The following is a 65352-nucleotide window of genomic DNA, read 5'->3' on the forward strand; positions in this document are numbered from 1 at the left end:
TCTTACTGTTAATATATTTGTAAAAGAGTTTCTTGTTCCCTTTAATCCCAGCAGCCAAGCTTAATTCGAGCTGGGCCTTTGCCTTTCTAATTTTCTCCCTGCACATCCTGACAACCTCTTTGTACTCTCCCCGAGTTGCCTGTCCCTTCTTCCACAGGAGGTAGATTCTCTTTTTCTCCTGGAGCCTCAGGAAAAGCTCCCTGTTCATCCACGCTGGTCTTCTTCCCCGCCAGCTCATCTTGCGGCACAGGGGGACAGCCTGTTCCTGTGCCTTCAGGACTTCCTTCTTGAGGAGCGACCAGCCTTCCTGGATCCCTTTACTCTGCAGGACCGAATCCCAAGGGACCCTCCCTACCAGCCTCCTGAACAATTCAAAGTTTGCTCTCCGAAAGTCCAAGGTAGCCGCTTTGCTGTCCCCTTTCCTGGTTCCACCGAGAATTGAGAACTCTACCATTTCATGGTCGCTCTGTCCAAGGCAGCCCCCAACTTCCACATCTCCCACCAGACCTTCCCTGTTTGTAAACGGCAGGTCTAGCAGGGCACCTCCCCTGGTAGGTTCTCTCACCAGCTGCAGAAGGAAGTTATCTTCCATACACTCTAGAAACCTCCTAGATTGCTTCTTATGCACCGTGTTGTATTCCCAGCATATATCAGGGAAGTTGAAGTCCCCCATGAGGACAAGAGCTGGCGATCGTGCAACTTCAGCCAGTTGTTTATAGTACGCCTCATCTGCCTCTTCATCCTGGTTAGGCGCTCTATAACAGACCCCCACCAGGATGTCTGCCTTATCAGCCCTTCCCTTGATCCTAACCCATAGAGATTCAACCTTATCTTCCCCAGCCGCAAACTTGATAACATCAAGACACTCTCTAATTTAGAGAGCCACACCACCACCCCTCCTTCCTTGCCTATCCTTTCTGAAGAGCTTGTAGCCATCCATTGCAGCACTCCAGTCACGGGAACGATCCCACCATGTTTCCGTAATGGCAACTAAGTTATAGTTTGCCTGCTGCACAAAGGCTTCCAGCTCCTCCTGTTTGTTGCTCATGCTGTGGGCATTGGCATAGACGCACTTCAGCTGAGCCCCTTGCCTCACCCCTAATCCCAATGCCCGCCTAGGCACAACACCCGCAGGTCTGGTTTTATCCCCTTCCCCCTCCCTCTCTATTTTAAAGCCCTGTCTATAAGCCTTGCCAGCTCCTGGGCAAGGATGTGTTTCCCCCTTTGAGAAAGGACAGACCCATCTGCAGATCTCAAGCCTGCTGCCGAGTAAACCGCCTTGCGATCAAAGAACCCAAAATTCTTGCGTTTGCACCAGCCTCTCAGCCATGTGTTTATGAGATGGGTTTTCCTGCCCCTTTCAGAGTCCTTCTCTGTTAGTGAAGGGATGGAAGAAAATACCACCTGTACTCCTATTCCCTGAACTAACCGCCCTAGTCCCCTGAAGTCATTTTTGATAAGTTTCAGGCTTCTGTCAGCAGTCTCATCACTGCCAGCCTTAACTATTAATAAAGGATAGTAATAGGAGGGGTGGATCAGACTGGGGAGTTTTCTAGAGATATCCCTGACCCGAGCCCCAGGGAGGCAGCACACCTCCCTACAGGTAGGGTCAGGCCAACATATAGGGCCCTCCATTCCCCTCAGAAGGCAGTCACCTACAACGATCACCCTTCTGTCCTTCCTGGCAGAGGCATTCTCAAGGCGTGGAGTCAACCGCCTCACCTTGGGCAACTTTGGCAACCTTGCAGGCAGAGCTCCTCCTGCATCCTCACTCACCTCTCTCTCAGGTTCTAGGGCCTCGAATCTGTTACACAGAGGCACCTGGGGAACCGAGGTAGGCCGGGATGGGGGTTGCCTGCATCGCCGAGCTGGGACCTGCTTCCACTCCTCTTCTTCTCCTAGTTTGTTTCCCTCAACTCGATCATGGCAGGCGAGAGGATCTGCCACTGTCTGAGGGGTATCACTCCGGTGTCTTTCCTGCAGAGAGTTACACCACCGGTCTATCTCCCGCTCACATTCCCTGATGGATCTTAATCTCTCTACCTCCTCCTTGAGCTCCACTACCATGCTGAGCAGCTCGTGCACCTGCTCGCACCTCACACAGGTGGAATCCCTGCCACCGTCCCCTGGCAGCAGCAAGCTCAGGCACTCCTTGCAGCCTGAGACCTGAACAGCTACATCTCTGGGCAGGCCCTCCGTCTGGGTCGCCACAGTCTTCTTGAGGTGAGCCCGCTGCCTGGTGGAAACCATGTTTAAACTCACAGTCTCAGAGACTACAAATGTGAGAGCAGGTCTCCTGACGAAAGAGGGACAACACTTACACACTCTGCTCCTTGACCCACCTCTCACACCCACTGCAGTACAGAATGGGCAGTGTGAGCTGTGGTCACACACTAATTACCTCTCCCTGTTCTCAGTGGGCAGCAAAGCACCTCACTAACTGGGAGCTATCTCTCATCCTCCCCAAAGCTACTAATAGCCTAACGGCCAGACGTCAAGGTCACAGAGCGGGCAGTGCCAGTTCCACCTCTGCTAGCTCGGCAGCCTGCCCACAAGCTGCCAGCCCCCCAGCACGAGCACCGTGCTTTTCCTGGCTTCAAAAAGCCCTAAAGAGAGCTTTTTTTGTGGCCCTTTTTGCTTCAGAACCCTTGCCCAGTGCAGTCTTACCTGCTCCGAGACTGGTCTCCGCAGCAATGTGCCCTGGTGGCCAAGAAGGCCAGTGGCATCCTGGGCTGCATTAAAAAGAGTGTGACCAGTAGGTCAAGGGAGGCGATCCTCCCTCTCTACTCTGCCCTGGTCAGGCCTCACCTGGAGTACTGTGTCTAGATCTGGGATTCCTGTTACAAAAAAGAGAGGGATCTCCTGGAAAGAGTCCACCGGAGGGCCACAAAGATGATAAAGGGCCTGGAGCAACTCTCTTATGAGGAAAGGCTGAGTGACCAGGGTCTGTTCAGCCTTAAGAAGGTTGAGAGGGGATCTGATCAATGTCTATAAATATCTAAGGTGCGGGAGGCAAAGGGACAAGGCCAGACTCTTTTCAGTGGTTTGTTGCGATAGGACAAGGGAAAATGGCTGCAAACTGAAGCACGGGAAGCTCTGCACCAATGTGCATAAGAACTTCTTCGCAGTAAGGGTGATGGAGCACTAGAACAGGCTGCCCAGGGAGATTGTGGAATCTCCTTCTCTGGAGATATTCAAGACCTGCCTGGACACCTACCTGTGCAACCTGGTCTAGGGAGCCTGCTTTGGCAGGGGGGTTGAGCTCTATGATCTCTAGAGGTCCCTTCCAACTCCCACAATTCTGTGATTCTGTGATTTTGTCATGCTCTGCCAACCTGATAGCCTTCTAGAATGACAATGATGAATTTGTGGAAGAGAAGACAGTAGAAAGAAGGCTTTTGATACCCTCTCCCATGATACCACCATAGGATGTTGTTGTCTGCACACGTGGACAGCCAGGTAAGTTGAAAATTAGTGCATTGTCAGCCTCTGAGGTTGACTATAGTCGCTAAAGAGACACAATGTATCCAGAAGCTGAGAGCAATGCCAGTACTATGGGAATCTGCCCTAGGACCTGGGCCGTTTAATGCAAGCATCAATGACCTGGAGGCTCGAAATGCTTACTGGTGTATTTCTTCTAGCTTTAAATTACCTTCCTTTGTTAGTCTTTTAAGTTCACCTTGCCTTTTCCATATGCTGAAGTACTTCAGAAATGTGACACTCTTGTCCAAAAAGAGTTTTTTTGACAGAACCACAGTATTCATGAAAACAATCATTGGTATGTTTCAATGACAAGAAGAAAAGGCAGGGCAGAACATGTAGCTAGAATACACCTATGAAAGCTGCCCATTTTTGTACACTCTTTGTCAAGGATGCCCTGTAGCAGAGAAAGAAGAAGCTTGGCTATGTCAAGCTAACTCTTTCCATTTCCTATTAGCCAAATCTCTTTCTACTTCACTCTGCTGCGATGTACTGCTTCAGAAGGAGCAGAAAAGTTAGTACTAAAAGAGAAGGGAACTTTATGTTTTGGGAAAAATAAAAGCTGTTCTGTCTGTATATAGGATAAGAATCTACACAAACTTAGTAGTTATTTCAATTTCATTGAGGAAATGCATTACTGCGTCACAAAACAGTGTAGTGATGTGATGCATCTGATGTTTTATAGGCTTCTGTGAGGAGATGACGCTTGGTTCAGAAAATCAAGCACTAGCAACATTTAGCAGTTTATGTAAAGCAACTGCTCTAAGACTAGCAACAGATTGCTTCTAGAGTTTAAATACAAAATATATTCAGAGCATCTTTAATAGAAACAGCTAGTGACTTCCTGTCAATTTCTTCGAAGTTTTTTTTCCTGTTTAATCTTAATTGACCTTAGCACACTGAAGTGGTTTTAAAAAATAAACCTAATGCTTGCATACGTGACTTTGATTTTCTCTTACTTCCAAAAAAAGTCTTCGCATTCTTAAATAGTACTGGTAGAGGTCTAGGAGTCTTTTTCTTCTTAAGGTAGCAGCTGTAGTCCCTAATTCCCCTGCAAAGGTGTCAATCATCTTCATTATCTAAATACAAACTGTGAACGAGTCCTGCTTGAGCACCCTGTCAGGTGATTCTAAGCTGAAGCTGACTGTGGATGTATGTGCACTTTGGAATACCAGTTGGGTATGGATCTTAGATGAGCATGGGAAGATTAGACTTCTAAATTTTTTGCAAGGCACTTGTGCATGTAGTATTTTCCTTGCTTTTGCAATAGAAAGGATCAAAGAAAGCCTTTGTAGTTGAGGTGAAATTTCTGTTTTTCATGTATGAACGATACTGTTGAGTATGTGACATTGCAGGTGTTTTATTCTGACTGAATGCCAAATGCCCCACAAATAGATTCTGCTTTTCACAAGTTCTTAGTATAAACAATTAGGTGATTTCTGTAGGGCAGAACAGTTGACTGAAGTAAGATATTGCAAAGAAATCATGATTCTTCCAATCCTCTTAGTTTTGACAGTGACAAGTTAATTCCCTAGAATGACATACTGCTTCTAAGCATTACAGAGAATTCATAGATACTTGTAAAAAGAAATATGGGAGAAAAAAAAACAGATGCTGCTAGTGAAGCTGTTCTATGTAAAGATAAAGAGGAACTCAATGGTGTAATCTTTTTTTTTTTTTTTACCTACAAACATCTTATCTACAGAAAGAGATTCTGTACAGAATCCTTCACGTCCCCCAAAAAACTAGAGATTTTGAGCTGTGGTTGAGTTAGAAATATGAGACATGTGCACAATTTTTCCCCTATTCTGCATGGGAAATGCCTGGAGAAAGCATGAAACTGGAGCCAGGTCATGAGACTGCTATGAGTGACCATTGCCTTGGTAAGTTTTATTTTTGGCAATATTTACTTTTAAGATATTGCTTCATTTGCAAAAACAGCTAATATAATGTTTTTTCTTACTGTAATATATATGGTGAACCATGACACTGCATGTATTTTTCAGTATTTGAATGTAAAAAAGCAAATATCATTCAAGAGTATCATTTACTCAAGTGTCAACTGTTAATGATTCATTCTGGCTTGCATTATTTACTTATTGGTGTTATCTTTTGGATGGTAAAGTACAAAGGATTTAAAAACAGGTATAGACTGTAAAACAAGGTTCAAGTTGCTGATACTATTTTTTTCCTAAAATCTTTTTTTTTTTTTAACTTTAATGTCAGTCTAGTCTGTGAGTGCTATTCTCAGGGAGGAAGATGATTTTATTTTAGTAGACTTTAATATAGCATTAGCTGTCTTTGAGGACCTATATGCTTCTTCGCGTTTGTGGATGACCAGCAGATATATACCTCATCTGTCTGCTTCTATAATATGGCATCAGTCAAGAAAGACTGTGATGACAACCTTTTCATGGTTTGATTTTGATAGTGTGTGTACAACCTATGTGGCAAAGTCTGATCTAACATGAAATAACTATTTCCCTGTCAGAAAAGTTTTATATTTACAAAGCAGTATTTTCACATCAATTGAATTCTCTTTCTCACACTTGGAACTACTGATATCTTAACAAAAAGTTAAAAAGATGAATACCTTATTTGTGAGTGTTAGGATACAATTTTGATTCATTTAGAAATGAAAGAATATGACAATATTCTGTGGAAAACTTGACAGAAGTGAAGGGGTTTTTTTTTTAACATGGATTTTTCTTGAACTCACTACCTAGTGCATCTACTTACAGCGCATGTTGATGTGATAGTTATCTTCCCTTGACATAACATGTTGCATCTAATTATATTTTAATGAAGCTTATTATTTTGAATGTGTTATGTTTGTTAAAGCACCAAATACCATTTCACAGAGTACTAATATATAGTACGCTGAATGGTTTACTTATATTATCTGATTAAATCCCGGTCAATTTGGCATGAAATATCTTTCACAAATTTATTATGCAGCAGTATTATAATTACTATTAGCATCTATTAATGAAAATACATGAATTAAACTCATAAAAAGGTCGTCTGACATTGTTTGATGCTTCATAGCTGAAGAAGACACGAGCTTGGTTTCTGTGCAGATGTATTATCTGAAGTGATGTTTCTTTCAGTCCCTGACAGTTAAATACAGATGAATTTTAAAAATTCTAGAAACCATTTTCTTATGTTTTATAAAGAACATAAACAAAACCCTCACGAGAACCCTGGAAAGATTAAAAGGTAAGCACAGAAGTATTGCAATTTTACTGTTGGCAGAGAGCTGGTAATGAGAAATTGCTATATTTTCTCATATTGGTGCAAGACCATTGGTTTTATGTTGTTCACACAGAACAGTTGCTAAGTGGAGATCACTTTTGAAAATTAAAGCTAGTAAATCCCATTACTGCAAAGATCAAATGAGGCAATTCTCTGTTGAAAATGTTTTGCTACTCTGGGACAATGTAGGGTATGCAGCAGAGTACAAAAAACTTGCTTTTTAAGTTTCTGTTTCTTGTTCTGTGATTTGAGAGATGTTCTCTGAGTAAAAGTCTGTGCAAAGCACATGCTATGAGATGGCTGTCAGTCATTTCAGACACACAAACTCAAATTTTTCCTTGGCATGACTTCAGCTTAACGGTGAATACTGGCCATTTCTTCAAGATAGAATTCTGAATGTTTGCAGACAGTACAGTTGTTTTAATCTCATTTAATCTAATAGTTTTAAAGTCAGTTTCAGCTTTCATTCTAAATGCTGAATTTCCTCTGAGAGCCTTTAACTGGAATCCCATTTTCAGTCCACAAATGGAAAGATATTCAGACTAAACCTTTAAGACAGAAAATAGTAATTATTCTATCTTATGGAGCAGAAATATCCAAGAATCAGGAATTTTGTTTTTACCTGCAGAAGAAATAAGAGAAACTAAAAGTAGGAAGCCAAACTGAGGTAGAAGCATGAGTCTTTTGATGGGTTTTGGAGAGTTTTGGTAGTATTACAGTTTTGAAATTGATGTTTCCAAAGTATACATGTAAAAAATAAGTATGTATTGCATACATTGTGATCATGATGTAAGATTTTGTATTCTGCTGTGCTGAGAACTGTTATAAATGTAAAGACATGCAGCTGTATGTGGGCATAAAGGTACATGAAGAAATTCTGTGATGAAAGTTAATTTGAAGTTTGGGTTTACAGGTGTGCTGAGTGGAGATTATGAAAGGAAAGGTAAATTTGGTGAATAAAGGTTTCATATATGTTTGCATATAAATTAATATTAAAAAGGGGTCGATACGTGTTTATTACATCAAAAAAGAGCAAAACTACATTTGGTAAACTGGGCAAAGCTAATGGGAGATTATTAATGTAAACCTGAAATAAATATCATTGGAGAATCAGAGGACTGGAAGAAATAGAATTTGCCTCAGGAGATGTACCAGAAAAACTAGGTTTTGAACAATATTTTCCCTTTGTCAGCTAATAATACTTGAACTGTGGAAATAAAGACAATAATCACGAAAAATGCCAGGCTAGAGAAGTGTCAAAATTCCTTGGTCAAACAGCAACTGAACAGGAAATGCTTGGGTCACTTGGTGAGAGGTATAACCAGTTTTGAAAGCTTTGTTTTCTGTCAGCATCAGGTTAAGTAAATTTAAAAGTCTTTTATGTTGGCATCTCAGATTAGTCAGCCTGTCTAACTTATGTAGAAGTAAATATACATATGAATATAAAATAATTTTAAGTATGGATAAAGTAAATCCAGTTCATTTTTTCATAATTGAGCACTCATTTATATGGAGTTTATGGTTATATCTGCTTGAGGACTCGACTATTGTTCACTACCAAGTACCAAAACTACCAAGTACCCAAACTACCAAGTACCCCGATGAGTACGCACAAACAGGAGACATGGTTGCCTGCAGTAGTCACTGACACGAAGAGGGAATCTTTTATGGATTAGTTTAAACTCCAGATTAGATGGAGATTAACTAAGGACCTATTAAGTTTGCTAGGTAAATCTCCAGTTAACAATACTATAAATAAAGTAGTAAAATAGTGGTTTATTTATGCATGCGTGAAGAAGTGTAATTAGCCTTTTCATATTGAAATCAGAACAATACCATGGACTGGAAAACTTGAGGTGCAATAAAGTCCATAAACTGTCCTCTGAGGAGAGATTCAGAATGCTTTTTCTTAATACTTATGCTCATTTTTGAGCATTGTATAGTCAAAGTTAACAGTTAGCAAACACGTGGCTAATGGTGTATAACAAGTTAACATGTTAGTGGCTGTGCAAATCACTTCCACCAGCTCTGTATTAGCCTAAACATTATTTTAATTTTATTATAACAATAAAATCTTGTGCAAAAACTCAGCGCTAGCTACTGACACATTCTATTTAACCAAAAATACATTGTCTTATTAATGCTTCAGCAACAAGAGAGAAACCATAAAGTTCTGTGTACCTAAGTAGCTTCTGCATTTCAGTTTTGAAAAAATTTACTTCTATCAAGAAGATTACCTGCGCTTTAATTTTTCCCAGTTTGTGTTCCAAACAGCTTTGAAGGGTCAACATCAAACCACAAGGTGAAGATGGAAAAAAAAACCAAAAAACTGCATGAGGTATGAGAAAGAGGAATTATACATGTCTTTTGTACAAGGTCAGTGGGACATAAACTGAGTAAAATTCAGCCATTACCTTTGTGACAGACCAATTACAGTCTTCACTTGTCTTTTTTCATGTGTTTCCACTCTTCAGGACCACTTGTTTTCAATGCTTAATCAGTTTTGCACTCAGACAGCTTGTTTCATCACACCAGATCTGCTAATCTTGTAGTTGTGTATTTTGTGTTCTGCATGGAAAGCTTTCTTGAAGGAGTGGTAAATTACTTTAATTATTAAATTAATGTTTATTTTAATTGTTAAATTATTATTTAAATTATTGAAATCCTAATTCTTTCTCTGATAGTGAAGCCTATCTTACATTTTTCTGATCCTCAAGTCTTACCAGTCAGTTTAGTCTTTACCAAACTGCTGCATTTAAAATTATATTGATAATGGAAATAGAAACATTGCAATCAGTAAAGGATTTTCCTCTGCATTCAGAGCTGGGGACTACTAAAATTTCTAAAAGACATATTTACCTGGAATGATCCAAAATTACATAAACATTCATGGAATCACATAGAATCACAAAATGGTTGAGGTTGGAAGGGACCTCTGGATGTGATCTGGTTCAACTTCTCTATTCAGGGAGGGACATCTAGGGCAAGTTGCCCTAGACCATCTCCAGATGGCTCTCAAATATCTACAAGGAGGATTCCCTGATGTCCCTGGGCAGCCTGTGCCAGTGCTCAGTCACCCACATAGCATAGAAGAGCTTCTCAGTGTTCAGAAGGATCCTCCTGTGTTCCAGTTGTGCCCATTGCCTCTTGTCCTGGCACCTCACGCCTCTGAAAAGAGTCTGGAGAGAAGCTCGTGGTGGACCAATAGGTCTGGGGGAGCTGCTGCTCAAGGGACTCCATACTGGAGCACTGTGCTCCCAAACGTATGGAGCAGCTGCTTGGAGAGCTGCAGACCGTGGGAAGCTCATGCAGGATGAATTCAGGAAGGAGGGCATCATTGGGAGGGACCCAAATGAAGCAGGGACAGAGAATGACCCTGGAAGAGCGGAAGAGACAAAGCATTAGGGACTAACTGCGGCCTCTATTCCCTGCTTCCCTGTGCTACTTGTGGGGAGAAGGCAGGAGAAGTAGATGCAGGATGGTGCTTTTAGTTTGCTTTTTGATCTCACTGCTCTCGTCTGTTATCAAAAGGCAATAAACTACATGAATGTTGCTTTTCATGAAATGTTTTGTGTGTAACAGTAACTGCTGAGTGATGTCCCTGTCCTTATTGCCATCCATGAGCCTTTTCTCGGTGCTTTTTCTCCCCTTGTTTTTATGAGGTGTTAGACTGAGAGTGGCAGTGCTTGGCTAGCTGTTAAACTACCACAGCTAGTTCTAGAGAATAAATTTTATGACCACATTTATTTTTTTTAGGAGCAACCTCTGTCTGGTTCAGCAGATCATTCATCTCATCATTCGTCTCACAATCTGCTACTATTTTTAACTCTGCACTCTAGGTATGTTCCTATAAAACTCTTGTGAATTGACATTTTCAGGTGAGTTGTGTGGATATCTACTCTTGAATGTCAGGAATTTAAATTTACTTCACAGTGTTGAATGATGTTTTGTGTTAAAGCAGTTCATAAAAATTATTTGGATTCATTTCTCTGTAAACTGCTTGTTGAGGAGTAGTGGTATCACTCAGGAAATATAGCCAGTGCAAATATACAACATATTTTATTCCTTTCTCTCTGCCTCCCTATTCTTGCAGCTTTCTATTAAAATCTGTATTTTACTAGCATGGCATAAACCCTCTTGAGAGTCCATTCCTTCATTTCTCTGGATCATACAGCTTAGGCCTGGACCAGGCTCCAGTTCTATCTCTCCTACGTTTTCTTGCCCTCAGCCAGGCACCATTATTTTTCACAATCTGCTCTGCTTCTCATTTTCCCTTCCCTTCTGTCATCTTCCTGTGATGATGAAACCAAAACCATCGTCTGGGAGGGGGTCCAGCATATGTGACAACGAAAAGCCAACAGGCTGAGCAGATCAAAGGGTGTATTCTGGTGACTGGCTGAGGAAAAAACCACCCCCTCCTCCCTACAGAAGTAGTGCCAAGTGAATCTCAGGGTTTGGGGCAGCAGTGTCAGGCAGAGGGAGGCTTTGACGGGCGGCGGTTCCCCGTGCTCCTCTGAGCTCTGTGCGTCCTTCTGTGGGGGTGTCAGTGCAGGGGGGTTCTGCCAGGTGACACAGGCAGGGCTGGGGCCACCGGACAGGCACAGACTGGGCGGCAAAAACATTTATGTTTAGTCTGGAGGTTGGGGGTTGGTCCACAGTGTTTGTGAGCTTCTCACTTAGGTGGCAGGACAGTAAAGTTTTGGATGAGAATAGTTAAAACATAATTTCTACACTATTACTTATGTGCTGAGATGTCCTTGTTTTTCCAGATAAAGCTGAGATCAACCAGGCTCCTTCTTTCCTGAAGAGACCTTAGTGGTTAATCACTAGATGATGGTATTAGAGAAATTAAGCTGCTGTTCATCATGTCTGCATTTTTAAAGATGAAATCTGAATATCTAATGAAATTGCTAGGTTTTATGGCTTTTGGAGTGTAAATTAAACTAACCTATGAGCAAAAGGCAACGTCTTCTAATTTGTTCGTCAACTTGTTTGGTACCTCACCTTCTTTATACAAATATTTTAAAGCTGTAGCAAGTGTTCAGAGTGCTCTGCAACTCCTTCCTTCTTGCTACTATTTTTCTTTGCTCTCTGCTCCTCTAGCAGACAAGTAAAAAGCTGTTGAAGAATTAGTGACACAGAGACACCCGAATACTTCTTTTTATCTCATATGAATTTAGGCATAGTGGTGGGGCTGACAGGTGAAACCGTATCATCCTTGTTAAAAAGGCAATAGTAGAGTAATGAAGATTGTGCCAAGAGCTGCTTTTTTCAGAAAGCACAGTGGAGATTCCACTGATTAAAAATCCACCTGGTTAATCATAGATGTAGAGTAACTTTTCAAATATGTAGTGGATTCCGGGCACATGTTGAAGTTCACCTTTGTATGGTTGCATCTCTTAATAGTTTTCAACAAGCACTGCCTTATCTTTATTCCATTGCTGTCTCCTGCCATCAGTCCTTCTGTGTTGTTCTAGGAATGACAGAAGAGAATCATGTTTGAATTTTTTAGAAATATGAGGGATAACTGTAGGGATTTTGACATCAGTTATCTGTGATTTTCTAGAATTCTTAATCTCATTTTCAACTGTGACTTGAAGACCTAACTTTTTCCTGCAGTATACATTTTCTTACAGGCACGGCGTAGGCTGTTGTGAAGTTAACCGACAATGTTAAGAAGTATAGCAATTCATCTCACTTGTAACAGAATGCTATTCTGTGACTGTTAAAGTAAACTTACAGGAGCTTAACTACTCATCCTACATGCAAGCAGAACGTGAGGCAGGCTGAGAAACTCAGGTTAGTACCTGCAACCAATGCATTTGTAAAAACGCATGGTGTGTATGCATTGGAAACCACAGCTGACATAACTTCTGCTTTGGAGTTCATTTTTGCCATTGTCTAAGTAGAGCAGCTCTTGCAAGGCCTTTCTTTTTTTTCCATGTGGTCTCATGCTTGAGAGAAAATAAAGATTCAGAGGATGAACATTTTTTGTCAGTTGAAGTAAATCATCACTTCAGTTGCTCTGAAATAGTTGCAGTGTTTTTAAATAGTTTTACGATATTTTTGTTTTGTTTTTTTTTTTTAATATAAAAGGGAAGGATGTCTGCTCAAAAGTCTAATTTCCCTTGTAATGGTAGGGAGGAAATATTATTTTTTTGATGTAATCATTTGAAAGGTAAGTCTTTGGAACTTACTTTGTTCAATCTTAGTTTGTATTCTAATTCAGATCACAAACTTGACTAATTTCTTTTTAATTTGTACCATATTTTCTGAAACTGCAAGACAGTTTGTTTGAAATGTGTACTTCAAACTGAATCTAGAACCTTAATGATGTTAACAGGCCTTGGGGTGTGCTATTTTGCTGTATTAATACTTGAGTGTTAAGTCTTTAATGCCCATGGGGGAGAGAAAATTGAATGGATCCTGTGCAGCTTGGCTGGCTTAAGTTGACAATATATGAATCCACTATATGCTTGGATTTAAAAGTTAATAAATGCCTTAAAAGTAGCTTTGTAAGTGTATTCATTGTTATTCTTCCATTAGATTAGTAAGTTTACCCATACTACCCTATCAGATTAAATATTTCTGACTAATTATTTTTGTTTCTTTCTTTTAGATATTGTGGTTAATGTCCTGATGACTATTTGTATCTCCGCAATTGAGAACTGCTACGAGTTGAACAGCTCCCTTACTGGCTCAGTGTCTGCAAGCTATGCTATTACACAAAAAGCAACGTCACAGTTTGTATCTTTCTTTGGAGAAAGAAAGAGGGTACAAACCACACTGACTGGCTTTCTCAGCATTTATGCTAGGGCTGGGCTCTCTTTTATTTTCCTTACTGCACTTCAGAAGTGGAAAATACCACTATGGAGCTAAACTTGAAGGTAAGCTTATTCTTATGTTCTGAAATTGTGGCTTTTTGTTTTTATTCTTTATAGCAACTTGGTGCAACTCTTAATTTGGTACAACCTAGTTAATCTTTGTTGAAGTTGTAAAAATGGAGTAGTATTTCTGACACTGAAGGTAAAATGGTTCTGCGAAATCCATGAGTACAAGAATTTTTTCTCTACGCTGAGCTTTGTTTTTCAGAGTAGATCTGACACTGAGTGTTATCACCAATGACTGAGTGAAATGCTTTTTTGATTTGGATTGATGAATGCAATCAAATTGAACTTGGAGCAACAAAATTATCTGGCATTTCTCTGTGAGAAAGAATGCAGGTTAGGTCAGGGATGTTAGAATAAATGTTACAGTAAAGCTGTCAGACTGTCTTCCTGCTGTAAGACAGTTCTGCTGGATTTTGAACTATTAATTACTGTAATGGCATGCTGACTAGTTCGTTAAGAAATTTCACTAAGTTTGTTTAAAATGATGATTCAGACTTTTTTTTTTTAATAAACAGAAAACATGAAGTACTGAACAGCATGGAACAAAATGGCATTAAAATTTTGGCAGTAGCCAGCTCAGAGGTCTTGCAGAGCATTCCTCGTGAAAAGAGTGCTGCGTATTTAACGTCATCAAGTGATATCTCTGTATAGTGGCGGACATGTAACCAACAGAGAAACAACCAGATATTTTTAAAGTAGGGTGGCTTAATCTTTCATGATTATCTTAACTGTTATCACAATGCATAAGCAGATTTCCTTAATGAATAAGCATATTAACATGTTAACTAAAAGAAAATCAGTAGCTGTTAAGCAATCTGGTAGAATGTTCTCAGTCTTACAGCTGTTGGTTCTTAGATAACCAGTGAAGGCAGAAGTTCACTGACCTTTTAGATGAGTAAAGCCAAATGAAAATAGCCTTCAATATTTGGAGGCTATAGACAGTTGATTACCTCTTAACCTTAGAAGAGCAACAAGTTTACTTGCTTCTGTGTACTAGAGACTCATTTCTTCACAATTCCAGTTTGAATATTACCCTCCCTCTTCACAACTATGTAAGGGATAGTGAACTTAATCTTATGTTCTGACCTGTTTGTAGCTTTGTTTTCTATTGAAATGAGATATTGACCTGCCAGTAAAGACACTGCAGGATTTGATACCTTATTAGGATTCTTGTGCTATGGAGTTTTGAAATCCAAAAGATGTACAAAAAATTTTAAGAGAAGCCTATTCTTTCTTCTTCATGCCCCTGTAGAGCTAACTATATTCATGCTTGTTTCTTTGATTTTTGTGATGAAGATACTTGTGCTGTAACTGTGATGAGCAGATTTAAGGGCCTAAGCTTACAGAAACCAAACACTATCAAAGATAAATGGCTTCTGCAGCACTCTGCGTGCAGGAAATATGTACTGTGGCAGACTCAAAGCAAGTCCACAGGTGCCATACAACAGCATCCTTTAACAGTGAACTTAACCACAGTAATTAGCACAACACACCCCAAAACCTCTCTTGTCACTTATCTGTTTGGATGAGTATTTTATAGGCTTAATATCTTTTGGGAGCGAGCTCCATATAGAAGTGCAATTTAGGAATTTTGCAGCCTATTTTTAATTAAGATTTACTTGATACTTTGTACTAAAATATACCACCTTGTCTGACGTTGAATACTTTCAAGTTTTTTACTTTGTTATTTCTGCTCATCCGTTGTTTGTAAATACACTGAGTTTCATCTGAAGTATAACTTTATAGTTCAGTGTTAGATTTATTTCATGACTGCCAAGTAAATTAATATAATCTTGAAAAAAAACTAAATCTAAGCCTCTGTTGTAAGTCTTACAAGTCTTCCCGGAAGTTACTGTTTTACATAGGTTGCTCCAAAATAATGCCACCTAGTAATTTCTGTGGTAACTACAACAGATACGAAGAGTGGTACAGCACTATTTGATGGAGCAAAGTCTCAGCTGCAAAACACTGTGTTTCAATATAGTCACCACCATTTGCATTTTTGCGAGTGATGAACAAGAGCATGCATGCAGTGCTTTTAAAAATTTGTACCAGTAGAGGTGACCAGCTGTTTCACAGCTGCTATGATGGTATTGTTGCTAGGAAATGTTGCCTATGCAGTCTATATTTCATCAGCCTGAACAGATGGAAATCAGAAGGTGCCAATTTGGACAATTCAGTAGGTGTGATGAGGAAGTCTAGGCAAGGTTGGCAGTATGTGGTCTTCAAACTAGTATTGAGCCTTGTATTATTGTGTTGCAAGATAGTTTGTCGTCTTCTCTGGTCTGATTCTGGAAGTTGGAGCCTTCAGCTTAGTCAGCATCATGATGTAGCAACCAAAGTTGATGGCTTGTCCATGTTCCAGGAAATCCAGAAAGATCATCCCTTTCCTATCCCAGAAGACAGTGCACATCACTTTACCCGCTGAGGGCTACTTCTTGAACTTATGCATCAATGGGGAATTTATGTTGCCACTCCACGGACTGCCATTTTGATTCTGGCTAATGGTGGTGGCACAATATCTTGTTACAGGTAATGGTATGATCTAGAGAACCATCATCTTCTGCCTCATATTGACCAATAGGTCCTGATAAACTTGCATATGCTGTTCTTTCTGTTCCTGTGTGAACTTCTGTGGGACCCACCTGGCACAAACTTTGTGATATTGCAGCATTGCAACCAGTGTTTCCAACACACTGAAGCCGATATTCAGCTCTGAACACAGCACCCTGGTTGTAATCCACCAGTTTGTGCAGATGAGCTGATTGAGATGCTCTTCATTTTGTGGTGTGGCAGCTGTGCATGGCTGTCCAGAACTTGGCCGCTCTTTCCTGTCAATGTAATCACTGCTGAAACGCACTACCCACTGTTTCACTGTGCTCACATCTACTGTTTGGTTCCCATAAATGTTTAGCAAGTGGCTATGAATGTCACTGGGTGACTCTTTTTTTATTTTTTTATTTTTGCACGGAGGAAATAAATTACACACCCAAGTCAGATGCCAGTTTGTTAGGCTGCCCCTCTGCTGCCATCTGTCGCACAGCACCAAATGGAATACTGGTGGGAACGTTCAGCATCTGCTACCATACCACCAGCATCTGCCTCTGGTGTTGTGGGCCAAAATAATAAAATAGGAAGCATTAGTTTTGGAGCAGCCCTCATGCCTTGGGATATTCGTGTATTTTTATTCTCTTTCTGTAAACATACTATCCTACAAAACTTTTCCATTGGAAATACTGTAATATCACTCTGTAAAAATGTTTTTTTTTCTTGTTGAATGAGTAGCTAACAACAAAAAAAAAACAAACACTTCTATCTTGTCTGATCTCCAGAAATTCTTCAGACTCAAAACTGTAATTAGATCACATCTGTTTTGTTATGATGCCTTATTTATTGTCTTCATAGGTTTTCATGTTCTGAGTTGGCTCTGATAATTGAAGTCAGGAATTCCAACTAATCAGTTCTTCTGTAATGAAACAATACTTTGATTACAGTGCAGAGGGTTGTAGAAGCCATAGTAGCAATGATGTTATAAGCATTGTACCTTTTGAAATTCTCCCTCAGTTTTTATTGAAATAAATAAATTTGTATGAGAAGACTTTCACTGCAAATGGGAAATGTAGATCTTCAAATTGTAGAGGGAAGATAACCTTGTTGTTTCTCCCAGGTAACAGTGCTAGAGCAAGAGAGATAATTCAAGTTGTGCCAGGGGAGGTTCAGACTGGATATTAGGAAAAATCTCTTATCAGAAAGTGTGGTAAAACATTGGAACAGGCTGCCCAGGGAGGTGGGGGAGCCTCTGTTCTTGGAGGTTTTCAAAAAACATGTGGGACGTGGTTAGTTGGCATGGTGGTGATGAGTTGATGGTAGGACTAGTGATCTTCAAGGTCTTTTTCCCACCTTAATGACTCTATGATAAATGCAGTTTCAGACTTGCCTAGTAGATGTTTAGGGTTAAATTACAGCTGTAGGTATGTTTTGCGTATATATACTCTACATAACATATATAGAATCACCAAGACTGCCAAGGTCATCTAGTCCAACCACAGATCTACCACCAATATTTCCCACTAAACCATGTCCCTTAGTGCAACATATAAATGTTTCTTGAACGCCTCCAGGGACAGTGACTCAACCACCTCCCTGGGCAGCCTGTTCCACTGCCTGACCACTCTTTTGGAGAAGAAATTTTTCCTAACATCCAAGCTGAACCTCCCCTGGTACAACTTGAGGCTATTCCCTCTTGTCCTATTGCTAGTTACATGGGAGAAGAGGCTGACCCCCACCTTACCATGACCTTCTTTCGGGCAGTTGTAAAGAGCTAAAGGGTCTTCCCTGATTCTAATCTTCTCCAGACTAAACAGCCCCAGCTTCCTTAGTCACTCTCACTAAGACTTGTGCTCCAGACCCCTCACCACTTTTGTTGCTCTTCTCTGGACACGCTCCAGGGCCCCAATGTCTTTCTGGTGGTGAGGGTCCCAAAACTGGGCAAAGTACTTGAGGTGCAATCTCACCAGAGCTGAGTACAGAGGGATGATCACCTCCCTGCTCCTGCTGGAAACACTATGTGTGATACAAGCCAGGATGCCATCGGCCTTTGTGTCTAATTAGGCACACTGCTGGCTCATGCTCAGCTGAGCACATTGGCCAGCACCCCCAGGTCCAGTCATCCTGCCACTCTGCCCCAAGCCTGTAGCATTTCCTGGAGCTGTTGTGGCCAAAGTGCAGGACTCAGCACTTGATCTTGTTGAGCTTTATCCCATTGGCCTCAGCCCAGCAATCCAGTCTGTCCAGATCCCTCAGAAGGGCCTTCCTACCCCCAAGCAGATCAGCACTTCCTCCCACCTTGATGTCATCTGCAAACTTACTGAGGGTGCACTCAGTCCCCTAGTCCAGGTCTTCAAACAGGACAGGCCCCAGTACTGACCCCTGAGGAACACCACTCATGACCAGTCACCAGCTGGATTTAACTCCATTCACTGGGCCTGGCTTTCCAGCCAGCTCTTTAGCCAGCAAAGAGAGTACCTGTCCAGACCATGGGCTGCCAGCTTCTCCAGGAGAATGCTGTGGGAGACAGGATCAGAGGCTTTGCTGAATCCTAGGTAGTCTGTGTCAACAGCCTTTCCTTCACCTATCAAGTGAGTCACTTGATCATAGAAGGAGATCAGCCTGCCTTTCGTGAACTCATGCTGGCTGAACTTAAAATACTTGTGAATAATTTGCTTAACATATGATTTTTAGTATTCCATTTTGTATATTCAACAAAAAGACCCTTAAATATCTAGTCTGGTTTTAAATGCTGAATTTCTACCTTGTTTCATTCAAGTTATAATATTCCAATTAAAAAATGACACAGGCACTATCTTCCCACCTCTCAATCCCTCCCCCCCGAAAAAAAAACCCACAGCAGTAGTGAGCTGAGCAGGACTGACTGAGCCACATTTCCCCTGTTTACTCAATAATACGTAAGTGAGAAATTATGGGGATAAAACGTAGAATTCGGTATATAAAAGGGAACTGCCATTGTTTAAAATGGGGATTATTTAATGTGTGCATTTTCTGGACTAGAACTTTTAGATGTGAATTTTTACTGTAGATGCACCTGGGAATGCACAAGTATGGACAAATTTTAAGTATTTTTACATGTTTTCTTAGTGGAAAAATTCACATTTGGTATTTGTAGAAAACTGTAAAAAGTTATAGGTAGCTGCATTTGTGACAGCAAAATGTTTAAGTGCCTTAGTTTCTATTTGGAATATATTCAGAAAAATGTTGTCAAGCCCCTTTCTTTAGGCATTGTTAGCATTTTTCTATAACATTGTGAAAATAAAACCTATTCTCTTACAACTTGTATATGCTGTATTATTTCTACATGACTGAGTTTTATACTTCTCAGCTTAAAGGAATGCTGAAAAATAGCAGAGAATAGGTATGCAAGCCCCGAATGTATGAAAACATAGCTTTATTTATTCCTTTTGGCTTACACACTGCATACTGTTAAAACTGGTTTTGATCAGTCTAGCAGATGCAACTTAGCCACTCTTACCAAATATTAAACTGCATTGCCCAGTACTGAAATCATTCAGTACTGACTGGATAGTTCTAATGAGCAGGATACTCTCTGTGCTTGCTTTAGTTAATGTAAAACAACTTTCTCTTGTGCTGATAATACATGCCATGTTTTATGTAGTTATGTATACTCGTTTTCTCTGGTTACATGGATTCATTGACTCATCCATAAACAAATACTATAGCAAAGGTTTGTGGCAAACTTGTCATGCTTAATTTGAGTTTCTAAATGGAGCTCTTGAAGGGAGCTCTTGAAGTAGGCAGATATAAATATACAACTCAAGAAGAGGAGCCTATGGAGTTATTCGGATAGAGCTGCTCAGCAGAGGAAAAGAACACAATAGATTGCACAATCTTAAAGCACAAAGCTTTGTGAGCAGAACATTCAAAAAATATTAAAATTCAGAAATTGAACATTAAAGTATAGCAAATGGCAGGAGTTAAAGCTGTCTTTCAGACCTAATTTATCTTTTCCCTCTTGTTAACATGAATTCCAGAACTGTGAACAATCTCCTACCTCATTCAGTGCCAGTGTTCACATAATGGACAGTTCTTCAGCATTTTTCTCATCCATTGTTCTTAGCAAAACTGCTGCTTTTGAGATTGCAACTCTCTGCCAGTCTTCTAGTCAGAATCCAGGAAGTGCTGGATGTGTAAAATAGAACCAAAGTTGCCTATGTAAAGTTTTTGCCTTGCAAAGCTCTCTTTGGAGGTGGAATCATTTTCCACCCATCATTGATAAGAGTGGTTTATCATCTTAGCCTACACCTTGTTTTTTTCCCTTCAGAGAGAGGAGCCTTTTCTCCCATGTTCTGTTCTGCAGTCAGGGAGACAGGAGTGCAGGGGAGTGAACTGAGAGGACACAGGTGGTAGAGATGGAACATACATGACTCACTCTACCGGGAATATACAGATGTAGATGCCTAAGTCTAACTACATTTAGCTATAACAACTCAAAAGCAGCAGTGAAATGAGTAACTGAAGTTTCCTAGCTAGTCATTACCTTGCCAAATCCTCTAAAGAATGGTGTATGAATATGCTGTTGGAAGGAAATAATCAATAGGGAGCAGCTGTTGGACAGGGTTAAGTTTTTCTGCTCTTTTCAGTTCTGGAGAGTCAAATCAAAGGCTCAGATTTGTCTGTTAGAATTTATGAATATAGGGGCAAACATGAAAATGATCAGGAGAAAAGGCTAAGAGATCTGGGATAGCTCACCCTTGAGAATAGAATAGTGAGGGGGGAATCTTATAAATGCTTATAAATATCTAAAAGGCAGGAGTCAAGTGGATGGGGCCAGGATCTTTTCATTGGTGCTCAGTGACAGAACAAGAGGCAATAGGCACAAACTGGAACAAGCGAATTTTTATCTGAACATGAGAAAAATCTTCTTTACTTTGAGGGTGACAGAGTGCTGGCACAGGCTGCCCAGAGAGGCTGTGAAGTCTCTGTATCCAGAGATGTTCAAAACCCATCTGGATGCTTTCCTGTGAGACCTGCTGTAGGGAACATGCTGTACCATGGGCATTGTACTAGATGACCTCCAGAGGTCCCTTTCAACCTCTTTTGATTCTGTGACAATGTGCTACTCCTGTCAGATAAAAACAAATGCCTTTCCTGTTCTTTGCACTGGAAACTGCTGTTTTTTCACTTCCATACATACTATCACACCGATGTTTCCTACGCCCTGCCTCCTTTTCCTCTACCAGTAAAAAGGAAAAAAGGAAGAAAAACCCCTCTACATATCATAGACACCTTGTCCTCTGCTGAAATAGCAAGTTAGGAAAGTAACAAGTTACCTGCCAGGTGGTGAGTATTCCTTGTGGCACCAGAAAAATCACCCAGCATGGAACACTTTGTGGAGTGCAAGTCATTGATCAGCTGTTGCTCCCTATGCCAATGAGGAAGGACCAACACAAATCTTTATTTTCTGTTTCCTGTGTCAGTGTATCCGTCCCACATGAGTGCTGGAACTCTGCTTTCCAGCAAGCTGCTGAGTCTGTCCATGTTTCTAGAGCAAAAAGTGATTTGTTCCCCTGGGCTGTTCCTACGACAGCAATTTTCATTCATCCTACAGCTGCTAGTCATGGCTGTAAGTACCTGACTGCCCATCCCTGCTCTAGTATGAAGAGCGCTCAGATCAGAACATTGCGTGTTTGTTGCACTGTGCACAGACTACATCAAAGTCTCAGGTATAAACAGCGAGCAAAGAATGAAGCTTACAACCTGCTCCCTTCCATTAAAAACCTTTTGTGTGGTATCTAACTACTTAACATTTTGTTTATAGTTCTGATTAGTGGGGGAAAGGCAAAACCCAGGTATATATCATTCCATAACTGCTCAGTGTTGGAAAAGATAGCTGTTTTGGATGGAGATGAGCATATACTGATCTCCTTGGGGGTAATGGTCAAGTGACAGCAGGATCTGATTCCCAGGGGTTTATAATGAGGAGATGTATGGTTTTAAGATATAGTACTTCCAACTACCTTCCGAGGCTGGTGGTGTTCTGCAAACAGTAGCCACATAAAATGGGACTTAAGCAGAAAGAAAATTATCTGCTCAGCAGAGGGCAACAGCATGGCATTACAAGGCAGCACTCTCAAATTCTTTTGGAGGCCAGTATCAAGATAATCAAACAAACAGACATGAAAGGAAGCTGCAACTACAACCAGCAGCAATGTACACTCTCAGGCATCCGCTCCAAACAACTGAGAGCATAGATATCATGTAAATGACGACCACAGAACAACTGTACGGAAATTCATCCTTGTTCTTCATTCTGCTGTGGAGGCCACCACTCTCAACTCTGCCTACATGACATTGTTAAGTTCGGAGCCAGTCCTGACACGTTAAAGTCAAACTGTGCGTAAGGGACCAAAGAGGAAGGACACGAGATGCAATTTGAGCAGACAGACAGATGCAGGCAACATCCCTAAAAAGCAACTGAGTGCCCAGTTCACTCATTCTGGAGGTGAGACTGAAATACATAATTTCACTTTAAGATTAAAGAAAAATGCAAAAATGATTAACCAGAGAAATCTGCACTGGAATTGCACACTTCAAATCTAGCTGCCTATTTAAAATTATCTGTGTGTTAAAGAATGCTGAAGGTAGCAATTCCTCTCCCTATTCATCACCACCAAGCAGATCACAGTCCTAAAGCAGTCACTATTTTCCCAGAAAGAGGTTTTCTTCTCCAACAGGCAGTCTGAGTGAGTTTGTCGGTGCAGGGATGTTGGATAGGATTTTTGACACCCAGTTCAACTGACAGGTTTTTTAGTGACCTCTGCCAGCCTGTAAAGTTAATCCTACACAAGTTAATCCTTAAATTTATGATCATAGTTTGCATTTCAATGATGTTTTGGGGCATAACCCAGGATAAATATATAAGCAGCAACAGAAAAGTGCGGATATGAGAACACTGCCTCCCACATAGTTCAACTGGTATTTTCTTAAGTTTCTCGGCAGGGTTTTGATTTTTGAGTTGACTTTTAAAATCAGTGTATTTGGTACTTCAATCACATGAAGCCAAACACTTTAGGCATTTTATCTTACATTTGAACATTCTTAGAAGCTCCTAAAAGAAAGCTCAGCCTGACCATGTAAAGGAATGTTGAATATTTAAGAAACACTGCCGATCAAGTCTTTCCAGTCAATACTATACATCTATTCATGAACCTATTCAATGAAAACTTTAATAAAGACATGTGAGCAGTGAAATTATTGTTTTGTCTGGAAAGAAAGGTTGAAAAGAAACTAAAGCTTTCCTTTAGACATGTTATCGTGCTTACAACAATCCTCAGTTTTGAGGATGTCAAAAATCCTGTGATCTTTGCTGAAACAAAAACCTAGTGATGGGAAGAACTTTTCAGTGGACACAAATAAGCACCAAAAGTGCCACTAAGGGAAGCTGAGAATGTGGTTGTATAGACACATACTCATCAGTTTTCCAAACATTACTATTTTCCCTAAGTCTAAGTGAGTGCTGAGATATCTTAATATGAGAGTTTAACCACTGTGATAAAACATGAAGGCTTACAAAATTAGAAAATAAAAAAAATACTATTTCAAGATTTTCATGACATACACTTACCCACCATTCTTCCTCAGAAAACTTCACATTAACGCAACAATGCAGAGCTTGGAGGTAACCAAACAACACAACATTCTTTTACACATTGCAGAATCACCAGGTTATGTTGCCAGATTTTTGCAAGAGCTATATGTTTCATAGTACTCAATTTTAGCATTGGTAATTTGTTACTAACTACATGACAAATCAACCACTGAGGCTAAATCACTTTTAAACCTAATTACAACCCACTCATTTAAGGATTACACAGAAATGGAACTGCCAAAAAATTAGCAGTGTAGCAGCATTACAACATTGCTATGCTTAGCCTAATAATCTAACATGATAACATTATTTTAAACATCCTGGTAATTCTCCAGCAGTGGCTGAGCCTGGACAAAGTGCTCTGTTAATCATCAGATATTGCTTCCAGTACTTGAAAAGTATGCAGATGTAAGGTGCTCTGCCAGAACTCCAGCAGGAAAAAGAGAAAAAATACACAGAAGACAGAGAACACTGCCCAGCAAAGCCAAGTACATAGGACACCTATGACCACCCAGCAAGAAGCAGAGTCAAGTAACTCTGGACTAAGTACAAAGTCACCAAAAGATGTCCTCACAGGCAAGTCATGTAGACCTGAAAAAGCAATGGCAGACCAAAAAACAAAAACAAACAAACAAACAAACAAAAACCTTAGCATTCTAATCTCTTTCCACCACATGCTTGTTGCTGAAAGGTGCAGTCACACAAAAAGTAACTTCTCATTCTCAACTTTCTGTTAAGAATAAAATACAAGTGTATCAACTTCTGGCAGATGAGAACATTTATCTTTGTCACTTAAGACACAGGAAGTATTTCTGTACCAATGCCAAACCTTTATAATCCCAAATATAAACCTATTCCAGCTACAGGCCGATTCTTGAAATTTGAGTTCCTTTATTAATTAAAGGTTCTTTAGCTTCAGCTGTGAAACTAAGAACCACCACTGAGAAACACTGTACATATCAAACTGGGCACCGTTTAGAGAACTACTTCATGAACTAGAAAAAATGGGAAACAAAGTCTAACCACTTGCACACCTATACCTATGTGGTTACTGTATTTCTGTATAATTTGTAATAAACCCTGTAATACCCCTAGAAAACATAACAAGAACTACCAACAGAGCACATTTCAGACTGACTCAACTATGTGACTTTCAAGCTCATCCATCTGATGTGTTAAGAGAAGATTCCTCACCCCATGAATTCACCAGTGTCAAATTACTTTCTCGCTGTAAATTGCAGTTTGTATATTCTGTTGATAGTTTTTGGCAGGTTCTCTATGGCATTCAATGGACAACATGATAAACATGTTTGAGTACTCAGAGTGGCCTTCAGCTATTTGCTTGTGCAATACAGGCAGGGCATTTTACAGCTAAGAAAGCACAAAGAAAAGGTAATACTTGGAGTAGAGGTTTCAGTGGAGAGACATAAACAAGAAAGGTGGACAAGGTAGATATAAAACCAAAGAGAAAGAAAAGAGGATGGAGACAGAGGTAGGCATGAACTGAAGTACAGAGAGGACAAGCTGTTAAGTACAGAGGCACAGAAATGGTACATAAAAACCAGGCAGAAAATGAAACATAGAAAAAAAAAGAAACTCTTCTTTAAGAAGACTGTTTCCCATGAAGTTAAAATACCCCTTCTCCCTCATACATTGTTAAAGTGACACATACATTCTTGCCAAGGTGCTCATGTTGGTAAGCACATACTTAGCTCCAAGAACCCTCTCTCAATACCTTTTTTTTCCCCTTCATCTCATTTTGCATACATGAAGTCACACCATGGGTAAGGCACTCCAGAAGTCCTACCCGTGTTTGTATTTTTTTACAGGTTTAGACTGATTACCTTACCTGTTGTCATGGTTTTATGATTTTTGGTTATTGGGATTCCACATCATAACATCATGTATTGTATGTACCTTATTCTCAGAAGAGAAGAACTACAACATTCCCCAGAGGACTTTGCTGCCCTGTTACCATTTTCTGGTCAGAGGGAAAGATAAAACTGTTTGCAGATCACAGGACATTCCTTCTTCTTCTTGTCCTGTCTCTCATCCCAGCAACATCTCACTCCTCAGCCGTCTCACCACTGGTACTGGAGTAAGGCCTACCTTAATTTTGGAACTTTCTCATTGGATAGGATTTATTAGCTTAAATTGTAATTTTATTGTATTATATTGTGTTATTTTGCATTCCAATATCTTATTTAGTAAATTAGTTTGTTTCTCCTCAGATCATTGCTGCTGTTTTGTTTTTAGGCCCATCTCCCTACTCTTTTTCCCTTTTCCCTTTCCTGGGGCGTGGGTCCATGGGTCCTCCGCCCCAATAGGCATGGAACTGGGCCAAACCTGCCTGATACCTGTAGGGACCATAAAATACATCTGTGGTCTGAATGGACACCAAATGTATGATGCAGACTTTGAACAGCAATGAACAGAGCTAGTATGAGCAAGAAGCCAACAACAAAAGCAACTGTGCATTTGGGAGACTGGAACACATCCTGAGGCACCTAATTCTGTATAGGATACAACCTCTTTGAAAGCTCATATATTGCATACATAAAATATTCAAGAATAAAAAACTTCAGTGAATTCTACTCACTATTGCAGCAAAGCAGATCTACTGCTTTTCTTTTCTGGATGGACCCTAGAATCAACAATCAGGAACATCAATTTTAAGAACTGCTGTCTACAAAAACTGTTTGAGCAAAGATGAGAGAAAAGAGTAAAAACCTGTTCAACATGTCTTTTTGAGCAGAACTCACCGTAATGAAAAACTTAAGACTGAAACAGGAGCAAGACCTCGAACTTGAGATAACAGCTTAACAACCCCTTCTAATTTTATTATGCAGGCAGCCACAGGTCATACTCCCTACACTTCTCTCCCAGAACTTCTCTCCCAAGGAGAAAAAAACTGATACAACACCTCACCCAGATCAAATTGCCAGAGGCAGTATAATGCAGCCAATTATGATTCTGAATTTAAAAAAAAAAAAAAAAAAAAAACAGTAACTGCAGTATTAAACATGCATATTGTTGTATTATATTATTTATGTTCCCTGAAAGGTTGTCTTGGTTAAAAAAGAAGTTGTAGGTCTCTGCTTCATACTGAAAAAGTTTAAGTAGCTGGCTTTTCATCAGGGAAAAAAGGCACGTTGGGCTTAAATGCTTTGTGATTCTAACTTAAAACGTAAGAGATGTTTAGATACTGGACAGTACTACCTTAGTTTCGTTAATTTGGTGAAAATGCAAACATTGATTTTCTACTGTCTTAAATCAGCATTTTTGGGCAATTTGTACATATAATTTTCAACATTTCTTTCCCACCCTCAAATTTTGTTCACCATCTGCCAAACTGTTTGCAGAAACTGGTGTAAAGAGTCAACTCCTCTTTGATGATGTGAAGACTGTCTGAAAGTACAAAGTTTTACCCACCTCTTTAAAACTAGATTTGCTTTTAAAACAGATGACACCAGTTTTTCATTAAACAGAGATCTTACATTCTTATACCCCTGCTAGAGGTTTATATTTTATCCTCTAAAACAAACCAGAGAAATGGTTTACTCAGTTTGTTATCACCATCTTTTCCCATACAGGTGAGGGAATGCTGCCATTATATGCCACTCTCCAGGCTTTCATAAAAAAAAAACAGTCTATAAAATTAGTATGTGAGCTCTTTTCCTTAGAGCTTATTAAAAGGTAAATATTTGGACCACTGCTAGCCCCTAATTGTACCAAAGTCAAACAAGAAATATATATAGCAACCAAGAAATTGTATATTAATGCAAAGACCAGCCTGATTTACATCACCATGTAGTAGCTGAAAGACTATGCAGCTTGAAGTCCAGCTCCGCTAGAACTAGCAGCAATAAGTGCAGTAGCTCAGGTAGTTGTCTTGTACTTCTATTGAGCTGCTGCTAGATCCAGAATAGCTAAAAGAAGCACACAATTTCACAGATCTATGCAGAATTTAAGACTATCAAATACACTCCACATCTCAAGTATTACAGATTGGACCCAGAGCTGGAGCAACTCATGTGCAAAGTAGACCTGCTGAAAGGAATGAATCAGAAATCTTGCTGAAGACAGTACTTTTCCATGACTTGAAGTACTTGCATCAACACTGCCCCCCTATAGCAGGGGGGTTAAAACTAGATGCTCTTAAATGTCCGTTCCAGCCCAAACCATTCTTTGATTAGACCTGAAAGCTCTGTTCTAACAGAGCTAAAAGTCAAGTCTGATTTGAAAGTCAGTCCGTGAAACAACAAAGGCAGATAATTGTGATGGTTTCCAGGTGGTGTAACCTCTGAAAGTTTCCTGCCTTATCTATCATCAGTTACCTCACATGAAAGCTTGCTCTGTACAATGTATATGCAGGTAAGAAGCCAAATAATTCTTCTGAGTGGGAACACTACATTGAGTCATACTTGAGAAATATTCACTGTCTTGACATCAGCATTTTAAAAAATGAAGAAAAAACTATATATAAAGAAGTAATTGAGTTCGTATCAGTACGAAGAGAATGCAGTTTTTTCATATTCCAGCAACTTGAACTCACTTTCTACAGCAATTGTATTTTATAGTTTTCAGTGACACACTGTGCTGAAGCCACTGACTGATGACACATTTGAGATGAACAACTGTGCACCTGTTCTCTTAAACCTAGATTTAAGATGCAAAAGAAAATAAAAATATGTATTTATAATCCTATAATAAAAAGGTCAAAAAAGATGACCTCTCTTCACAATTCATTTACATTTTTGCATGGGTAAGAATTCAGACAAAGCAATGAATTAGTTTTTTTGAAAGGTAAAGCACACGTACATTAAGAATCAAAATACATTAATTGTAATTGATGGGAAGAGGACCAAAATTAATAGCCCAAAGCAAACTGCTTTGCCACTACAGAACAGCTGCAGAAATTTGACAGCACTTTCTCACCCTTCTTAAAGCTACACCCTTTTCTGGCAGAGTGAAGTAAAACTGTAAACTCTTGGCAATGAGAGCATATTTGATACTTTGATACAAGTTAATGTTCTAGCACAATATACAATGAGTTCTCAGAACATCCTATTGTTCATCTGGCAGAATACATAAAGGCATGCCCTCCATTTTGTATGACAAAATGCCTTTTTGTTCCTAGAAAAACATTCTTGTCCAATTTCATAGACCTATCTGCAGTGTTGGCCTCCAACATGCTCTTAGTTACAGAGCTGGAATCTGGACTAGATGACTAGTCAAGATCCTTTCCAAAATGGATGATCCTCTGAGATGGTTCACTCTTCATATTCATAGAAACTTTAAAAACAAAAAAACAAAAACCCTAAGAATAGAGTATTTTGCCCATGCTCTTGCATGTAGTTTTAATTCAACATATTATTGCACTTTGGAAATGGGAGCAATTTGAAACAGCCACTAGAGAGTATATACAACATAATATACAAACCAGTATTCTTCTGGCTGCCTCTCCAGTGAATTACTTGAAAATATTTAGTGAATTCTCACTTTATTCGATTGCTTCCATTCTATACACTAGATTTCCAATTAACAATATTTCAAAATGAAACCAGTTCCCATCTTCAGTATACTGTCCACTTCAGCACTTATGTATTTAAAAGACATGAAAGTTACTTTACTAATAATGCAGACTTGCAATTGATTTCAAGTCAGAGCTTACAAATAGCAACACCTTTTCATTATTTGCCATGACTACCTTCCATAACGATAAACACTATACAACACTTAAAGATTAAATGAACATCAATTTACAGAATTCAAAGATAAAGACTCGCCACAAGGAAGTGTGAAGAAGGTAATAGCCTTTCATATAATTTAAAAGTGACTCTCCACATGCTTGCTGTATTTGCTAAAACCATCCCCTCACCCCTCTCTCCCCCAGGTATTCATCATATTTATTGATGAAACCAAGGAGTAATTTATTTATTATGATAAAAACTAGTTTCCAGACCAATAGCCTTGATTTACTGAGGGAAGAGGGAAAAATGTTACATTTCAGTAGTTACCTGCATATGAACACTTAGTTCTGCTTCACAAAAATATCTAATCCAGCAGAGATCTTAAGCAAAGGACATCAGTGCTAAACCTTAAGTAGGTAATTCTGTATATACTCCTCCAGTCTAAGGAAAGGAACTCTTAAAAACAGCCAGTTAATCTTTTATGCTTTCAATGTATTTTGAACATTGACACTTAATATACTTGCACGCTTATTCTACTGTTAGACAAAGTAGCAGAATGAAACTTAAGTTACAAGTGGAAAGTTGACTATGAATGGCTCTTACACATGCACACACTGGCTTCTAATTTGCTTTATTCACACGCTTTGGTTACTGTAAGCTTTGGGAACAAACTATAAGACAGCTACACATTACATTCTGTGAAATTTTATCCCCAAAGAAGTTCTTGTTATTTTTGTACGAAGCAGAAGATTCACCTTCTGCTACACTGCAGCAAAATAAGATGTCTACATACCTGGAAATTCAGTGACCTGTGTCTATTTAAGTTAATTTTACAGTTTTATGTTACTTGCAGGTCCATTAAAAGTGAAGCTGAAAACACTTTAAAAAGACCAGTAAAGTCATCTCCCACTTCAAAGTTCTTACAACTTAAAAAAATTCCTTTAAACTGCCTAGCAGTCCAAATTATCAGGTGTGATGTTCATAGAGCAGAGATTACAAACTCATCTCCATTCCTTAGTTCAGTTCACTCGTAAGAGGGAAAGTAAATGCTCATCCCAGCCATATCTGAAATCTGATCCCCTTGTGTATGACTGCATATTATATTTAATTTATCATTTTCAATTTAAATTGTACTTTTGAATGATATTTAGAAGTCTCCATTTTTAAAAGATTTACTATGTAGAGAGAATCCAGAGTAGATTCTTCCAACTTAATTTTCAACTCAATTTTTAACAATAAGGTATAATTGTATCATGTCCACAGTGCTAAATCCACACCTGAACAGATTAAGAAACATTCTGAAGCAGTGTTGAGTAAATAATTTTGGTAAGCTGTAAAACAGCCACATGCAAGGTATACTGTACTACAACAGCTCCAAATCCCTTGTAAAAACCTAGCATTCCTTCTTCACGTTTTATAGTATTAATGCAGTCTCTCATTCCCTCATATTGAGTATTGATCGGAAGCACTTCATAGCCAAGGTCTGTATTGTCAATTATTGTGCGTGTCCCTTGAATATGAAGGCGGTGTAAAACTGTTTCCAGTGGGTAAAGCATGACATCAGCACAAAGGCTAGCAGCAAAGCTAGCAATAAGTTCTGGAAAATATGCATCCAGCATGCTCTGCACAGAAGTGGAGCTCTCTGTTGGAAGGCTGTGGGAATTCTCTCTTTTCAGAAAAAGCAGAACAAACTTCTGGACGATGGAACTGATGACGTAGTGAAGAACTCCATGTAGAGCAGTTGGAAAAATCAAGACCATCAGAGGAAGGAGACGCTTGCTGTGGGGTACTCCCATGCCTACAACTCTGCCGATTCCTTCTTTCACACAGTCCAGAATTCCAGGATTATCTCGAATGATTTCACTCTATAAGCACAATGGATTAGTTAAGACTTGCCCCATTTCAGAACCATACTGACACCTACCACTACTAAATTTAATCTTGAGATAAATATGTATTTGCATGCTATTATGTCTCACAGTTATACTGATATTTCAAGTTCTTCATTCATACTTAAAAGATTCAAGTAAATTTGCTTTTAAAACAAAAGTGAACCCACCTCAAATAATCTTCATTTAATCTACATTCCAATTATATGTGTTATTATGCAAGAAATACAACTTTCAGCCCACCTTAGAAAGTATTAGTATGGGTCTGCCAAAAAGAGAAACTAATTCAAATACTTCAAAATATGCTTAAAGACTGGATCATCAAAATAAGTAATACATTACAAACTGCTGAGATCTCCCTCACATTGCAATTGTCATTTCAAACTGTGCTTAAATTAGCCAAACACGCCACCTACTGGCTTGAAATGTAAAAGACAAAAGCTGCAGCAACTACAGCCTAACACAGCTATTTTAATAAAGTGTTTCTAACTGTTAACAGTATGGTTTATCAAAGTTCACAAAACTTTTAGTAAAAAAAATCCAACAGTCTTTAATCTTCATATCTTGCAATTTCTAACTGTCCTCTTGTAGCACAGGAATAATGTAAAATTGCTACAAGTTGCCCCCTGCAGTAATGGATACAGCATGAATAACTGACAAATGCTAACAATAACTCTTCTGCATTTTTAGTTAGAAAGTCAATGATTATGTTTCCAAGAACTGGATAATACATTTAATACAGCACAGATACATCTATTGAGTAAAATACTTAAACACAGTTGAACTGAACCTAAAATTCCATCAGATCTCAGTAGGATTACTTTCACAAATGATGTTTTACAGAGATGATCACTTGCTTAAAAGGTTGTGGGAAATATTCTTTTGGCCTTTTGCTTGTTTTTGCTTGTTTAATAAGCAAGTGTTGTGATTTTATGATTTTTGTTTTCGGTATTCCACATCATAACATCATGTAGTGCACTGGGAGTTAGAGTTAATGCTCCAGTTCTGTGGATTGTTGATAGAAGAGAAGAACTACATCTCCCAGAGGTCTGTTCGCTGTTCTGTTACCATTTTTCGTTCAGAGGGGAAGACAAAAACTGTAATAGATCATGAGACATGCCCTTTTTGATCTTCTGGCTCGTCCCAGAAGCATCTCTCTCCCTAGCTGTCTCGCCACCAGCATTAGAGTAAGGCCTATGTTTTTTTGGACGCACTCTCTCATTTTATTTATTAGCTTCAATTCCAATTATAATGTATTATATTGTATCATATTGTGTTATCTTGCATCCTGATATCTTATTTAGTAAATTTGTTTCTCCTCAGATCACTGCCGCGGTTTTGTTTTTAGGCCCATCTTCACACCCTCTCCCCCTTTCCAGGGGTGTGGGTCCATGGGTCCACCACCCCATCAGTCACGGAACCAGGCCAACCCAGCCCGTAAACGGTTGGCAGCAAGCTGAGGAACCTTAAAGACCACTGAGTTCCAATACCATGACCATGGCTGCTACCTGGTAGGTCAGGCTGAGTGCTGCCAACAACCTGGCTCTGAACATCTCCAGGGACAGGGGATCCTCAGGTTCTCAGGGCAACTTGTTTCAGTGCTTCAGCACTCTCTGAGTAAAGAATTTTCCCCTAACACATAATCTAAACCTCCCCTTTTAGTTTAAAACTAATCTCCCTTGTCCAATTCCTATCAGGCCACATAAAAAGTTCTCATACCCAGAGCCTTCTCTTCCCCATGCTGAACAAGCCCAGCTCCCTCAACTTTTATTCATAGGAGAGGCACAACAGCCTCCGATAATCTTTGTGGACTCCTCTGGACAAGCTCAAATAACTCCACATCTTTCTTGCTTTGGGGGCTCCAGGTCTGGATCCAGTACTCCACACAGGGCCTCACATGGGCAGAGCAGACCGTGACGATACACTCCTTATCCCTGCTTTGATGCAGTCTAGGGCAAAGTTGGCCTTCCAGACCACAAGCACACACCGCTCACTCACGTCAAGCTTTTCATCCACCAGAACCCCCAAGACCTTCTATCTTCCAAGGCTTTGCACAAGTCCTGGTAGATGACACCATTTGCTTTTCCTGGACCACCAATAACATCACCACATTGAGGAAGGCCAACATGTAAAACAGGCACAATTTTCCCCTGGTAAAACTATGCTGGCTACCTCAGATCACCTCGTCCCACCTGTGTCTTAACACAGCTTCCAGGAGGAGCTGTTCTATGATCTTTCCAGCCACAGACATGAGGCTACCCATACCAGAGTTTCCTGAGACTTTCTTTCTCCTTATAAGTGGGAGCAAGGATTCTCTTGTTCCAGTCACTGTGGAATTCATCTGACAGCCATGATTTTTCAGATAGGATGGACAGTGGCTCAGCAGCTACACCAGCCAGATCCTTCAGGACCCTGGGATCCATGTCATTGGGCCCCATCAATTTCTACACATTCAGTCTCATCAGATCATCTTTCAGTTTCTCTCCTCTTAAAGAGGGATTTTGCACTTCCAAACCCTGCCTACACATTCAGGGACATAAGAAGCATGTCAAGGGAAGCCTGTCTGTGAAGACTGACACAAAGAACTTGTGGAGTACCTCAGCCTTCTCCATGTCTGTTGTTGCTAGCGCTCCTTTCTTGTTTATCAGAGAAGGTACAGTGTCCTCTATTTCTTCTGACCTGTAGAGCCCTCCTCTTGTTTTTCACAACCCTTGCCAAATCTAGTTCCATCTGTGCCTTGGCTTTCCTCATCCCATCTCTGCAGGTTCAGAGCAATGATTCCTAGTAAAAAAACACAATCTTTGTATCTATTAAGTGCCTGGATGACAGACTCTTCCTGATGTTTTGTCTACCAAGTGCAAGATCTTGTTCGTGGTTCACAACAATCCTCACTGAAAGGACTGAATAGAGCCCTGCCAAAAAGGACTTTGAGGTACTTATTTGTGGCAAGCTGAACATGAGCCAGCAATGTGCCCTCACAGACCAGAAGGCCAACATCCTGGGCTGCAACAAAAGCAGCATGGCCAGGAGGTCAAGAGATGTGGATCCCTCCCCTTTACTTTACACTGGTGAGACCTCACCTGGAGTACCGCACCCAGATGTGGAGTCCTCAGAACAGGAGAGATGGGGAACTATTGAAGTGTGTCCAGAGAAGGGCCACAAAAACAATCCGAAGGATGGAACACCTCCCTGCAGGGACAGGCTGAGAGAGCTGCAACTGTTCAGCCTGGAGCAGGCTCCAGGGAGACCCAATAGTGGCCTTTCAGTATGTAAATACATTCTGAAACTAAGATATAAAAATCAGCATTTTTTGCCTCTTCTCCACAAAAAAAACACTATTTCATTGACATCCAGCAACAGCTGAACTACAGGTTTAAGAAGCTGCGTCTAAATCTATCTTAATAGTACTTACGAACTTGCCTGAATTAAAACGATTATTTGATGACTGAATGACTAACCTGCATCACATTCGTATGAGAGCTCACTTTACAGTTAAGAGTGCCATCAGCAGCAAAAAGATACTTTCATAGTAAAAGCAACTAATTACATGGAGATACTGAACAGAATCATCCTGTACTGTAGTTAAGCTTTGACTGTTTCTCCAGAAAGGAATGCAACAACATACTGAAATATAAGTGTCATGGATTACTTTGTACTGTTACAGAACAAGTATCCTAAGTGTACTCAAACTTTCCTGAGATTTATTTTTATGACTAAAGAACTATATGAAAATTTAAAAGGAAAAGCACTCCTGAGATAGTATAGTTCAGTATTTTAACAAAACAAAGTTGAATTACTAGAAAAGCTTTGTAATCATTATAGGGAAAAGGTCAGGGGTCATACTAATAACATTCCTAGCAAGCCTTTTGAAAACCTTTATACGAAAAAGACTTACTTAGAAAATCTCTTCTAGAATGCATAAATTTGCTCTTTTTGTAACATTGTTGCAACATCGTGTCTAAGTGTGCTTTATTGTACTGGATTTCCACTTAAGACAGCACAATCAAAATAACCATCACAATAAATATTTTTTATCCGAGTTAATAAAACATACAGCCCCAAGCAAAACCAATACATTTACTGCAACAAATCTGAATGCAAACACAAAGATTCACTTCTCTACATAATCTAATTTATAAAGAAAATAATAATATCTTTTAAAATGATATGTATATGTAAATTACCTGTACAGTTTCAATTAGGCTTGCAGAATAAAAAGGCATTGCTATCACATGTGTTAACCTGTAGAAATTAACAAAATGACAATTATAGCCATGATAATATTATAATTTTAGTCAAATATGCACACGAAAGCAGATAGTTATCTACCAACTCATGCATAGGGGAAAACTGTAACTCAAATACTGAAACACACATTAACCAGTCAAGATCTTCAGAAGTTCTGTAAAATTCTACTCTCATATGACAGATCAATTCAAGTCTCAGATACTAAAGTCTAGATTAGAAGAAACCAATCTTTTAAGTTATTCTATCTCCATAAAGATGCAGGGATAAAGCAAGAGAAAATTTCTTAAACTGACATACACAATCAACATTGTTAAAGAAATAATTCTGAATTTGAGAATTACCATAAGCATCCTGTCAAGTAACAACACTTGCAGATTACACTGCTATACATTTACTAGATTTATTATTAATGCCTAAATAATAAAACAGAATAATAACAAACGCCATACTTACCCTTTGAGTAGAAGGTGTCCACCTATCTGTTTGAGGTTCCATTTATGTGAAAGCTCTCTGAAAATAAAGCAGGATTTACTGTACTATGTGTAAGAACAGTTAAGCATCTATTTCATGGGTATCAGCATTATGTTTTCATATTGGCATTCTACTGTTAGTCTAGAGACGTATCTTTCCACTATAGGAAAATCCTTCACTCACAAGTGTTAATACATTGTGGTTAACTTTTTAAAAGTTATTCAGGCCTACTACATATCTTAGAAAAAGCTTTTAAGTATCAATAAGTCTCCAAAAGTCTTTTTCAGGGAGTATTGGAAACTTCAGCATTTCAGCCTTTCTTTACCAAAATTCACTGTTTATTGCATTTTTAATTGGTTACATTCTTTGTATTTCTTGAGTTATTTTTATCCAATTGTTTTTCTTAAAGGCCTACATGATGTTCTGATACAGTCAGACAAGACCAGCCTCTAACACACCTCATTAAAATAAAATTAATGCACTCTATATATTAAAGGTCTTTTAAGTCACTTTTTAAGTACTTTTCTAATTACACATTTCAAGACATGAATAGTAAAAGTTAACTGCAGTCCACTTGACTAAAATCTCACAATAGCTCAATACGACATTCAACAGCCATACATTTGGTAAATACCTACAACGTAAAGATATTTCTGAAATGTCAGAAATATTTTAATTTTAAAAACTGAACGGTAATGTTCAGCTTCAGTTCTCATCCCATTGGACCTGATGACCTTAGAGGTCTTTTCCAACTTCAGTGATTTTGTGAGATACAGAATGAGTTTGTCCAGTACAGAACGATACGCAACTTGCCACAGAAATGTTAACAAACATTTCCAAGCCCCCTTCCTATAATAGGGGATGATGCAATACAGAATTGAAGACGTTTCACTGCATCCTTTGTTCTTTAAAGATGTATTTAACTCCACTTATGGTGGCGCTGTTGCTAAAGCAATAACCTTCACCCCCCTGCAATTGCTCAGTGATGCATATTACCACTGCAAAGAAAGGAAAAGTGTCCAGTAGAGAACTGCATGCAATAACACATGTACAAGACAACCATTTTTGCCAGACCTCCTCTCCAATTCAGTTGTGACTGCTTAGATTCTGTGGTGGCACAAGGTTGGCAGTAGCATTAAGAAGTCAAGCTCAGAGTAAAGTGTATGCCTGGGAATTTCAGTTACGAGACAGCTGAGCAAACAGGTTAAGTATGAACCCCATGCAATCTGTTTACTACTGCTTTTGGTAATTGCTAGAACCTGCAAAGACAGACTTTCATTGCTGTGCATGCACGTGTCATATAACAGTAGGTCAGCCTGCCCACATCTCTTAAATTTAAAAACTATGTCCTTTAAGTACTAGGTCTCTGTGTGTACATTAAAAATGGGAACGCTTGGCTTTCTCAATGCTAAGACAATTCTTAAGCCCTTTGGTCAATTCAGACTTAAACAGCCTTAAACACAAAACACGTTTCCTCTTCCTTAACACATTGTCCAAGAAAGGCCTTTATCATTTTACTGGCTTCAGTGTGTGCTCTGTGACTATTAAGTATCTTTTACTAACTTTTCATTATAGAATCACAGAATCACCAAGGTTGGAAAAGACCTATAAGATCATCCAAGTTCAACTGTCCATCTATTACCAATAGTTCTCACTAAACCATGTCCCGCAACACAACATCTAAACGTTTCTTGAACACCTCCAGGGACGGTGACTCCACCACCTCCGTGGGCAGCCCATTCCAGCGCCTGACCACTCTTTCAGAAAAACAGTATTTCATGATGACCAGCCTAAATCTCCCCAGCACAACTTGAGAACATTCCCTCTAGTCCTATCACTAGTCACACGAGAGAAGAAGCCAACCCCCAGCTCAACACCACCTCCTTTCAGGTAGTTATAAAGAGCAATAAGGTCACCTCTGAGCCTCCTCCAGATTGAACAATCCCAGCTCCCTCAGCCACTCCTCATAAGGCCTGTGCTCCAGACCCCTCACCAGCTTCGCTGCCCTCCTCTGAACACACTCCAGGGCCTCAATATCTTTCTTGCAGTGAGGGGCCCAAAACTGGACACAGTACTCGAGGTGTGGCCACACCAGTGCTGAGTACAGAGGGGATGATCACTTCCCTGCTCCTGCTGGCAATACTATTTCTGATACAAGCCAGGATGCCATTGGCCTTCTTGGCCACCTGGGCACACTGCTGGCTCATGCTCAGCTGAGCGTCGACCAACACTCCCAGGTCCGTTTCCTCCGCACAATCTTCCAGCCACTCTGCCCCAAGCCTGTAGCATTGTCTGGGGTTGTTGTGGCCAAAGTGCAAGGACCTGGCACTTGGTCTTGTTGAACTTCATCCCATCGGCTTCAGCCCAGCAATTATCTGACAGCTTCCATGCACTTCACTGAACTTTTAGTCACTTTACTTAATAAAATCTCTCATGTGAGCTGCTTAGTCTAAAAAGATCTGTAACAAAACTGACAACATGTGTTACTGCAGTTATCAACTCTACCTGTTAAGCTCTGGACCACTATAAAATGAAACACTGACAAGAAGCCTATAAACAGAAAGGCTGTAATACACACCGCTAGAAAGACAACAGAACGTTTTACCATGATTTTGGTACTGTAATTCAGCATTCAAAACAGGCAGAGTCACAAATCAAAATATCACTGAACTACTACAGTCTAGGGTGAACACAGTGAATTAAGTGGTGAATCTCTCTTTAAATTCACTCACTCATTTTTGGCTGTAAATCCTTTATCATTAGAATAAAGAATATGCATTTAGGTATTGGAAAACAAGAGCAGAAGATGAAGCTGACAGCCACAGATTCCTATTTAGCACACCTCCTCAATAATATATTAGTGCTAGCCATTCTATTTTATCACCTACTAAAAAGCAACTTGTCAGTGCTGGTTCATTAACTATGCAAGCTTTCTACATTTAGCTCAATAAAACCAGGATTTTTTTTTATTTTATTTTTTAATTTATACATGGTATTTGCTCCTAACACAAAATACAAACAAGTGGAATTGTACTGATGACCAATTTGCAGTGTTATTTTTATAGTTTACCAATAGGCAAACATACATGCATGGCTTCCAGAAAGTCTCTTACTATTTAATTACACAGTGATTTTTGCCAACAACCTCACTGTGCTGAAACCATCTACTCAACATCTGACTCAACTCAGATGTCTCAAAAAGCCTTAAATTTCTAAGAATTTGAAGTCAACAGGTCAACATTTTGTTAGAAGCAATAAAAATCCATGCAATACCTTGGTAAAGGTGTAAATTCACTGATGATGCCTTCTGTTCCCAAGGTTATGCCCTGAACAATGAAAGTGCTGCCCATTCCCTTCCAAAGAGCTCTTGGACCCTGTGTTTTGAAATATGCAGTTATATTTAAGCAACATAGAATATTTTCACTGTGTTACTCATGTGCATAAAATCTCAGCAAATCCAAGCTGAACAGGGGCACAGCTTTACCATTAAACCTTAAGATCACCAAATCCAGGCGATAACTAATTTTCAACTCCAAAGAAACTTGCATCAAACAGCTTTACAAGCCTTTAACTCTGTGTCATAAATGTAATGCTATTTTCATTCAATAAAATATGCTCAGGATGTTAAAGTACACAGATTTTTACTGCTCTCTGACTTGAGTTTGAGGATTTCCATTTTCCTTCTCTTCCCACAAGACTACGCAGAACTGGAAATTCATATAATACTGTCTTCAGATGTAGTTACTTAACACTCAATCTCTCATCCAAATAAAGCTTCATTATTTTTTAGTACTCTAATTGAAAAAAATAGTTTTGAGGGCCTCTTATTTTCTGAAATATACAAGCCTTCCCCACTAAATAATACACTACATCATAAAAATTAATCATTACCCTTTGAAACACTTTGGGGATCACAAACATCCGCCTTACAATGATTGTATGTTTTACCATCAGTTGCACAAAGAAATGAAGATGTCAGTATACAAATCTGCTGCATTAACATTCATTGCTCAGACACAACCTGACAACAAATACTGACCTGTGTCTTATTGATGCTGTACATAATATTGACAATAGTAAATGGAGTGAGATGATAATTCCGAGCATGATAATTAACCTGTTAAAAACATAAATGACTGCAGTTTTATAAACACACAGAAATTACAACTCTGAAGAAAAAAGCACCAGGTATCATCTCTGTAAAGCTTAGCTAAAGTGACCAATATATGAATATATTCTCACTGAAATTCAGAGAAACAGGCAACATTTCTAAGTGTATATATGGTGCAAATGTAAACGACAAAAAAGCACAGAAAATACTTGAAACAAAACATCCTGCTAGTAACCTGGGTTTGAAAGTTGTTTCAGAGATGCTGAGGAACTTATCTGCTGTAACTTATTTCCCATTATCCAAACGGAAATGAATGCTCAAATTAAATTTTAAAACAGAAAAAACCACACACTACAAATAGAAATATAACAACGTATATTGCAGTATCTACTTAAGAATTGTGAAGTTTCCTTACACACTAGAGAATACAACAACATCACAGTATAGAAAAGATCTGACTGAAGAGATAATAGAAAAAATATACCTGACACTGACGACGCAGGACAATGCAAGGATGTGCCAACACATTTTCTGTAAATAGGCTTTAAAAAAGAGAAGTGTATTTAAAGCATTAGAAGCAGCTGTAAATGTATGAGAAAAGGCTCGTTATTATTCTCTAACAGCATTACATCAGTATTTGAAAAAATATGCATTACCTTGTAAATGACTAAGGCATTCTGAAGGGCTACCTTGCAGCATGCCAATACTACAAACGAACAAGTATAAAAACACCCAACACATACATTCACAATGAAAAAGCCCATACATATGCAAAGATTGCTCTAGAAGTAATACCTCCTATTTATTTCCATGTATACTACAACAGATGCAAAAAGCACAATAACACTATTTGACAGAGCAAATCCCCAGCTACAAAATGCTATTTTTCAATATAGTTACCATCATTAGCAGATGAGCTAATCAATATGATCTTCATTTCATGGTGCAAAAGCTGTGTATGGTGGTCCAGAACATGAATTGTCTTTCACTGCTGAAATATACCACTCACTGTACTCATACCAACTGTCTGGTCTCCATAAACATTCAGCAAGTGTCCATGAATGTCCATGAGCGCAATTTTTTCCATGTGGTGGAATTCAAAAGTGTGTACGAAGCAAAGGTGTGTTACTGTGTCAGGCACCATTTTCTCAGATTGCTCCTCTGCTGCCATCTGTTGCATAGGAACAAAATGTAACAGAATACTGGTAGGAAGGTTCAACTACTGCCATACCACCAACATCTAACCTACCTCTGGTGTTGCAGGCCAAGATAATAAAATAGGAGGCATTATTTTTGGAGCAGCCCTTGTATATATGTATGTCTTTTTAAAAGCAAAGCAATTCTTAAACATTCCCTCTGCAAAAGATGAGCAAACAATACAAGTCAGAGGCAGAATACTGGAGGGGTTACTTTCCAATTTTTTTTATATTAATTCTGCATACAACAGGATTAATCACGACCTTATTTAGCATGGGTAGAGGACTGTCATCAACAGCTAGTTCTGAATTTCAGTCACACATTCTTTCATCAGGAAAGCATACTTCCCCAAACAGCATTCCCCTTCCCAGCCCGAGAAACAGTACTCAATCAAACTACTATAAGAAATAAAACTCTCAATTCTAAAATAAAATTTCTGGTCACAACCACATAGAAAACTTGTCATCCGAAAGTATCCAAGTAGTAAGAACACTTATCTGCATGTGGTTCATAGCTGGTATAAGGATTAGAAAATCAAAACCTCCAGACTTCGCCTAAGCATTCCAGGTAACATCCCTGACCACCAACTTACTCGATCATCTGGAGCTGATCTTTAACAGGAGGGTATTACTCTGGATAAGAAAGTATTAATTGGCAAAGAAAAACACTAAGCCTGAAGTTTTATAAGCTACTGAGCTAATTCCTATTTTGCTGCTACCAGGAAGGTAAAGCTTTCTTCACACTCCAATTGCTATCTGTTCAGCCTTTCTCATAGCCAACTCAGCTAACTTGACAGAAACTAACTTTTTTTTGTGGGTGCTTTTTTTTTTTTAAACAGGATTTCTGACATGAATCACCTTGCAGGGTGTCTGACAAGCACTTGATATAGGGCAAATGCAGAAGCTGGGAGAATTGGTCTCAGCAGTGCTACAGTGTAATCGGCTCTCTTTCTCAAAGCCACAAGCTCACCTTACAGTCCTAGAAGGCCTGGTACTCATGACGTAAAAAACTTCATCATGTTTTATCAACTTGAACTACATGGTTCCAATTGACTTCTGAGGCATGCTAACACCTCTATGCTGCTGAAGGAGATGAACACACTCCTGCCATATGGCTCCACACTACTGCTCTCACCTGAGCTCATAAGTGTCATCAGGCTAGAAAGAAACTAAACAACACTTAACGTGTTTCGCATAGTTTCCTCCTACCTCAACATTACTTAACAATAAGGCTAAGCAATGAGCAAGCTGAACCACTGCAAGGGAAGCAGTGGAAGAAGGGGGACAGGCAATTTCATGAGATAAGATGACCTAATTTAAGCAACTCATTACTTGCCAGAAATGGTCATTCCTATTTCCTCTTCTTTATCCCTCCCCTCTCTGGTCCACTGCTGGCACTACTTCTAGGTGACTAACTGGCTCCTGCAGAGTCAGCTCGCAGGTAAAACAACATGCCTCACCAAAACAGCAAAAAGTCATCCAGCTCTTTCCTGATTTGTTTTTACTTTAACTGACTCAAATCAGTTAAAAGAAGTTCTGATAGGCATCAAGGGTGACAATAACAGGGGAAGGAGCAGATCAGGCTGGAAAGTCTTTCTCTTTTAGCAGAAGTATGTCAAAAGAACCTCAGCTGCCCAAAAAAACTTAAGATGCAGTCTCCTGTGCTGAGCTAACTGGGCAACTAACATGTGTACTCTAATTTTCTGAAGAGAGAAGCACTTTTCTCTTTCACATGCAGGTAAAGCAAATCTCACATTCAAGAAGGAATAAAGCTTTTTTTATTCATTTACTTTTCTCGAGACAAGAAAGCCACCTCCCACCCTTTCACAAGATCCATCAGTATAGGGATGAAGAAAAATCTCATCAGCTGAGTGTGACTGAGCAGGAATTCTAAAATAATCCAGAGTTTATCACAATACCTAGACTTAACAATTTTAGGTTCTGGAAACAGTATTAAACACTTTAAATCCACTACTTTCAGAAATATTATCAGTAGTTACTATTACCATAATCATAAAATTAGACCAACTAGTCAGGTTAATATTACTGATTCAAAATACACTGATATTATACTTACAAATATTTGCATATTCTTAGGAAACATTCACATTACTTACGTATGTTAAGCAAATGTGAAGCAAATACAAACAAAAGTTTTGTGCTATTCTCAGATTGCTATGAAAAAGTTTCAAATTCACTGCTCCTGGAGTAATTATGAGGAAAACTTTAATGAATAACAGAAACCTAAATGGATTTTAAATAGCAGGTTTGTACATGCACTTCAACTGTATAAGTCTACAGACATAAAAATAACACCAGTAATTTATGTGAGGATCACAAAACAATATAGCTCTACTATACCATAATTGCTTGAAAGCAATACAGATTTCTTACCTTGCAAGGCCAATACCAAAGCCTGCAAACCTGTTCAACTGCTCTGAAAGAAACAAAAATAGATTATATAGCACAGAAGGGAGAAAAGCCAAGCAGACCATTTAGAAAAAAAAAAAAAGACAACTACAAAGCAACAAACAGCCCTAAATTATCTTATGCTGTATTTGATTCAAAAAAGCTACAGCTACTAAACCAAATTTTTGGCAATGCAGCAAGAGAAGATACAAAAAAAATGATTCTCTCAAGAATATACATACTTTGGACTGCATTTCAGAAACAAGATTTAAAACAACTACAGGGAAAAAAAGGAGATAAAATGAACAACTGAAGTCAAATTGAACCTTTTAATGTCTAAAAAGGCTAACTTCATTCACTAAAAAAAAATTAGCATTCATGACAAGTTTACAACAATTCTGAAGTATAAATTTAGCTTTTTATGGTGGAATTAACTTAAAACCAAGAACAGCAAAAAGAGAAACTTTAGAAAAGGTAATACAACAACATCAAGGGCTTTCAAATCAGTTTTCTAACTCCACTTCTTTGCTAAAAAAGGAGTTACTACAAAACATTAAAGATGCAACTAGAAAAGTAGGTTCAATTTGCTGTTGTTTGTTACCATATATTTACACTTTGGAACTACTAGTTTTAAGAAGAGCTTTAAGAACCACCATAAACGTAACTGAAAATTAATGTTCAAACTACTGAGTGAATGCAGACTGCAACCATAGACAGTCCCAGCAGAGCTTCACAGACACACAGCAGCATTCCAGCATGGAACAATAAGCCACTCTCCACTCGCATGGACTGGACTCAATGATACAGCAACTCCTTATCAGTTCTTTATTGTGCAGAATCAATGTAACGACAGGGAGCAGACAGGACAGGAAAAGGTACATTCAGAATACCTATGAAAAAGCAGTGTGTTACACAACACTTTCATCAATGGGATTGTACACAGGCAACCCTAAAAATCCACAGTACTGCAGGTTGAAAAAAAATATTTATCCATTAATAAACCAAGTTCTAGCTAAACCAGCTGTTCACAGAACTTTGATGCTCTAGTGTATATAAACTGCTCCAGATAATCTTTTAATGAAAGCAGTCTATGCTCCGTAGCTCAAATTTAGAACGTTTCTTTCAGTTCATCTCAACCTGGCATAAAATGATACTGTGCTTCTAAAGGTCTCTACTCTTTCCTACCAGTAAGTAGAAAAGCCTCAAACCAGCTATCAGCTCTACTGCTCCTTCACTACCACGCACGACAGAAGTTTTCCCTTCCACGGTCGGTGCCACAGCCCTTGTACATTTCAGCAAAACAATAAAGCGACCAGAAGACAGTCTGCAACAACAACATGGCACAACAAAACACTCCGCGCGACCCACAGCTACTTCCTGCCCTTACAGAAGGCGGAGCGCGTCTGCAGGCTATCATTTACACGGGCACAGGGCTGCCGACCACGCGCCGCTTAGCCAGGAGCCGCCGGCCGCGCTCGGGCACTCAGTCCTACACGCACGGTGCCGCGGGCAGCGGGCGGGGTGCGGTAGGCTCTCCTCCCCAAGCGCTGCAGGCACCTCACCGCGGGCAGCCGGAGGTCAGCGCAGCGCACCCGCGCGGCGCACGCCTAGGCCTAGGCCCGCCGCCTGCCCGCCTCGGCGTCTCGCCCGCTGAAGCGAGCCAGGGCCGCGAGAACGGCGGGGAGCGGGCCGCACCGCTGAGCCTGGCCCTCCCTTACCGGCGCCAGGCCCGCCCGCCCCGAGGCTAGGCTCCTCGTTGAGACCGGCGACCCCCAGGGGCGTCCCGGCCCCATACGGCGGCGTCTTCTCCCCCCAGTGCAGGTTACGGCTGCCGGGGATGTCGGGCGGGGTGGTCACCCAGTGACCCATCTCCGCAGCGCCGCCGAAGGGCCTGACACCGGGACCCGGCTCCTCCCGGCCGCCCCCGCGGTAGCCCAGGCCGTCGAAGCCCTCGGGGCGCCGCGGGTGCATGGCGGGCCAGCACGAGCTGCAGCGCGACCCCCCCTCTTAGCCGCCCCAACCGCCACTTCAGAAAACGAGCACGCAACCCCACTCCGCCGAAGCCGAGAGAGGGCCGTGTGATCAGGGAAGAGGCGGGGCCGGCAGCAGGCTGGCCCAATAGCACCCCTCTTCCTGCGAGGCCGGGCCTTCCTCGGGGAGCAGATGAGCACGGGCCCCCCCTGTCGTCATGGAGGAGCAACGGTGTGGACGACGTGGGCATAGGGCGCCGCGCTCGAGGGCGTAGGGGCTTGTTTTGCGCTGTGCGATCGGCGTGTAACGCGGCTGGGTCTGCTGCCGGCCGGGTGGGTGATCTCTTTCTGCCCTGAGGCGTCCACTGAGAGCTGCGGGGCCTGGAGCATCTCCCTTATAAGAAAAGGCTGAGAAACCTGGCACCGCTCAGCCTAGTGGAGACTGAGAGGGGGTCTCACTGATGCTTGCAAATATCTAGAGGGCAGGAGTCAAGTGGATGGGACCAGGCTCCTTTCAGCAGTGCTCAGTGACAAAGCAAGGGACAACGGGAACCAACTGAAACAGGAAGTTCCATCTGCACGTGGGGGAAAACATCCTTCGAGGGTGACAGAGTGCTGGAACAGGCTGCCTAGAGAGGCTGTGGAGTCAACATTCTCTGGAGATACTCAAAACCTGTATGGACACTTTCCTGCATAACCTCCTCTAGGGAACCTGCTGTAGCAGGGGTTTGGAATTACATGATCTCCAGCGGCCTCTTTCAACCTCTACAAATTGCAATTCTGTAAGAGCACCAACAGCCAGGCCTTGGGCTGACCTGCAGCTGTTTCTCCTTTGTACAGCAGATTAAGCTGCATTAATCCTTTCAGGTCTAAGTACAGGACTTGCAGCAGGAATACTCACTGTATTTTGCTGCTGTGCAGTGCTAAAACCTCTCAGCTCTGCCTGGTTTCTTCTCCTTCTGCCATTAAACATTAGCTCTGCTTTACCAGAGAGCCTCAGGTGTTCCCCATGACTGGGTGAAGGGTCAGTGTCCTTGTTTGGCTAGGGAGAAACAGGGCCTGGAGAGCTGCAGCCCTTCTGTCCTGCAGCAAAAGAAGGCCACCTTCCTTTAAGCCATGATGCTTTCCTGCTAAGTGCAGGTGTGCTGCAAACATGATGCTTTGATCTTGTGATCTCAGAAGAACAGGCAGAAGACCCAACTTCCCCAAGAGGCAAGAGCTGAAACACTGCAGTTCATGTTGGGGTTAGAGGTAATTTCTGTTTTAAAAACAAAGTGGATATCAGAGAAAATGCTGCCCACTGCATGACAGGGTAGTGTGTTCTCAGTCTACAGTAAGAAAGTTATAGCATGAACAATGAAGATATCTTCCATGTGGAAATAAAGACATAAAATGGCTTTACACATCTTTGTTACATGCTGTTAGTTCCCTGCAAATTGCCGGAGTGGGAATGCAGGGGTAGAATCTGTGTCATCTGCACAGCGTCCCCAGAACAAACTCTGGTGTTTCTCTGATCATTCTTCCACAGCATAGGGCTTGTTTTCAAATGATTCAACAAAAGTTTGGGCGGATTTATTTTATTTGAAAGAAAACACAAAGAGAACGATTTGAAGATTTGGTTTTGCAGTTATAACAAATTGGAAGCAAGCTAAGTTCTTCAAGCATTACAGGAAGACATAGAGTTCCTGTATACTAATGATCCCTTGAAATAAATTCCCATGTGACCTACTATAGGGCCAGGTGTGCCATCTCCAGACTTGGTTGCTGCTCTCTCTTGCAAACAATGACCAACCTATAGGAAAGAAGTGCAGAAAAAAGCTTGTTGAAGAGGACATGCAGCTAACCTTATTCACTCAGAGAATATGGAAGAAAGAGTCTCATACCAAGAAAAATGCAGTATAGTGTATCCTTTTAAACACTGAAAAAGTAGTAAACTGTATATAAGAACTCAGACCTGTTGTTTTTTTCTAAAGCAAGATTCATTGAGTCAGTATGTGTGTGAGAGGGAATGAAAATGTCATGGATAAACACCATCCTTTAAAATAGATTTTTATGTGCACCTGCCAGCTACCATAACTCTCCTTCCTCATAAAAACAATTTTCTGGAAGAGTGATTTTTCTTTTTCAGACTCTACAAGAATATTTGAAGAAACTTTCAAGGCATTGCCTCACTTTCCTTTTGCAAATATTTCTGTCTGTAATGTCATAAAGGTTGAAAGAAAATGGTATCCTGTGAATAGACCTTTGTGGGAAATATGACCCCCACACTTCAACTTAAGTCTCCTTCCAGCTTTTACTTCATGGAGGGGAAATCTGTGTCATTCAGAATCCTGTATGCTAACTAAACAGATGCATCCCACACAGCAGCTTATCAACTCTGTGTATGCTTAAGTAGCTTACTATCAGCCAATGCATTCACAGGCCATGCATACAGGGCATCTATACTTTTGTAGGCTACATGCAAAAAGCCAGCTGATTACTCAGTGAGAATCCACTGCTATTTCACATGCAAGCCTTCTGTGTCTGTCTTGTTCAATATGCATAAGAAAACATAAATTAACTTTTCTATCTACACATATCTAATACGTAATTTCTGTTGCTTATTTGTTCCAGGGTAAATGTGTTTTTTTGGTGGTATTCACAGGTCACCTTCCTGCCTTTTTGACTTTATTCCTCCCTACCTTCCCGCACAAAAATCATTGAATCACAGAATAATAGAGTGGTTTGGGATGGAAGAAACCTTAAAGATTATCTAGTCCCAACCCCTCTGCTATGCGTGCAGACACCTTTGATTAGATCAGGTTGTTCAAAACTCCATTCAACCTGGCCTTTGTCACATCCTGCCCGTGAAAGGAGGGAGAGGTGACCAGATTTGCAAATCTCCTTGGTTAAATGAAGATGAAACAACACTCAAGGTCCAAACACAACCATCAATTTTAATGAGAATCCCTGTACTAAAATTATCTTAGAAATAAAGGCACTCTTACAATATATCTGTCTAAGCCTTGTGGCTAAACTATGTGACTTTATAAGAAATCAAAATAAGCCTTACATTACTTAACAACTTTAAGAGGGAAAAGAAAGAAAAGAGGGAGAGAGAGAAAGGGACTGGGAGAGAGAGACAGACAAAGAGATCATCTGGGTTCCAGTGCTGGTTCAGCCGAAGTGTGTGTGGTGTTCTCAGCCTGTGAAAGCGCTAGTTCCCAAGTTCCAAAGTTTCAAAGTATCAAAGTCCTGAAGTCTTCCCACTTCCCAGGAGCTTTCCTCAGACATACTTTTATGCCTGCTAAATTTGTGATGTTCATCATTAGCAAGCTCGATGTCAATAAGTGCACTGATAACAAGTGTGCTGTCAACAACTCTGGTTGAACAATGGAATTTTGGACAGAGCATGTCTATCTTGTCTCTGCAGGAATTCCTCCTCTGACCACATCTTCAGCCATTAACCTGTTGTCACGGTGATGGTCTTACCTTGCAAGTGTTTGAGACAATTCCAGACATGCCACAGATGAAGTGTTTTTCTCTGGTCTGCTACAGCCTTGGAACACTTCCAGGGATAAGGCCTCCACAGCTTGTCTGGGCAATCTATTCCAGTGTTTCACCACCATCTGATCTTTCCTCCTTATATCTAATGTAAATCTTCCCTCTTTTAGTTTAAAACTGTTACCTATCACTGCATGCCTTGATAAAAGGTTTCTCCCGATCTTTCCCACAAGGCCTCTTTAAATACTGAAAGACCACTGTAATCACCTCCCTCAACCTGCTAGTCACACTTCTTTTGATGCAGCTTAAGATGCAATTGACTTTCTGGGCTGCAAGCACACCTCAACATTGAACCATTGACCACAACTCAGAATGCGGCCATCCAGCCAATTCCTTATACACTAAGTGGTGCTTCTGTCAAATTAATGTATCTCCAATTAGAGACAACTTTGCAGCCCAGACATGCAGGGATGGAATCAGAGAAGCAAGGTGCAGATGGAGCTGAAGTTGGTGAGGAATGTGAAAAACAACAAGAAGGGATTCTGTGGGTACATAAGAGACAGGCAAAGGAAATTGTGCACCCTCTGATAAATGAGAAGGGAGAACTGGCATCAACAGACACGAATAAGGTGAGATACTCACTGGGTTTTTTGCCTCTTTCTTCATTGGCAGTCAGGCTTCTCACACCTCATGTCCCTGAACCTCTAGGTGGGGATCAGGGAGCAAAATTCCTTCCAGTGTAAGAGCAGAGCAAGTCAGTCTGCCTTACAAGAGTGAATGTGTACATTTCTGTGGGCCCAGATGGCATAGATCCCAGGGTCCTGATGAAGATGGCTGCTGTGGTTGCCAAGATACTCTCCATCACATTTGAGAAGTCACGGCTGTCAGATGAAGTCCCTGGTGAATGGAAAAGGGGAACCTCAGTCACATTTCTAAGAAAGGCAGAAGAGAAGACCTTGGAAACTACAAGCTAGTGAGCCTCACGTCCCTGCATGGGAAGATAATGGAGAAGATCCTACTGGAAGCTATGTTAAGGTACATGTGAGATGAGGAGATGATCCAAGGCAGCTAGCACAGCTTCTTGGTGATCATGCCTTACTAATCTGGTGGCATTCTATAATGGAGTGATGGCATTGGTGGAGAAAGGAAGGGCAACTGATGTCATCTACTTGGACTTATGCAAGGCCTTCGACATGGTTCCACACCTCATCCTTATCTCTGAATTGGAGAGAGAAAGATTCGAAGGGTGGATTTTTTGGTGGATAAAGAATTGGTTGATGACTGTATCCAGAGGGTTCTGGTCAATGAATCTATGTCCAGGCGGAGGCCAATCATAAGAGATGTCCCCAGAAGTCAGTCTTGGGACTGGTGCACTTCTACATCTTTATCAGTGACATAGATGATGGGATCAAGTGCACCCTCAGCAAGTTTGCTGATGACACTAAGCTGAGTGGTGCAGTTGATACAACAGAAGAAAGGGATGCCATCAAGAGGGATCTGGGCAGGCTTGAGAAGTGGGCATACAAGAACCTAATGAGGTTCAACAAGGCCAACTGCAAGGTGTTGCACTTGGGTAGGGGCAACCCCAGATGTGTACAGACTGAGAGAAGAAGTCATTGAGAGCAGCCCTGGGGAAAAGGACTCGGGAGTTCTGGTGGATGAAAAGCCATACACGAGCCAGCAGTGTGTTCTTGCAGCCTGGAAGTCCTACTGTGTCTTGAGCTGCATCAAAAGAGGAGTGGCCAGCAGGGAGTGGGAGGTGATTGTCCTTGCTCTGTCTCTGTTCTCGTGAGGCTTCATTTGGAGTACTGTGTCCAGGCCTGGGGCCCTCAGCACAAGATAGTAGTGGAGCTGTTGGACTGTGATCAGAGGAGGGCCACAAAGATGATCCAAGGGCTGGAGCACCTCTCCTATGGATCCCAGAGCTGGAGCACCTCTCCTATGAAGAAAGTTTGAGGGATCTGGGCTTGTTTTGCTTGGAGAAGGATCTGGGGAGACCTTGTTGCAGCCATCCAGTATCTGAGGGGAGCTTATAAACAGGAGAGGGATGAACTTGGCCAAGGGATAATGGCTTTAAACAGAAAGAGGGAAGATTTAGTTTAGATGTTAGGTGGAAATTGTTTATTCAGAGGGCTGCCCAGAGAAGCTGTAGATGCCCTGTCCCTGGAGGTGTTCTAGGCCAGCTTGGCTTGGGCCCTGGGCAGCTTGATCTAATGGGTGGCAACCCTGTCCATGGCAGGGCTGAAATCCATGGGATCTTCAACCTAACCAATTCTATAATTCTATGAATCTGTGATATGTTTTGTGGGATGGTGTCAAAAGTTTAGTACAAATACACTTAGATGACGTCAGTTGTTCTTCCCTTATCCACTAATTCTGTAACAATCTCACAGAAGGCCACCAAATTTGTCAGGTACAATTTGCACTTAGTGAAGCAATGTTGGCTGTCACTGGTCACCTCTTTGTTCTCCATATGCATAATTTCTGGGAGAATCTGATCCATGACTTTTAGGAGCATAGAAGTGAGACTGTCTGGCCTATAGTCCCCCAGGTCTTCATTTTTTTCTCTTTTTAAAAATGGAGTTCATGTTTTCCTTTTTGCAGTCACTAGGAACTCATCTGGATCATTATGACTTTTCAAAGATGATGGATAGTGGCTTGGCAACTTGATCCACCAGTTCCTTCAGGACCTCTGAATGCCTCATCAGGTCTCATGGATTTGTGCATGTTATGGTTTCCTAGATGATCTTGAACCTGATCATCTCCTACACTGGGGAGTTCTTCACTGTCCCTGTCTCTCCCTTTTCCTTCTGCAACTTGGGTAGTGTGGCTAACACAGTTGCAGATGAAGACTGAGGCAAAAAATTCATTGGGTACATAAGCCTTCTCCATATCCAGAGTAACCAGATCTCCCATTTACTTCTGGAGAGGTCTCACATTTTCCCAAGTCTTCCTTTTATCACTGACATAGAAGCCTTTATTTTTGCCCTTGACATCACTGGCCACGGTAAGGTTGGCCCTTTAAGCTGCTCTGATTCAACTTGCCATCAGCCAGAATCACCAGATCCCTTTCCATGGGGCTGCTCTCCAGCCTCTCGTACCCTAGTCTGTAGGTACATGAAGAATTGCCCCATTCCAGGTGCGGAATATGGGTTGTACAACAGAACGTGTCTGTTTTTTTCCTGTGAGGGCTGGATCATATTCCACTCTCACAGCACGGCAGCACCACCGTGTGGCACGCACCTGCCACACTCCGCAGTCAGAGGCTGCAATCTCCCATGGCACCCATTAGGGCGGTTGCATGGCTGCTGAATTTTGCTCTGATCACACGATCTGATCTTTCCCTTCCAAATAATGCTGCTCCTGTCTGCTTCAGCTTTACCCCACTCCTTGTGCATTAGGAGTTAAATTAATGTGTCTTCCTTGCTGTGGCTGAGAAGAAATACAGAGGAAAACAAACCCTTATGTGTCCTCCATGAGACAGTGCCAGGGGCTTTTTGAAGTTTGTGAAATTGTACCAGACTCCAAGCAACAGGTAGAAAGCCTGTACATGGAAACAGTGTTAGACTTCCTGTCTGTGAGTGCATGCATCCTCACGTACATTTATCCACCCTGAAGTGTGCCTACAGATCTCCACGAATAACAAGTAGTAATTGTAACAGTAAGTACAACAACAAAACAGTGCTCCATCAGAAAGGAGGTTGTGGGAGATGACAGAACGAAGGGTGAAGATCTGTGTTAACACTTTCCCATAACAGGGTAATAAATTAGTCTAGTTTCAGGGTAAAATGCAGGAGTCTGATGTCATTGCTAGTCTCTTGTGATTTGCTCTCCATGCAAAATGAAGCTAGTCCTTGTGTTTTATGAGCATTTGAGGCCAATATCGTCGTCTAAGCAGATGAAATTTATTATGACTGCTGATGTAGTCCCTGGCACCAAAACCCTCCAGAAGGTTATGTTTTCTGTCACTGCTTCTTAGGTTGGCCTGTGGCACATGGGTAGGTAGTGTTAAACATTGTCATGAAGGGCTCCTGTGGGTGCTGCAGGGTATCATCTTCATCCCATCAGTTCAGAAGGACACAGGTTCTGCTGCAGGTTTTGTGTCACACTGTGGATGGCTTGTGCCACCTCCTGTGCACAGGTGTCTGAGGTGTGCCACCTGGGGGCAGTCCTGGCTTTGGGATTTCTGAGACTGCTTTACTCTGCTGCAGTTCCTGCTGTGTCACTATTTTATGTCCTCACCTGAAGAGTGCTTCCTTAACTCATGGAGGTCCTGGGAGCAGGAACGCACACACATGCTCACAGAGAGGCTTGGATGTGAAAGTCGACATGCTTCTGATATCCCTAACATAGATATTCACAGCATTTTTATTTTTATTTTTGTATTTGGTAGCATGATCCTGTAGCAGTGCTGAGGACAGATATAGCTCCTCTCCAATCAGCTCACAACCAATGAAGGCCAGTAATATATGCAGGAAAAGCATCCGAGTACAGTTGCCAAGGTGAGTGAAATACCTCAGCAGTACTGCTTTTCCATGCTACTTAGTCAAGTAATTTATTTGTGTGCTTGGTGTATTATTCTATTAAGCTGTCATGCTGTGCTCTCTGCTTTATAGCTGTTAAGTAGCTATCCTAGCAACATCATGCTGAGGCTGTGAAAAGTGGTTATTCCCATGTTAGGAACTGGCAAACTGGCAGAGGTTAAATCTTTTCAAAGTCTCACCATAAGTCAGTGAAAGATTTCCTACAGTGTTAAAATAAGTGACTACATTACCTTCTGTCCTGCCTTCAGGCTCCACAAAAGCACAACTTGCCACATTAGTCATCCCTAGTTAACATGTGCTTTTATGTTCTTAATGTGTACAGGATTGAAACGTATACTTAACATTAAACTGCTTGACATTAAACTACTACTATGTGTGTCCTTTCCACAGATTCACAAAAATCAGATTCTAGTCTTGCCCAGCCACTGGCACCCGGAATCTCTGCATTTCCATGTGAAATTGTGTGGTCAGTTGTACCTATGATGTCTCCAAAATCCTGTGCTGGCCAGCTGCTCCCAAGGCAGGACGCTGGCAGTTATTCAAAGTAAGCTGTTGTTGGTGGAGACATGCATTGTTACATGCTGCTTGTCATTGGTCTGTGCTCATGGCTGCATCTTCACAGCCCTCCATCTCCAGTCCCTAATGCAGCCCTCTTCCAGATGTGTAGCCCTACTGCTTGGGTCACTTTTTCAAGCGGCTTTTAACAGTTTCAGAGACACACAGAAAGAAGGATACACACAACCTGAAGTATAAAGAAATTATTTATTAACTAATATGTAGAGAAGACAGTTTTTTTTTAACAAGCTATTAACAAGTTCTTTTAGCAAACTTCTAACAAGCTGGTAGGTGTGGTACTAATAAGTTCACCACCTCAAGCAGAACTGAAAGACTGTTGAAAAACTTCCTGGATGTAGGAGTTGGCTTGTCATCAAAAGGAAGTTTCCACAGAGAAAGAAGAGATTAATGGAGATGATTGTATGTTTCTGAAATTTGTATGTTTTATTTCCTTTTCCTTGCTCCATGCTCTGTATGAATTGTTACCCATTTTTGTCTTCTTACTGGGTATGTATGCCTCCCAGGGCCAGTATAACATGAAATCCACTCTCCCCTCTATGAGACCTGTGCAGCTCATTGCATCTCATGCTTCAACTCCCTGACCCCTGCTAGACTTCCTGAAGCATCTCTGTCAAGGGAATTGCCATGATACAGAAGATATGATAGAGACAGGAAATTTTGCTTTGGCCCATGGAAGAACATGGAGAAACTTGTATTTTCAGCCTATCAATAAAAAGATCCATCCTCTGTGAAATGATGATTCTTCAAGTTTCTTTTAGCCTATTCCTTCCAGCAAGTACTAGGATGTGGAGTTACCTAAAACCTGAGTCCAGAGCAATGGTCTCCAGAAGTCAGAAAGCATTGAATTGTATTTGAGCGTGGTAACATAGTCTCAGTTTGCACTTTAAAGGGTGGATTAACTAGTATTGCTTATAGAGGATCTTCTGTCCTCTGTGAAAGATAACCTTGTCATAATGTCACGGTATTATCTAAGGGTCTGCGTCCGTGACAAGGGGGACAGGCCCGAAAGAAAAAAAAACAAGAAAAGAGGAAGGAAAAAAAAAAATTGCCCACGAGTAAGGGCCGGCCCCCGGGGGGTCCGGCGGCTAAAGCGGCAGGGAAGCCGCAGAGCCGCAACCTGGGAAAACAAAGGGAAGAGGGGGACGCGTAGGCGGATCTAACACAAAAAAAACAGCGGCACCAATCTGAGGAGGAACAACTAATTTTACTAAATATATCAAAATGAGGCTAGTAGAATTATAATAGAGGGTTTACAGTCTGAAAATCTTACACAGTAAACTGCAGGAGGACCACGTGCTTTCTCCGCCGGGCAGGAAGGAACACACCCCGCGTCTCCCACGTGGCTTCACCCCCTCCCCTCCAATGCAAAGACCCCTGGGGAGTGCACCGCCTCCCCTCCCCCTCAGATGGCCACACCAAAAAAAGTAGTTTGCAGTAACCAGGGAATTAATTCTTTAACTGCCCGTACTTTACATGATGTAATGATGTGGAATACCGACAACAAAAATCACAAAACCATAACACATAACCAGGCAAGCTTACGTATTCATTTAGGGCTTTGCTTTACAGGACAGCATGGTTGCAGTCTCACAGATGTCTCTGTTTCACATAAGACCAAATACTCTTGCTATGGCAGCAGAATTATTTGTGGTTATATCTGAGCTCTGATCATAGAATCATAGAATTAGGTTGGAAAAGACCTACAAGATCATCCAGTCCAACCATCCACCTACCACCAATAACCTCACTAAACTATGCCTCTCAACATTATATCTAAATGTTTCTTGAACACCTCCAGGGACGGTGACTCCACCACCTCCGTGGGCAGCCCATTCCAGCGCCTGACCACTCTTTCAGAAAAACAGTATTTCATGATGACCAGCCTAAATCTCCCCAGCACAACTTGAGAACATTCCCTCTAGTCCTATCACTAGTCACACGAGAGAAGAAGCCAACCCCCAGCTCAACACCACCTCCTTTCAGGTAGTTATAAAGAGCAATAAGGTCACCTCTGAGCCTCCTCTTCTCCAGATTGAACAATCCCAGCTCCCTCAGCCACTCCTCATAAGGCCTGTGCTCCAGACCCCTCACCAGCTTCGCTGCCCTCCTCTGAACACACTCCAGGGCCTCAATATCTTTCTTGCAGTGAGGGGCCCAAAACTGGACACAGTACTCGAGGTGTGGCCACACCAGTGCTGAGTACAGAGGGGATGATCACTTCCCTGCTCCTGCTGGCAATACTATTTCTGATACAAGCCAGGATGCTATTGGCCTTCTTGGCCACCTGGGCACACTGCTGGCTCATGCTCAGCTGAGCGTCGACCAACACTCCCAGGTCCATTTCCTCCGCACAATCTTCCAGCCACTCTGCCCCAAGCCTGTAGCATTGTCTGGGGTTGTTGTGGCCAAAGTGCAAGGACCTGGCACTTGGTCTTGTTGAACCTCATCCCATTGGCTTCAGCCCAGAGAACCAGCATGTCCAGATCCTTTTGTAGGGCCTTGCTACCCCCAGGCAGATCGCCACTTCCTGCCAGCTTGGTGTCATCTGCAAACTTACTGAGGGTGTTCTCAATGCCCTCATCCAGGTCATCAATAAAAATATTGAAGGGGACAGGCCCCAGCACCGACCCGTGGGAAACACCACTTGTGACCGGTCACCAGCTGGATTTAACTCCATTCCCCACCACTCTCTGGGCCCAGCCCTCCAGCCAGCTCCTTACCAAGCAAAGAGTGTACCTGTCCAAGCCATGGGCTGCCAGCTTCTCCAGGAGAATACCGTGGGAGACATAAAACTTCACTTCTTATTTCCTATCTTTTCAAGAGCTTTGTCTAATACTCCAGTAAGTACAGCCATGGATATTTGTAAAGCAACTATTTTCAAAGTAAGTGAAGAAAATCTGTCCATGTGAAGTGCAGGTTTTAGATGACCTTCATGAAAATGGTTTGAAGACTTCATTCTATCTTCTGGGGTTTCATTCTTTCTTTTAGGGCTTAAATGGGGTGGCTAAGAATTACTTTGTTCTGACTGACAGTGGAAGCTGTCACATAAGGTAGTATGGCTTGACTTGGTGCCTTGGGAAAGCATTGAGTAGCTGTGTTCTCCATTTTGTTACTCATACCTGCAGTCAGAAGTAGTGATTCCAACCCAGCTTCTTCTCACAATAGGCAAAAGCAACCAGGAAACAAGCTAGCTCATTGATTTGAATGGTGGATGGGTTGACTGATAAGAATAATTTGATTAAAAAAGATGAAGCAAGTATGTGTGGGATAAGTGACATCCCTGAGAAACTCCGAATTTGGTTCCATGTAGAAATAATTGGCAATGACAGTACTTGCCTGTCTCATTTAGGGCTTTTTTTTTTTTTTTTTTTTTTTTTTTGTAGGGTATTTTGTTGTTATGAATATTCTGGAGAAAAGTAATCATTGCCAAGCAGAGTCTACAGACAGTATAGACAGACTACTGGAAATAGGGGAGGAAATGATCTTCAGTGAACTGCATGCCATTAAAAGTTTGCTTTTAACAAGAATACTGCATGACCACTGTTTTAGGGGGGGTCAGCTGTGCTAGTCTGAAAGAAACATATTATTTAAAGTATCTATACTTTCTATGCCATTTAGACTGATAATATTATTAAGAAACCGAAACTCAGGATGTGGATTTGTATTACATTATTATTTCTGTTTGGTGACAGCACTGACGTAAGGTCTGGCCTGCTTCCCCAGTCCCTAACCACTCATTTCTGTCTCCAGGCTCAGGCACGATTTATGCTGCATCTCAGCTGCATCGGTATAACTGCTTGTGTGACTGTAGTTTGAACTTAATTTGAAATAGAAGAGTCGTGAATTTTGGTGGAAACACTGAAGGCACAAATACGGCTTTTTAGCGTCGCTGAATACAAACATGCTCTATAGATCTGTAATAGAATTACCACTAAAGGATGTAGGCACTGTCTTTGAACCCATATGCACTCCAATTTTCCAAAATATTATTTAAGAAGTTTCAGGCAAAAATGACAAAACCACCATTTTCTCCAAATTCAAAGTAAAAAACCAAGAATTATGGATAACTTGTGTGATAAAGGTGTTTGCACACTGCTAGTTTCTCTGTTTTCCAGCATCTAGGTAATGAGAAAAATTCTGAAGCTGTACAATATTTCATGTTTATTTACAGTGAGGCCTGCACTGATTAGTATAGACCTTTGAATTCAATCAACAGAAGTGCTAAAACTGTGCACAAGAAAAATGCCTTTTGCTTCAGTTTAATAGCATTTCTGGTAGAGAAAAATCAATGCCAAACAAAGAAACTGTCTGTGTCAATCTTATCTAAATTTGTTTGATCATGCTGTAACATATATTTGAAAAGTACTTTCAAGTTGTAGAAGGAGAGTAAAGGTTGAGTATCAACAACAATGGGCAATCGCAGCTGGTAATGTTATACGGAGTTAACGGTACTATATGGATGTCATGCTCTTCCAAAGTTATTACCACAGTTTTGTCTTCAAAACACAGTGGTGAATTTGTGATAGGCTTGACGCCAAATGTCACTGAAATTGAAAAAGAGAAATTACAATTTGGAATGTGATGACGGAAATGCTTGGAGCCCATTACTGTCTGTCCAAATGAATAAAAGAAAGCAAATGATACATTTTTGCTGGCTTTTTTTTCTTTCTGAATTAGTCACAGGCAAGCTTGCAGCTAGGAAAAACAAAACAAAACCCACAAAAATGCAAACATACAAAAAGTAGCACACTGAAATAAAAGAAAATGTTCTCTCTAAGAGCAGTCTTAGAGAGACTGGAGACATGGGAAATGGTGAAATATTGGCCTTCTGCTGTTGTGGTTACAATGCTGAGATGATAGGTTTGGACAAGCTTTTTCTCGTCCAGATGAGGACACTGAAGGCAAAGCGAAGCTAGCTGCTTAATATGCCTGGTGCCATTGTCATTGCCTCTTGTCACAACATAAACAAAACTGCTGTAGAAATTTTTGATTCATACGAGATTTGAGATTCATTTTTACTTTAGGTACCTTCCAGATTTCCAGAGTCAGCAATGAACTATTGTGGGTAATGAGAGGTAGAATGCAGGTCTCTAGGGAGAGAGACCTCCATATTTCTTCTCTTCCTGAGGATGGCTTCCCAGCTGGGAGGTGAAAGAGAGAAGCAGAAATCCTTCCAGACTTCTATCCATCCTCTTAGTTTTATTATCATCCTGCAGGTCCCAGAAAGAGCTTCCAACTACTGCTATGGACACACTGTGTGCCTTGCTGGGAGAAAACCCACAAGAAGCAGAATATTCACAGACACAAAGGAGTGCCCAACAGACCTCCCTGCTGCCTACATCTTTCCAGCCTTTTTCTTAATGCTTAAATGCCTCCTACCCCTGCCGCAGCCTTCTTTTTCTGCCAAACTTAGAGTTTCCATGTTTTCTCACACCCATGCCATGCTCACCTATCCTCCAGCCTGGCAGTATTGCTGGACACCCCACCACCATGGAGGGCTTTGCTTCCCCGAGAGCCTCAGCCATGGTGATGAGCCCAGTAGCTCATCTGCAGGGGAGGTGGGGACACATTGGCTGGGGGTCTCCTGCAGATGCAGGTTCAGTGGAATATAGCACAGAGTAGCACAGAGACACACAGTCCAGCACAACAGTGGTAGCTGTGCCACCAGCTTCAGCACCACTGGCTGCTTTTGTAATCATCCATGTCCCCAAAGGATGCAGCCAGGACAGGGACCTCATTGCAGCATGGCGAAGATAAAATCCAGGCCATGACCCTCTCACTCCCCTCTTTATGCAGAGGCTGGGGAGGGCGAGCTGTTTCATCACACCCAGGTTTGGTATTCAGGTTTTCTCACCTTACTCCTCCTGACTTTACTCCCCAGCAGGTAATGCTTGCATTGGTCTTCATCTCGTTCTCTTTCCATGCCTTAACAGAAGTAGGCAGCCTCTGCTTTCTCATGCTGTCTCCTTTTGGTGGTTGCAGTTGAGTAGCAAAAGCCCATCCAGTTGCTTTCATCTGCATTTGATATCCTGCCAAGCCAACCTGAAACTTGAGCTGCACATTATGCCTCTGATCCCTGGGTGGTGTTTAAGCACGTTTAAGCACCTCTGATTTTCCTACCTTAACAGTCTGATTTTCCTAATCAGTTTAGAATTGAATATAATTTGCTTTGTGTGTTAAATAGGTTTGAAATGCTATTATCATAGTAAGAAACTTACATCTAGTTACTAAAGCAAATAAAGTCCACTGGCTGCTTCAATTACTCACTAGTGCTAATTCTAGTTATTGTTATCTCACTATTACTTTAAATAATCCCACAGCTATCATGTGTAGATATTTGCTAGCTAATGTAGAATGACTTCAGAAAGAAACTCCAGACTTCACTAATACTCCCTTCTGACAACTCTCCAGTCTTGTCACATCACTTACAATGCTCTATAAATTCAACTTGTCATCATTCTCTGCATCTGCTTAACACCAGATACGCGAGCTTTTGCAGTAGTTTCCTCGGAGACATTGTAGAACGAACTTGTGTTCTGTCTCTTTCATAGATTTCTAGTTCTGTGTAAATATGTATTTGCATAGCTTTATACAGCCTTGTAGTCTTGCTGAAGCCTAAGTAATTGCCAGTTCATAAATATTTATAAATGTGTCAACGTTTGTGGACAGAAGAAATTCAAATCTAGTCTGAAAAAGGTGAGTTATCCCATTCACTCTACCTTCATGAAGTCCTTCAGGATAACAGATCAATCCATCTGTTTGCCTACACTCTATTGTAATTACCTAAGGAAATAATTATGCTTAGTTTTGTGAGAGAACCTCTTGGAATTAATGGAATTGTTCAGAGACATAAAATAAATATATTCCCATAGGGTCCCACAGGTAAATTTAAAACACTTTTATGAGTTTATTGTGAAAGATTGCTCTCTTGCACTTTATTTTGTTTTCTGATGTAATAGATTTTTACAGTAAAGTGACTGAAATCAGAGAGGAGAAATATAGTACAACATTATGTGAAAGTACCATTAATCTTTTTGCAATTAAGAATTTACACTTATAGAGTGCCTTTAGGGTATCAGCTTGCAAATACTGATTTGCCATATGAATATGTTTATTAGCAAGTGTATGTGATACACAACTGTAACTGATTATAAGATCAAAAGTTGTTTCATTTTTTTCTTCTAAAATAGAATCTACACATTTTAAAGTTATTTCTTCTTGTGTCCAAAGGTCTCATTGCACTTAAAGATTAGCTATCTGATAGGCCTTCTGAAAGCTTCATTAGTAGACCTGGACATAATGATAAACAACTCTTATTTCAATAACACTACCTGGTATGGACTTTGGGGAATTTAGACTGCTTTTGTCTTGACCATACTCCAGCATTATTTGCTGTGCATCAGCAGTTATCTTAATTTCTTTAATGTAGCCAATTGTAACATTATATTAATTCTCACTATTGTTTGGATTGTTCTTGATAATTGGACATAAAATTTTGCTGGAGCTGCTCATTGAGGAATGAGATTGCAATCAAAGATTTGTTTTTAGAGAACTGAAGGCATGGATGGAATTTTGGAGAAAATTTTAGAGATCAGTACTATGCAGGGAGCTTTTCATTTTTTCACTGGGACAATTTTCTATCTCCTTCATCTACCTCCAGAAGTGAAAGAGACAAGCTTTATGTGTTTTCTTTCTTTAACTTTCCCTTGCTGTATTTTTTTTTTTGTTGTCATTGTTTTGGTTGCTGTTTTCCTTTTTCTTTTTTGAAAACTAGAAACATTCGGTCACTAGGAATCTTATCAAAATCCAAAGTAGTATCCCCAAGAAATTTAAAAAGGAATGTACAACACTGGAATATATACAGTGTGGGAGAATCCTAAGATGACTGAGAAATTAAACAACTTATGTAGTAGCTATCTTTTAAGACATATTATGGTTTTCTTTTCCCTCTTTCTTTCCTTCTTGCTTGTTTGCTTGCTTTTACCTCACTGTGACAATGAAACTCTTAATTCTATTCATCCACCTGTAAATACACTTAATTAAATACTATGAAGACAAATTTTTGAATAAGAATAGAGCTATGTATTTATTTAGGTTGATGGTTCCTGCACTGAAACAAAATTATGTTAAGCACCATCTTATATTTTGCAAGAGAAAGACGTGTTTACGTGGTTTTCCCTTTTAGCATTGAATTATTTATTTATTTATTTATTTATTTATTTATTCATTTATTGTTTAAGCTGACTTTGATTTCTCACCAGGGCAATGAGAAAATGAGAAAATCCAGATTAAATATATTTCCTGTGGTAATATTATTTTTCCTCCTTGCAGCTAAATAAGTTAGTCTTTTGTATGTGAAAAATCACTTCAGTGTCTTCAAATTGGATCTATTAGCAGTAACTCCTATGAACTGGTACAGCTGTTCATAGCTAACTAGTACCGCAGTTCTGCATGCTGCAGTGTTCATGCAGTGCATCAGTCAGCACTCTCTCTCATTTTGCTCCAATTATTTATGTTTTTATTTGCTTTCTGATACAACGTCAAGTAGGAAATAAAATGTTGCTGTAAGATAGATGAATTTGACCAAAGAACTTTGAATTGAAAAATATATGACTGAATCATTTTCTTCTCCCTTGGCACATAAGGTTTTGACTGTGATGCTTGTTAGCTCCATTACTCCTTTTAGACCTTTCTATTCACTCTCCAACTTAAACCTTCTAATGATAGCTGTCTATTTCCCCGTTTCCCATACTGCATATTTTAAAATATGCTCATTTCTGCTCTTACACCCTCTAGTAGTGTTATGGTTTTGTGATTTTTTGTTGTCAGTATTCCACATCATTACATCATGTAAGGTACGGGCAGTTAAAGAGTTAATCCCCTGGTTACTGCAGACTACCTTTTTTGGTGTGGCCTTCTGAGGGGGAGGGGAGGAGGTGCACTCCCCGGGGGTCTTTGCGTTGGAGGGGAGGGGGTGAAGCCGCGTGGGAGACGCGGGGGTCTGCTCCTTCCTGCCCGGCGGAGAAAGCACGTGGTCCTCCTGCAGTTTACTGTGTAAGATTTTCAGCCTGTAAACTCTCTAATATAATTCTACTAGCCTAATTTTGATATATTTAGTAAAGTTGGTTGTTACTCCTCAGATTGGTGCCGCTGTTTTTTTTTTCTTTTTCCCTCTTCCCTTTGTTTTCCCAGGTTGCGGTTCCGCGTCTTCTCTGCCGCTTTAGCCATCGGACCGCCGGGGGGCTGGCCCTTATCGCTGGCAAAATTTTTTTTTTTCTTTCCTTCCTCTTTTCTTGTTTTTTTTTTTTTTTTTCTTTCGGGCCTGTCCCCCTTGTCACGGACGCAGACCCTTAGATAATACCGTGACAAATATTGGTGGCGGATGCGGGCATTAGATCTGCTTTCAATTTTTGGAATGATGCATAAAGGATTAACGGTAATCATGTTCCTCGGAACATACTGGTTTCTGATTAAGGCTATCATGTTCTGTGTTGGAGTTGTGTGTACATATAACTACATAATGGCGCTGATGGAGATACCGGCCTGGTGCTTGTACCTCCCGGAGGGAGTGGCTAGTTTTACAAACAGCACCGTGGTGAGGCTGGCTTCCAGGTTCTCCCCTCAGTTCCTTACGCACCCTTGGAATTTCAATCTAGCAATCGTGATACCAATTGCTTTGAATGTTTTCCTCCTATTAATAATTTACATTATGTGGAGGAAACTCTCCCCAAAACTGGAAAATGCTGAGTGGCAGGGAATATGGAGAGGCCTAGGGAAAACCCTAGAAACATGGGGACCCCCGGTGTCATGGGATTTCACCCTTGAACACCTGTGGGATCCTGAGAAGCTCGGTCAGTTTTTGAGTCAGGGATGGCGCGGCCTAGGCAGATCTGAGGAGGCACAACTTATTTGGGGCCTGGCTTGTGCTTATCGAGCTCTATACAACGCTGTTCTTGAGAGAGAGAGTTTCCCAGCTGAAATTCGAACCAGAGGGGGAAGCCCCCAGGCTAAACCTGAGCAAGCACAGGAGGCACCAGTATCGGTGGCAGTTGCTCCTGTGGAACGACAGAAATGGAAATGGGTGTCTTCGTGTCTGGAACGGAAGGAAGAAGCGGAGAAGGTAGAGGAAGATTCAGGCGAGGGGCCCTCCCCGAACGCATCGTTACCAACAAAGGCAACCGAAGAAAACAAGAGACATGGAGAGGATAGGGAGGAGGAAGGCGTCACTGTTACAACTGTCCACCGACCTCTGAAAATGACCGAAATCATAGGCTCAAGAAAGGAGTTTATACGGCACCCAAACGAAACCATTGTCACCTGGATGCTTCGGTGTTGGGACAATGGGGCCAGCAGTGTGCTCCTGAATGGTAATGAAGCTCGCCAACTAGGGAGCATTGCCAGGGACACAGGCATTGACAGAGGGATCAGTAGATGCCTGGATGGAACCGCCACCCTTTGGGAACGAGTGTTAGTAGCTGCGAAGGAAAGGTATCCCTTCAAAGATGACCTCGAGCCTCAGATGAGAAAGTGGGACACTGCTGAAAAGGGCATTCAGTATTTGAGAGAAATAGCTGTGGTGGAAATGCTGTATGACCCCAGGTTTGTTCCTAACAACCCACACCAGCAGCATGATCCCGAGAGAATTAGAAGTACGCCGGATATATGGTGGAAACTCACCAAAACAGCACCAGCCCAGTATGCCAGTACACTGCTAGCCACATTTGATAGATTGGAGGACCTACAGAGAAGGCCCCCTGTTTATGAACTGATTATTACACTCCAAAATTATGAGCAACAACTCCCCCCAAACCACGTTTCCATTTCAGCTCAGAGGTAAGAGAAGAATTGGCGAAAATGAAGAAGAAACAGAATGGTCTAGCGGAGGACGTGTCCCTCTTGATGGAGTGTGACGAACCCGTAGCAGTATTGGAAACACCTGATGGAGATCAGGATG

The 65352-nt window shown here is 40.9% G+C and overlaps 1 protein-coding gene across 1 annotated transcript; it reads right to left on the reverse strand.

Moving 5' to 3' along the window:
- Nucleotides 29141-47361, reverse strand: SLC25A46 (solute carrier family 25 member 46). The gene is made up of 8 exons (XM_021380904.1): nucleotides 45544-47361; nucleotides 43811-43853; nucleotides 40705-40762; nucleotides 40149-40226; nucleotides 39383-39483; nucleotides 36092-36148; nucleotides 35575-35632; nucleotides 29141-31366 (listed from the first exon to the last, which is right to left on the reverse strand). The coding sequence occupies exons 1-8, from the start codon at nucleotides 45794-45796 to the stop codon at nucleotides 30788-30790; spliced, it is 1227 nt and encodes a 408-aa protein (XP_021236579.1). The 5' UTR covers nucleotides 45797-47361; the 3' UTR covers nucleotides 29141-30787.

This window comes from Numida meleagris, chromosome Z (assembly GCF_002078875.1).
Source record: "Numida meleagris isolate 19003 breed g44 Domestic line chromosome Z, NumMel1.0, whole genome shotgun sequence".
NCBI classification, from domain to species: domain Eukaryota; kingdom Metazoa; phylum Chordata; class Aves; order Galliformes; family Numididae; genus Numida; species Numida meleagris.

Excerpts from the sequence above, each read along its gene's own strand:
- SLC25A46 (XM_021380904.1), bottom strand. The coding sequence starts at position 45,796 with ATGCACCCGCGGCGCCCCGAGGGCTTCGACGGCCTGGGCTACCGCGGG. Across the intron at positions 40,227-40,704 it reads TCCTGCGTCGTCAGTGTCAG|GTTAATTATCATGCTCGGAA; the intron begins GTATATTTTTTC and ends TGTTTTTAACAG. Across the intron at positions 35,633-36,091 it reads GGACACCTTCTACTCAAAGG|GTTAACACATGTGATAGCAA; the intron begins GTAAGTATGGCG and ends TAATTTCTACAG.